We start from the raw sequence: 72,089 nt of genomic DNA on the forward strand, positions 1-72,089 counted from the left end.
TTGCACTTTATGCTCTATTTAGTCATAATTTTTGTTTCTATTACTGAGCAGTTAAGCTTCATTTGAATTGGATATGCTTAAAATCATCATGAGGTAACACCTGACCCTACTGCTTTTTGTGCTTATGGTATTGCTTATCCTATGTCACTGTCAACACAGGGTAAGCAGCTTCTTAAGCAACTCCTTAGGTTTTACCAATACATACATTTGGGATACTTTATATACTTTTCTATTTGAAATAAATTATTAATATCTTTTTTTAGCTTAATTTTGAATTTCTTGTGCTTATTTGGACTCAATTCCCAATTGTATATATTTCATGAATTGATTGATTTATTCAATTGTGCCCATCTTTGCATTCATTTTAGATATTGAAGACAATGTCTCATTTGAGTTTGGGGATGAGGGCAAAATTTTTGCAAAATTTTTAAAATTTTTGAGCACTTTCATTCATTTATTGCATTTCATTCATTTATACATAGTTAGTCCATATACTTACACTTAAACCACGCATACCTATACACATACACTTGCATATAGTTTTCATATAGACTCCATTTAGTTTTTGTCTAATTTATGCATTCATTTTAGGAACATATATATCAAAAAAATAAATTTTTACCTTGTCCTTAAAGAAGTGAGAGTTGCTTTGAAGAGCAATTAAGTTTACTTGTAAATGGGTTTGATGGATTAAACATTCTAAATAGGTACAAGGTTATTAGATTCTTACCGTAGTTTATATCTTTTTAGCCAATGACCACTCAATTAATTGCATTGAGTTTAAGTGCTTAGAGAAAGCTTTAGGGTAAGAAGTAGTTAATTGTGTCTCACTAATCCTAGAATAGTCCTTCTAGACCTATTGAGGTGAAATCCTAGCACGTACTTGAAAAAAAGAAATGATCTAGGCATTCTTTGGATTTAAATCCACATTTTAGTCTTAGCCAACCTCACTTAAAAATATCCCTTTGGAATGAATTTAAGCCTACATTTATTCCCTTTTCTTTCTTTCGTACCCATATTACTACCTAGCCATAAACCCAAAGAAGTACCTACTCTTTCATGAGAATGATTCTTTAAGTGATAGATACACTATAAAAAGAAAAGAGAGAGAGAGAAAAAAAAAGAGATAAAAAAATAATTGGATGAGAGAAGTAACTAAGTGATAAGTGCATGATTTATTAATTTTACTCCCATCACATTTAGTATTTTTAGTGTATTTTTTTTTTGTTTAATTCAGTTGGTTAAAATTTATTTATCATTTAGACATATTTTTAGATAGTTGTGGAATAACTGTGTTAAATGGAGAAATTTTTAACATTTGACCTTTGTTGTATTTTTCAGGTGTTTCTAAAATTGTAGGTCTCCATATTGAGTGCTGTTTAATCCATTGAAAAGCTAAGATAGAGCACTTCAAATGATAAAGAGGGACCAAAGCCCAAATCAGTCTCCAAGGTTGACAAAATGAGTTATGGATCTATTGCAAAAGCCCAAATTCGATGGGTCATGACCAGTTTCAGTATTTATTTTGTATCTGGAGTTTCAGATGTCCAAATGAAGCAAGGCCAAGCCTAATTGAACCTTAAGAGCCACCTCTACAACTTCTATGAAGGGCTGGACGTGAGATGAGGCCATTTTAATTATCAAAAAAGGTAATGAAGTTGTCACAATGGGCTGGACCGTCTATCTAAACCAGTCCCAAATTTTGAGCCATAACTTGGGCTGCAAACCTCGGATTTGGGTCCATGAGTACCCTTTGGAAAGCTAAGAAATAGGGCTACAACTTTCCTGAAGAGGGCATAGGCAAATTCGGAAAGAAAGTCACTGAAAATCTGCCTTGGTCCAGAAACGTGAATGCATGCTGAAAATTTGCATCTTGAATTTCAAAACCTTTTCTAGTTTGGTTTGGTTCCTATATTTGGGATTAGTTTTTTTTAGTATAAATACGTCTTTGGGCAACAGCTAAGAGCATCTCAATTCAGACTTTCGTTCTCCATTAACATTCTAGATTTCTTCTTTATTTCTTCTTTAATTTTCTGTAAGCCATGAACATGAGTGGCTAAGTTTTTAATCCAGTTCAAGGGATTCAAGTTCTTATGTGTGATTTGTGAGACGAGGTTCTTAATTTAATTTATGTCTTTTTAAATATCTATTATTTTCTAATTTAATTATTTTTGATCTGTTGAATGATTTACTAAAAAGGCCTATTAGTTAATTATTTGATTTGATCAATTGCTAGTTCATCTTCATAATCCGTAATTGTTGTGTAAGATTGAACATGAGTAGCAATTAGGTTTTATTGATTATGATCTCAGTTTTCGATAATAACCTAAGGAAACAATAGGGTGGATTAAATGATTTATGCTTCATAAATTGTTATTCAGCTTAACTACTTCCTTTTCTTAAAGCAGTTATTAATTTGATGAGGATTGCTTAATACCAACTCAGTTAATAATTAGAGTCAATAAGAGTGCTGGGCTCGAATTGATGAATATAGGGAAGTCAGGGGTTTACCTCACTGTTTCGTAAATCTAAGTTAAGTATTCAATAAGAGATAATTGTATTTCTTTTGTCTATGATCAAATCAATGCATTATAATGCGAATTACCTTAGACTGAAGTTTGTTTAAATTGAGATTTTCATATTTGGTTCTTGAATTTCTGATTTCTTCTGATTTTGTGTTACAACCCCCCCCCCCTCCTCCCCCCAATCTTTGTTTCTTTCATTTTTCATTACACACAAGTGCACGAAATTTAATAATTCAGTCTCTAGGGTTTGATCTGGATTTACCACTTATTGCAGAAAATATTTCACAACTGGTAATTTTAGTTAATTTAATTTCTGGTGGATTCGACACCTATCACTAAGGTAAAAATGCTAGCAAATTCAATCATGTTATATAAAGTAATTCACTACTCAAGTACACAAAGAATTGAGTTTGGGGGTGAATTAAAACAGGGACAAATGAAACTCAGAGTTAATGTTATTTATGTGATCCCTCCAAAAGTTTCAAAATTATATGCTAGCATTGATGAATAGTTGTAAAGTTCTTTATCCCATTTGATTCAAAAAAAAAAAAAGAAAAAAATATTTGTGTATCTTGATCTTTTAATAATTTAATTATTCTCATGTTTTGTTTCCTTTATCTTTTCCTTGTTAGCCACATTATTACCCCCTTAGCCCCATTATAACCCTTAAAAGTCCTTTTCATCTTTTTATAGTATTTTGCTATATTAGTGAAGATTGGAATAGGAGGATTGCCTATGGGATTGGGATATCATTCATCCATTCATTTATTTCTATCATTATTTGAGACACTTTAGTTTATGGATTGCTCTAGAGTCTATCTGGGATTGATTTCTATTTGTAATTGATTGGTTTGGGCTTGATGAGATGGATAATTGACCTAAGGCTAAACGGTGATAACTTTGATAAGGATTGAATTCTTTGCACCTTGAAAGTGGGTATATGGTTTATTGGTGGCTAAAGGTAAGCTTGAGAGCTTGGATGGGTAATGGTTTATTGGTGGCTAAAGGCATGCTGACCTGGATATTTTTACACCTAATCTGTTGCGCACTCAATTATCCTTATCCCTTTTTCACCTATTTTAGGGCATATTTTAGACCATATAAAAGCATAATTTTCTAATCTTTTCCCTAAGAAGAAAGAAAGAACAATAGAAGGAAAGAAAAAAAGAATAAAAGAATAAGAAGGAGAAGAGAGGACGCCATTTTACTAGAGAGCTACTGCCAGATGATATTCAGCTGCAATTTTTTAGAGTTTTGGGCTCTTTTTTACCTGGGTTTTTCTACTCTTAGTCTATTTTTATATTTTCTTTGTTAGTTTCATCATTTTCTCTTGTAAATATTACCATGAACGAGTAGAAACTCTAGATTTCGGAGTCAGAAACTATGTTTTTAGATTAATTTGTGGATTTGGATTGGGTTTTATCGAGATTTATATAAATATGAGTTTTGATTCTTTTTCTTGTGTGCTTTATGACTTACCTAATGTTGGATCCCATTAGGTCTAGTTTTTAATCTTTGTTTGAAGAACCAAAAGGTAAAAATTATTAATAGATAATCAAGGATTTGAACTTAAAAACTTTTAGATTTAGAAATGAATAAGGGATTTAAAAGGATTTGTTGATTCATCACAAAACTTAATGGGTTTTAAGTAAATCAAATATTGTATGAAAGTAGGTTTGGTTTTCTTAAAATAATCTTGGGTTTGCTTGAAAAAGATATCAAATGATTTCATAATTAATCACATTCAAACTCTATTTTCTCTTAAAATTGGATAAACCAAGACAACTCCAATTAATTTATTCATAAACTCTAACTCTGGAATCATTTTTGCCATCAATTAATCTTTGTTCTTACTTACCCATTATTAATTTAGTAAATTTTTGCATAGATTAAAATTTTATTTATATTACTCGTTGCTTATTTTCTATTTAAATTGCTGCATTAGTTAATTTAGTTCTCTTATAAATTGCAATTAGTCTAATAAAAGAAACAACCATAGTTTAATACTTAAACACAATTTCTCGTGGGAATGTACTTATCACTTTATTACTTGATATGGCTCGTATACTTGCGGATTTCACATAAAAAATATTAGGGGCTCCTGCAAATCTTAATACCATGAATCCTCTAATTCAACTCTACATGTCTAATAAGCCCTGAAAAAACTTTTGCACATAATAGAAAAATATATGGGGACAAAGTGTCACCTTGCCTGAGACCCCATCAGGGATATAAAATGTCTCTTGAGGTTCCCTATTAATCAACATAAAATAGGACTTAGAAGTAATACACCGCATGTTCAAATTGACCTAAGACACATCAAAGCCCATTCTCACCATAATTCTTTCCAGAAAACACCATTCCACCTGTCATAAGCTTTACAAATGTCTAACTTGAGGGCAAACTATTTAGATTTACCCATTTCTTATTTTTCATGAAATGAAATAACTTAAATGCTATAGGGGCATTATCGGCAATCAAGTGAACCAGAATAAAACCAAAGTGAGTATGATGGAAGACAGAAGGTAATACATACTTTAACCTATTAGCAATACATTTAGGATTAGAGTGTGACCAAATTAAAAATGACATTACCCAAGCTAATAAGGCGATAATCTTTAGTGTGCACAGGATTTTTAAGCTTTAGGATTAGAGTAATGAAAGTGTGATTCAGAGACTCAGGGGACCCACCATGATTAAGAATATTAAGAACTTTATTAACAACAGAAGGGCCAACAACATGCCAAAAGTTTTGAAAAAAGCTAGGGGGCATACCATCAAGACAATGAGCTTTGGACGGATGCATCTGCTTGAGAGCAATAACAATCTCATCCCTAGAAAAAGGTTCACAAATTGTCCAACAGCTTATAGACATCAGATGAACCAGAGGTAGTGAAAAGACAACGAAAAATTTGCCCCCTCATCAAAATATGAGCTACCCACATCATCCTAAATATTGTTAATTCTATTACGCTTCTTCCTAAGATTAGCCTTAGCATGGAAAAACCCAGTATTCTTATCTCTATCCTTCAGCCATGACATCCTAGACCCCTAAGCCCACATAATTTCCTACTTAGCTAGTAACTCTTTAATATCCCTTTCAATATCTTTCTGCTTTGCCACACAAGCATCCATTCAAGGATCGCAGTGCAAATTATGCAGCTTCGTCCTATAGTTTGTAAGAGATTTATTGACACTACCAAAATTAATCTTCTCCCATTCCCTCAAACAAATGCCAAACAACATTATTCTATATTTCGTCGAATCAATAACTTTTCTAACCTCACACTCTGGCTAACTATCCTCCATCACCGCATGACAAATGTCATCCCTCAACCTCATGTTTTCAAAATGAAAAGGGCATTTTTTTTATGCCTCTTTTGCTTGCTCAAATCCTAGGAGATTTGAACAGGGCAATGGTCAGATCCACTTCGAACCAAATGGTCAATTGAGAAATCAAGGCATCTAAAATCCAAGCGCTCGTGGATGTTACCCGCCGCACTTTGGCCATTGTTCCAAGTACAATGATAACCCTTATAAACCAAATCATCAAGGCAACACCTATTAAGAACTGCATTCAAATCCAACATCTTTTGCAGGTCCCTAGCATTTCCTCCGAACTTCTTAAAACTATACAAAATCTTATTAAAGTTTCCTACACATAACCAAGGTAAAGAGGACTTTCCTTTCAAATTATCTAATAACTCCTAAGATTTATATTTCATATTGTTCTCATGCTACCCATAAAACCCAATAAGCCTCCAACTTCTATCATTTTCAACACTAGTGTGATGAAGGGAACAAGATAACTCAACCACATCCATCTCTTCCTTTCATAACATTAGTACTTCCTCCCAACGGAATCATCATAGCTAATCAACACCCTTTCCTTAAACGCACACTTCCTTTTCACTCTATCAACTTTTGAAACCTTCAGCTTTATTCCCAAGCCCCCTAGTTCCAGCTAAGTAGAATCATGGGCTTAACATTGGATACACCCAACTCCCTAGTAACACTTCTCATTTTTAAACTCCTTTTATCCTTTACTAAATCCACCAAACTCTTTTCCAATCTTTCTTTCTTCTTTCCACCAACTGGGACAACATCCAACATCATAACAGTAAGAGTTTGATGAGCTTTGCATTTCCCAAAGGATGATTTAGGTGGTTTTTAAGGTTTTTTTAGGCTAGAAATTTAATCAGGGGATTGAGTTTGAGTAATGGGAATAGCTAGTTGCATTGGTGTTTGGGCTATGTATAGAAATAGTAATGATTGTAAATTTCAAAAAATTATAATGAATGGTCACATGGCAAACAATGGTGTTATCAACTTCAAAGGTGGGTTTGTGTAATTGGAGAGGAACATTTTGGGACAGTACTCGTGAAAAGTTTTGGGGACACATATCAGAGACAATGCCTAAAGTAGGAATAGACATGGCTGGGGTTAATATATTCTCTGATATAGAAGCAACACCTGTCTCTTTCGATGCACTGACAGAAATTGCATGTAAAGGTGTCTCAGTTAGCTGGTTATATATTGGAGAAACATTCATGTCCTACATACTTTTGATAATGCCCTCATCCTTTACAACCCGATGCATACTAGAGCTATCTCTATCATCGCTACCATCATTAGAAAACTTATACTGAGATTTTTTCTAAGAAGTAAAATCCGTACATAATTGTCTTGTTGTAACAGCACGTTCAGAATGATTTGTAAAGAATAACTTATTTAGTTGTATTGGAGATGTCGTATCCATTCCCCATACTCAATCATTCCCTTCTAGACACCCTCACCTCGCACTACATTAATGTAACTTTTGAAAGAATGCCCACATTTCTCACAAACATAACAAAAAGTGGCTAACCCTTCATATTTAAGTGGGATCCACACCACCTCACCACTCCCAACCCTAATCATTGTCCCCCTAAGAAGAGGTTTTGTCAAATCTACCAACACTTTAAATCATAAAAATTTCCCCCATGCATGTCCTGATCTTAATGCACTCTTAAGAAAGTTCCCATCTTGCTGCTCAATTTCTTGGCCATCACTTCATTTATACAGCACAATGGTAAGTCATAAGCTCTTAACCATAATAAGGACATTGAGATATTAATGGTTGAAGGCTGCTCCTCAACTTTAATCTCCTTCAAAACTAGATTTTTTTTTTAATTGCCAAGGCTCATTAGCAAGGACGTTAATCAAATCCTACCAATGGTGAAATTGAAAAAGGAAGATATCCTTCCCCCATTCCCTAGCATTTACCCCGCATTTAACCTTCACACTTTCACCATTGTATCCATAAGGCATGCTTATTATATGTTTGATCAATCCACAGTTTGCCCACTAAACATAATTTCAATTACTTCTCATTAGTAACCTCCACCAAAATATCACAATAAAAAACTATTGCCTCCAACTCTATCAATTGCTTTCGCACACTACGCCTCTAAAAAAAATACCTTTTGCAGTCATAGCCATCATTACCTCATAGTCTGCAACTGATATCTCAGGAAGGACACAGAGATCAAATCCTAAGATAGCCTGAAAGACACCAAAACCAAAGAAAGACAATTTTTCATGAAGGAAAGAAAAGATGCTGACAAAATAAAAAGGAAAATGCGCAATGACAACAACAAGAAAGACATAAAAAAAAAAAGAAGAAAATTGAACAAAATGATAAGAATGACGATAAAACAAGAGCTAAACTAGCCCCCCAAAAGACGACAACACTCCTAGAAGAAGAACCCTAGCCACCATGCAGAAACCTAGACTCCCATGAAAGAGAGGACCTCTATTGAAGTTTGGATTATTAAGTGAGGATGAATTATTATTTATGATTAAGACAATATTACTATTTTTGAATAACTCACACCTAAAGATTCTCTTTTTTTTTTTTTTTAAATAAAGGTAAAATAATGAAAAGAAGGCCATTTTTTTTAAATTTCATTTTGTTTAGAAGAGGGGTATAGTAAATAACGATTTAATAATTTTATATGATTTCATCGGCATGTATAATATTAAATATAATATCACCTAAAAATTATTATTTTGTAAAAGGATGTGTTTAAATAGATACACACCTATAAAAATTGATTGGCTTGAGCAGAGTTCTTACTCTAAGAAATAGAAATTTTGCCCATGTTAACCATAATTTATGTATTTTAATTGATTTCTTATTTTCTTGGTAATTAGAATTGTTCTCCAAATGTTTGGTCCAATTACTCACTAATTCTTTTCTTTATGTATAAAATGATATTGGCCTATTGGATAGAATGGCCAAATCTTTTCACTAATTAACAATCATATCCCAACCTTTAAAATTGAGAGCAATTGTAACCAAAATTCAAAATCAATTCGAGTAAATTTGAATTTTATTAACAAAAAGAAGCCAAAAAGGCGATTTATAAAGTGGATTTTGTTGTACATAACAATATGAACCCAATTAATAGTTTAACATCTTAAAAAATGCATTTTTTATTGGTACAAAGTATAAGACTTAGCTACAATAACTCCCAATATTAAAAGTTGTAATATATAGCAAAACAAAAAAATAATACATTTTAATAGAATTATCAGCTAGCGAAAAGATTTGATCTTTGCCATATCCAATTGGTCTTTGATATTCATCACAGTAAAATAACTTTTGTTTTAGGGAGTAATTATATAATTGAAACTTACATCTATCTACCCATTCTTGACGCGGCAAATTTCAATGTTAAAAGAGTTATAAAATAGCCAAATCTTTTCACTAATTGACAATCATATCCCAACCTTTAAAATTGGGAGCAATCGTAACCAAAATTCAAAATCAATTCTAGTAAATTTGAATTTTGTTAACAAAAAGAAGCCAAAAAGACGATTTATAAAGTGCATTTTGTTGTATATAACAATATGAACCCAAATAATAGTTTAACATCTTAAAATATGCATTCTTTGTTGGTATAAAGTTTAAGACTTAGGTACAATTACTCCCAGTTTTAAAAGTTGTGATATATAACAAAACAAAAAATAAAACATTTTAATATAATTATCAATTAGCGAAAAGATTTGATCATTGCTATATCCAATTGGTCTTTGATATTCATCACAGTAAAATGACTTTTGTTTTAGGGAGTAATTATATAATTGAAACTTGCATCTGTTTACCCATCCTTGACGCAGCAAATACCAATGTTAGAAGAGTTATAGCGCATGTAGAGAGTGAAAAAGAAGGTTGACTAGTCAGCCCATTGCAACTTTGATATTGCCTTAGTGTCAAATGGAATTTCCTTTTTTTTTTTTTTTTGAATTTTTTTAAGGACGTCAAACTCTGCTTATTATGTGATGCTTTGCTTATCTCTACTAAGATTTTTATTTAAATCACTCATCAAAGAAAAGGAAAGATGCTTTTTTTTTTTTTTTTTTGTCATTTCAATAGTGTGAAAGACCAGAAAAGTCAAATTGTAAAATTTTCCCCACTTTATCACTCCATAATCATTTATGATTTCTGTGTTACACATGAAGCATGGCAAGTAACTCTATTATCGTTCAGTCAATCAATTTTAACTTAATAGTATTAGAGTTATTTTCAAAACTTTGATACCTTGATTTCAATCTTCATCTAAAGTTAGATCAATCAAAAAAGAAAATTTTCATCTTTCGAATTCAAAGAAAATTTTCATGAAAATATGTAATTGTTTTACTTACACCCATCAGGCTGCAAATTATAGAAATTTAATCTCAAACATGTAAGGTTATGATTCATATGTGTTTGTTAGGGAATTCACATTGCATTATTTTCATGTAATACACTTAAATAACTATATTTTTGCATAATGTATAGAGGGAAGGAAACAACACGACCAAACAACCATTGAGGAAGAATTATTTTGCCTTTTTTTTTATATATAAAGGAAAAGGATAAGCTATTTCATGTTATATCTACAGCACTCACATATTCTTATTTAGATCAGTACATCATAAATACAAGATACAATATGTACAGTGAGATACACATGTAAAATAGGTGAGATTCATGTATTTGTGTTTTTCACTAAGGACAGCTTTGAATGTATTGACAAGAAAACATTGAAGTACACAACAAAATAAGCTGAACCATAGCATGAAACACATGTATGTATTCTTGAGCTATATAGTAAGTTTGTCTATAAATGGCAACAAGACACTAACATGAACCACCACACCAAGAAATTAAGCCATTCATTACTAAAAGAACCGTAGCAATGGCTCCCAAATTCTCCTATCTTCTTACTATCTTCCTCCTACTGCTCTTTTCAATCCAGCTCTTTATAGCTCAGTCTGAAGGTCATGAGGGGAAAACTCTTAAATTTGTTCAAAGCCTAAAGGATGTCCAAAAGGGCCAAAATGTTGTTGGGCTTAATGTGGTCAAGAAGCACCTCAGGAAATTTGGATACAACCCAAGTGAATACCAATAATCTAACTGACGATTTCGATGACCTTTTGGTGTCTGCACTCAAAACTTTCCAAAAATTTTACAAGCTAGAGGTCACTGGGAGTCTTGATTCTGCTACCATCAAGAATATGATGATCCCACGATGTGGAGTACCTGATATCACCAATCTCACATCCTCATCAAAACCAACCAGCAGCAGCCACCACAAGTCGAAAATGTTCCACATGGTTTCATGCTATGCTTTTCCCAAGGGAATGCCAAGACGGCCATCTTCTAAGTATCAACTCACCTACACGTTTCGCTCTGGAGTTCAAAACCCAAATGAGGCAGACATGAGGTCTGCTTGTTCGCGAGCTTTTCAGAGATGGGCAAGTGTTTCCCAATTCACTTTTCATGAAGTACCTACAGGTTCCAGAGCTGATATTGTAATCGGTTTTTATAGAGGTGATCATGGCGATGGAAATGCTTTTGATGGGCGTAAAGCAATAGGAAATTTGCTGGCTCATGCATTTTATCCCCAAGATGGAAAATTCCATTATGATGCAGATGATGATTGGAGTAGTAATCCCAACAAGAACAAATTTGACTTGGAATCTGTGGCTGTTCATGAAATTGGTCATCTCCTTGGGCTTGAACACAGTCAGGATTCAAATGCCATTATGTATGCAAATATTCCACCAGGGACCTTCAAGAGGAAACTCACACAAGATGATATTGCCGGCATACATGCTCTCTACCCTAATTAATCAACCAAAATCGATGTTTTACATGGAATAATCGAAAAGCAATTCATGCGGTCATGTTTAATTACCAAATAAGAAAGGATCTTAATCCATATATAATGGATATTACAAAGTTTGCTTTCTTTTCGTGAATAATATGATGAAAGCATCTTAAGTATTTATTTTATTTGACTCTGCAATTAAAGTCAGGGCAAATTATTATAAAGGGGCCCATAATAAAGAATTTTGAGTTTAAGAATTTTATGTTTGTCATAAAAATCATAAAAGAGAGAGGCCACCCATTATATATATATATATATATATATATATATATATATATATATATATATATATATATATATATATATAGAATTCATAGAATCGCGTATATGAGACAACACACCTCTTGATAAAATCGCTGTAATTTTTCAAGGCATAATAATCTATATTATTGCATTAGGAATCATTTATAACTTCCTTCTAAAATAAATTAAGAAGGTACACATACGAGATCATATGAACAAAATTAATCACAATTAAAATTTGAAACAAATTAGTAAAGTATGAATGAAAGAATATTTAACCTCATAAAATCAATTAATTAATAAGCAAGTTATATAGATTAATTTAAGCTTATTGCTGTATATGTATGATAGAAGGTATCCAAAATATTGAATTCATCCACATTTCAATTCGAAGAATAAAATTTACTGCAATTTCATACATTCTTTATAAAATAATTGCTGTTATAACAGTATAAAAAAAAACTTTTTTTTTCATATAATATTGATTAGTATTTGCTTGTAATAACTATATTGTAAATTTAATTTCTCTCAATGTTGAGCACAATTCAATAGACTCTTTAAGCCAATGTGAAATTTTAGTTGGTAGGGAACTGAGTCATTAAGTTATGATGCAATGCGAAAATTTTTATTTCGATTGCAAAGTTCAAATTAAAATTCAGAATTTCAATTAGAATTGAAATTATAATTGAATTGAATTGGAAGTATGTTGTTTGTAAAATATTTTAGAATTATAGCTTAGAGTTAGAATTTTCATGATATTTTCGATATTTTAATGATGTAATAAAATATTTTAATATTTACTGTATACTATTGCTTATATATATGTATAAAATTATAACTACTGATACATAATTAATCTAATTTTAAATATAATTTAATCAATAGAAAATTAAAATATTTACATTATAATTAAAATATAATTCACTTCATTATATGTTAAGTAAAAGATTATAATTTCAGAGTTAGAATTAAGAATTATCAAAGGATCATTTGAAATTATTTTCAGTTTCGTAAAATTAGATTGAAATTGTAAATGTCAAATTCATTATGTTCTCCAAAGGAACACTTGGGAAACCTCTTTAATGAAATGGGCTAGTTCAAAAGAAGGCTAGGCCTATATACTTTGTTCTTCAATACTCCATGGGCATTATGTTTTTGCCTTTACCAATGGCATTTCATGGACAAGAAAAAGATACATAAGCCTTATAATCCAACAAGGCCTAGTCCAACTCCAATGTAATCTCATCTAAAAATAGTTATATATATATTTTTTTTAAGGAAAAATGCTTCATTACGAAAACAAGGATGAATATAAATCCGAAGAAACTAGCAAGGCAACAGAAACAGGCACCTCTTCAACTCAAAACTGCTCTACCCCTTCAAGAACAAAAGCATAATTAGCTAACCCATGGGCAACCATATTCGCCTCCTTAAAAGTATGGATACAAGAAAAGGAAGAGAAAGATTCAGAGACCGAAAGCAATTGCAGCACACAGGTACCCAAGTAGGACGTAACCTCCTGCTTTGAATTAAAAAGAGAAACCAGCACTAAAGAATCAAATTCTAATATTATATCATTAAAACCCATCTCCAAGGCTGTGGTCAATCCAAAGACAGTTGCAGCGGCTTCAGCTTCATCAACTTGGAGATTTGAACAAAGACAATGTGAGCCCAATACCATAACCTCACCTTTCCAATTCTGAATAACCATACCTAAACCACACCCACGACTATCATTAACAGATGCGTCAGTATTAATTTTGAAAACTCCTTCTGATGGTGCTAGCCATCTGTGTAACGCCCTCACCGTAGGTAATCCGCACATTTTACTGTTCCGACGACTAATGTCTGTTCAGACAGTCAGGATGTCTGGAACTATACTTAAACTAATGAAATAAATATTAAAAAATATAGGAAAAATTTTGAGAAATAAAATAAAATTTAGAGAATTTATTAATTGGTATAAAATAATAAAAATAACCCAATGAGCACTATGAAGGGCATTTTGGTCATTTCACTCCTAGAGGTGAATTTTGACCTAAATGTCAAATTAAAATTAGAAAATAAAATGATTAACATAAATTAAATTTATGAATTTGAATTTGGAAAATGAGAAGAGAAAGAAGAAGAAAAGAAAAGAAAAGGAAAGAAAAGAAAGGAAATAGACTTATGGCATTTAAAACAAAATTAAAGTACAATAATTATAGAATATATATAAGACACAAGAGACAAAAATTCATCAACCACAAGTCTTCTTCATCTTCCTCTTCTCTCTCTCCTTGCCGTCTCCATTGTTCTCTCCCCTCCACCATTTTTGCTCAAGCTTTGAGCTTGAGTTTCTCTTCATTTATCCACCAAAACCCCTAATCCCCTTCATTAAAAATCCTTCCCACTCCAGAAGAAAGTTTTAGATACCCATAAGAAGAAGAAAAGTTGAAGTTTGAAGTTAGGTCACAAGAGGTTAGTGCCTAATCTTCCTTTCTTCCTTTATTAATCCTTGAGTTAAGGTTAAAATGAAGTGAAATTTATAAGAAACTAAAAGAAAATGGTGAGTTATGAGGGGAGTGAATTTTTGGTACCCATGGTGAGTGATGGTCTTTGATGACTTTAGTATATATAAAGTGATTTAGTGATGTTGATTGATACATTTATAAGTATTAGAAGTTGATTTACATTGAAGTTTCATGAGGTTAAAATAGTGAGTTAGGGTTTGACCTAACTAGGGTACTTTTGTATTATACCTTGCAATTGGGATTGTTGAGATGTGTTGATGATATTTAGAAGTGCCTTGAATGTCAAATTGAAGTAAGGAAGTTGGAGGAGATTGAATATTGGGAGTGCCATTTTCTGTAATTTTGGGACTCAATGAGTCCAGTGTGTTTGATGAACCATAACTGAATGTGTGTTGGTCCAATTGGTATGAGGCTAATTGGAGGTAAAACTAGACCCAAAATAGTCCACTTTCCATGAAGAAACCATGCTCAAATTCTATCCAAAACTTGACCTAAACATTGCCCAAATCCGGATGACCCTGCACAAAACCTAGAAAATGACCAAATGAACAGTACATATTCATTTGGTCATAACTCCCTCTATACTGGTCCAAATGACCTGAATTTGATACCATTGAAAAGCTTAGATATAGGGCTACAATTTTCATGAAGACCACCGAACCCAAAAATTCCAAGAACCAAGCCAAATTGCTGGCCTAAGTTGGGTTACAAAACTGTCCAGACCTGTGTTGCCTATAAATTTCTGGACATGAACTTACCCGACCTGTTTTGGAAAAATGGCCATAACTTGGTCTAAAAGAACTTAAATGTAGTGAAACTAGTGGCAAAATGTCTACAAGACACATACCTGCAAAATTAGTATTTTGACCAAAACCCAGAAATCAAGAGAACTAGGTCAAATAGTCAGAACAAGTTATTGTATCAAAACCTGGAATTTGACTAAACTTCACTTGACCCCAGAACAGTCTTTTAGTCATAACTCTCACTAGAAAAATCCAATTGAGATGAGCCATACCTTTCCAGAAACCTGAGAAACAGGGCTACAACTTTGTTTTAGGAACCTTCCTCAAACTATGAATTTAAGAATCTCAAAAAGTGACCTACAATCACTGTCCTGAACTGAGCCCCTATTGGCACAGGTTACATGAACCCAAGTCAGTTAATTGGCCATAAATAATTCCACAAAACTTGAAAAATTGTGATACAAATTTCTCAATGATCATAAGACATAGGGAAACAAATTTTATGAAGATCACCATGCCTAAAAGTGACAATAACCTATTCCATTAATTAGGTAAAATTTAAGTCCAAAAGCTACCTAGTTAAGGAACCAGAATCTGGGACTGAGTCAGTTATGGTTATCTGACCATAACTTGAGTTCTAAAAATCAAATTGACATGATTCAAAAGGGAAAATAAAGATAAGACATAGAGGAACAACTTCCATGATGGAAGTGTGGCCAAACAGTGGCTACAAACTGATCATATGGATAGGTAAAAGTAAGACACAAAAATTGAAACCAAAGAAAGGTCCATGAGATAAAATTATCTTACGGTAGGAATTTAACCCTAACAAGCCATTAAACACTAAACCACATGAAAGGATATGTGGGACCTATTTTCCCACTATAAAGTGATAAATACATAAGTTATACGAATAAGTGCTTGGGACCTATGTTCTCATTATAATAACATGGAAATGGTATAAAGCATAGGTAGTACATGAAGTGAAATAAAAATATGTTATGAACCCTTAATAGTACATAACGTGAAATAATAAAACTATAAGTGCTTAACAGTACTAATTTGCCCAAAGTATGCCTAGGCTTATATGTATATAGTTAGATCGATTGATATACCAATTAGGGACCACAGATAGTAGTACTGCTTACAGAGCAAATCATGAACTGACAATATATGTCTGATATGATTGTTCTACAGGCTATATGCCTACCCATTGGCCATTGTGCTTAATCTTATTTCTGGTTTTACAAGCCTGACAGCAGGCCTCGTGCCTGACAGCTGGCCTCGTTCCTGACAGATGTATATAGAATAGACATATGGCTGTCTAACCTGTATACTCTTGTGTATCCAGCATTATAGTTTGTTATAGGTTACTTGGGCGCAAATATATGGATATGACATGAAATACACCGATATGACATAAAATACACTGATATGATTCCAAAGACTCTAATATGAGTTTAAAAAGCCAGAGAATGAAATTAATACCCAGAAAAGATACTGATAATTAATTTATTTCCAAAGTACAGAAAAGTTATAAATGACTTAGACTATATAAGAAATGAACATAAAAGATACTATTAAATTTAACCGTTCCCAAAGTATAAGAAATTTATAAATGTCTTAAAATTGATGACAAATTCACTAATATGAGTTTAAGGAGGTTGAAAATGAAATATATGCATAGATAAAATCCTGATAAATATATTGATTCCAAAGTGTTATAAAATATGCCATTGACCTAAAATTATAGAATTACACATATTATCGTCATTTTAAATTATTTTGTTATTCTTCTTTAAGATTATGCACCACTAAGCAAATTGCTTAGCGCGTTAGATTTTCCATTGCATAGGTACTGGAGATCAGCAGCCGCCACAGTAGTGTTCTGACCGCAATTGACCAGATCTGCATATAGTCCAGAGTCACCTCACTAGCCTTTTGTATTTTGGCAGGGCCCATGTATGGACTAGTATTTTAGTTCATTGTGTATAATCATGATGTAATTACTAGTTTGTGATGTAAATAAAAATTGTAATTACATATTTTGGATAGTAAATAAAGTTATGAATTTCTGCATATGAATTTCTAGATGAATGAATGAACTTGAAATTGTATGAGCAGAAATGACATGATATGACATGTAGAGAAATGAAATTATTGTTAACAGGTAACTAGTGGAACCCGCCAGATGCCAGTTAAATAGAGGAGGCTCTGCCCGGGTATCCACAGAAATAAATTGCTATAGAAAAAAATTTCACATATGAAATACCTATTTTTAAATGATATTAAAAATTTACAATGAACATGATAAGACAAGATAGGGTGCTCCAGCGCCGAATGTGACACTCTTCGTTCAGCTACACTATAGACGGGTGAGGGGCATCACATTTAGTGGTATCAGAGCAGAGGTTTAGGCAGTCTTAGACCTAGATAGTTAGAAATAGATAGAGTGCATCACATGCATGGGCCTTTAAATAGAGTCGAGGTGACACTAATGCAGATATGTTCCTTGTTTGTTTTATAGGATCGATGGCATCCGATCCATCAGAGCACGGGTCTCCAAAACTGATAGAGGAAGAGGTAGAGAGTCATGCACCTGCACCTGCTTCTAGTCGGGGGTGTAGTAGCAGTAGAGCAGAACCATCGTTGGGTACTTTAGTAAGGACACAACAGGCCTTCCTAGAGCAGATGACTCAATTGCTCCGTCAGGTCATCGGAGCTATGCCACTAACTCCCCAGCCAATATATAAGGCCCCAGTAGAGAGAGTTAGAAATGATGAATAGTTCAGGAGCGACAGGCAGCGCAAGAGAGGGTCCGGACCTAGCCAGTCTAGCGCAGCTGCTACAGAGAGCAAGAGACCCAAGGGGTCTCAGGGTTAGATTCAGAGCAGAGAACAGAGGCAGAGGTTTCGATTTGCCCCGAGGAGAGGAGGTTAAACGAGTGTATCAATTGGCAATTCTGCAGGTCTTATAGCACGAAGATCAACCCCGATGCTAGTTTGTACACATTGTGGGAAGAACCACAGAGGAAAGTGTAGATTACTAATGGGTGGATGTTTCAGATGTGGGTCCATAGAGCATTTTTTGAGAGATTGCCCACGGAGGAGTGCTCCCACAGTTCCATCACAGACTCAGAGGTCTGCCCTGACAGGACAGAGGGGTAGAAGACCGATGAGACCAAAGATAGCTGGTACATCACAGAGAGCTTCTGAGACTATAGAACAACCCGAGGTTAAAGTAGCACCCCGCGTGTACGCTATGGCTCAATAGGAGCAAGACCTGGTAGACGTTGTCAAAGGTACATTTTCTAATTGTAATACTTTTAAATATGTATTGATAGACCCTAATCATGTTCACCCTTATATATGCATTATACCTCCTGTTGGAAGAGGATACCGATAGATGGGTTAGAAGATGACATACTTGTCATCAACCCTTTTAGGTCATCAGGTGATTGTAGATTATCAACCGAAAAGGATCGTATTAAAGATAATGGAAGGAAATAAGAAAGAGACTGTGAAAGAGGATGAGTGTAGAACTGATTGAGGATAAGTATAGGAAAAATCTGATCTATTGAGATATATCATGGTAACTACGCAATGTTCTCGATGTTTGTGCTATAAGCTGCAGATTACAGTACCGACTTGGGACTATTGTGTAGAGCTACGTATTTTCAATAGTAAATCGAGATAAAGATAAGATTGTAGAACTAGGATTAATAAGACAGACTAAAGAAAAAGTTAAGTATTATAACACAAAAAGGTGAAAAGACAAGGAGATAGCGGTCCCTCGATTATTTACACTGTGTAAATTATGAGGACGAAATTTTATTTAGAAGGGAAGAATTGTAACGCCCTCACCGTAGGTAGTCCGTACATTTTACTGTTCCGACGACTAATGTCTGTCTGACAATGTGATGTCCGAACTACACTTAAACTATAGTGAGGAGGCACAAATTAATGAAATAAATATTAAAAAATATAGAAAAAAATTTAAGAAATAAAATAAAATTTAGAGAATTTATTAATTGGTATAAAATAATAAAAATAACCCGATGAGCACCATGAAGGGCATTTTGGTCATTTTACCCCTAGAGGTGAATTTTGACCTAAATGTCAAATTAAAATTAGGAAATAAAATAATTAATATAAATTAAATTTATGAATTTGAATTTGAAAAATGAGAAGAGAAAGAAGAAGAAAAGAAAAGAAAAAAAAAAGGAAAGAAAAGAAAAGAAAGGAAATAGACTTATGGCATTTAAAAAAAAAATTAAAGTACAATAATTATAGAATATATATAAGACACAAGAGACAAAAATTCACCAACCATAAGTCTTCTTCATCTTCCTCTTCTCTCTCTCCTTGCTGACTCCATTGTTCTCTCCCCTCCACCATTTTTGCTCAAACTTTGAGCTTGAGTTTCTCTTCATTTGTCCACCAAAACCCCTAGTCCCCTTCATTAAAAATCCTCCCCACTCCATAAGGAAGCTTTAGATACCCATAAGAAGAAGAAAAGTTGAAGTTTAAAGTTGTGTTACAAGAGGTTAGTGCCTAATCTTCCTTTCTTCATTTATTAATCCTTGAGTTAAGGTTAAAATGAAGTGAAATTTGTAAGAAATTAAAAGAAATTGGTGAGTTATGAGGAGAGTGAATTTTTGGTACCCATGGTAAGTAATGGCCTTTGATGACTTTAGTGTATATAAAGTGATTTAGTGATGTTGATTAATACATTTATAAGTATTAGAAGTTGATTTACATTGAAGTTTCATGAGGTTGAAATTGTGAGTTAGGGTTTGACCTAACTTGGGTACTTTTGTATTATACCTTGCAATTGGGATTGTTGAGATGTGTTGATGATATTTAGAAGTGCCTTGAATGTCAAATTGAAGTAAGGAAGTTGGAGGAGATTGAATATTGGGAGTGCCATTTTCTGCAAGTTTGGGACTCAATGAGTCCAGTGTGTTTGATGAACCATAACTGATTGTGTGTTGCTCCAATTGGTATGAGGCCAATCGGAGGTGAAATTAGACCCAAAATAGCCCATTTTCCATGAAGAAATAATGCCCAAATTCTGTTCAAAACTTGACCTAAACACTGTCCAAATCCGAATGACCTTGCATAAAACCCTGAAAATGACCAAATAAATAGTACATATTCATTTGGTCATAACTCCCTCTATACTGGTCCAAATGACCTGAATTTGATTCCATTTGAAACCTTGGATATAGGGCTACAATTTTCATGGAGACCACCGAACACAGATGTAACACCCCAAAATTTTAAATTTTATTATTTTATGAGTATTATTGATATTTTAATTTTAATTAAATTTTAAGAAATTATTTGAGATTTTTCGGATTTTAAAAATGGGGTTCGATTTTCTGAAAATATAAACTTTGATGATTTTTAAAAATTAATTTAAAGACCACGTGGCAAAACTAAAAATATATTTGGAGTCTACGAATTTTTCTGAGTTTTCTGAAATTTTTTTCGGAATTTTTGGACCTCATTTTCGATCCCGAGGCAGAGTAAAATTTCAAAATTTTGTATCATGAATCGGACCGGCCGAATCAAACCAGACCGGATCGAACCGGTCGAATCAGACCAGCCTTTTCTTTTTCTTCCTTCTTCCTCCCGCGCGCGTCTGACCTCCTCCCCTTCTCTCTCTCTTTTCACTCTCCTCCCTCCTCCCCTTGCAGCGCCGCCACCTCTCCTGCCTCCCCACCTCGCCGGCGCGCCACCTCAGCCCTCCCCACCTCGCCTGGAACACCGGAAAATGGCTCCAGAAACGATGCGCAGCGCACGCGACTCCTCGACTTCCCGGCCAAAATCTGGCAGATCAGGCCACCAATCGGACCGGGTCTTATGTCTAAACTCATCTACTCGTCGAGAGCTTTCCATAGACACCAAGAACACCGAAATCCATCGAGCGGTTTGTCTAATTTTTGCCTGGGAAGTTTTAGCCCATTTTGACTTTTGGGCTAGATTTCTCACAAACCGTAAACCCCACGAGAAAACCGAGAGTACTCGAGCGCTCCACTCGTCGAGAGCTTCGCGGCGACATAAATTTCGAATTTTTTTGACATCGTTTTTCGGTGGGTCCCATGGAACTTTGCAGTGTTTTTCCGAGCATTTAATGAGCTTAGAAAATTCTGAAAAATTTATGTACTAACCCCCGTGTTATGGGCTTCGTGTAGGTATCCTCAATTCGTGGAAATTCGACAGTTGTCCAGGTCTGTGAATTTCCGGCCAAACAGACCCGTTACCTGAAAAGTCTCCAAATTGGATCGAGGTTTTGGCTATCCCCCCATTGTCAGACGTCCCGAGCGCGTCCCCGAAGTCGGAATCGGCAAAGGTAAACCCGAACCTAGCTTTTTCGTAATTTTCTAGTGCTTAAATAGGATTACAAATCCATAAAATATTCGTGGTAGCTTAGAAAATTATGATTCTTTTTACAATAGCTTAGTAATATTGCTAAGGACCGCGGGGCAAAGTTTTAGAATTTTTAGAGCTTATTTGGGCAGTTTTTGCAAAAATGGTAAATTATAAGGACCAAATTGAAATTTTACATATTGTGATGGATGATTGATTTGATGGGCCCAGGAGGGGCTGTGTGATATGATTGAGTTGTGGATATATGGATTTGAGTATAGAAGTGTGTTTTGAGCCCTTTTGCAGGTTGGGTAGGTCCTAGGTATAGGGGAGACTCTGTCGTATTTTCGGCACGACTTAGGATGTATTTGGTCTTTTTCTTTGTTTGTATTGAGTCATTTGTATTAAATAATTGTAATGTAATTGTCAGGTGAGCCGGGACAGCCTTCTTCCTCCACCCAGCCGCCACAGTGACCGTTGTCAAGTCTGTGAGTAAAATATTAATTTTAATTGTAATTTCAATATTATTATATGTTCAAGCATGCCCATGCATCACTTATATGCATATATTTATATAGTTAAACTCTAGGCACGATTTATGTTGCATTCATAACTGTTAACGTGCCATGGATGTTATTGTGGTAATTTGGAGCAGTGTGCGTGCGTTGGTGTACGTGTGATGTGGTGTGGACTATGGACAGGACGGGTAGTCACGGCTTGAGTTCTTCGCTGGGACCCGATCCTTCAGGGGGTAGTCACGGCTTGAGTTCTTCGCTGGGAACCCCGATTTGGTTTATTAAGTGAAAGTCTGGCTTGAGTTCTTCGCTGGCACCAGGTTGGATTTAAGAGGGCTGTATAGGGGATCAGCTCCCATATATTATGATTGATGTTACAGGGTGCATGAGTGCTCCAAATTATCTTTTTGATGTTATGATGTAAACATGTTGTTGATGTTGCATTTCACTCTACAGGGTGCATTAGCTTTAGATAGTTATAGAGATTATGGCTAAAATTGATATTTTACTCTCTGAGTCGAACGCTCACTCCTGTTCAATATTTTTTCAGGCTACAGGAGGATTTTATTGTGGTTAACCTGCTTTTCTCCTTCGCAGGTTGTTTTATCAATATTTATGTAATTTTATTTACTCTTAGAATTTCTGCATGTGTTAGAAATATTTAAATGATTTGGGTCTGTAATATAAATTGTCATGTGGACCTGTAAAATTATTATATGCATGTTTGATGGACTGGATGAGGGAGCTGAGCTCCCATTTATCTTTATGTTGATTTGAGTATGTGGAGGGTGACCTAAGCTCCCCAATTGATGATATATTTTGTTTACAGGTCGGGTTAGTCAAAAACTCCCCGTTGAAAGGTCCACTTTATGGCCGGACTCTGTCCGGTTGATTTCTTGATATTGGGCCCAAATGGGCCTTAGAGTTGGGTTAATAAACAGTTAGGCTTACTACAGGCCTCGGGGGCTTTAGGCTGGCCCAGGTCCTAGTGCCGGTCCGGCCCATAGGTTGGGTTGTGACAAATGTGGTATCAGAGCTTAGGCTCTAGATTCTTAGGGAATGTTTGTCTAAAGTGTTGGGAAGAGTCTACTAGGGGTCACATGCGGAAAATAGGGTTCACATTCGTCTTGCATTGTCATCCTTGCTTCTAGTTTCTGCTCCATATATTGTGTATAAATATGAGTCTATAGAGCTATGTAATGTGCAGTTTTGAATTTTGTGGGCTAATGCTGTTGAATTTCAGGAAAATACGTAGAAGGTGAGAGAGCCGCCATCGCACTGTAACTGCATGTGCCTGACGAGGTGTCAGCACAGGATGAGGCGCCTGCCCCGAGGAGGCGGGGTAGGAGGCCTAGAGCTGCTCAAGTAGAAGAGCAGCTGCCACCAGTACAGGATCAGTCTTTTATGGCACAGGGTCCCATGGACCCAATGGCAGCTACTCTAGCTGGGTTGCAGAGAACCATCGATATGATGGCACAATATATGGTCCACCCTCCACAGCAGCAGCAGTCCACCGCACCAAGAGGAGAACCTTACAAACAGATCATAAATTTCAAGAAGTTGGTGCCTGGTACTTATGATGTGTCAGACGATGCATATCGGTTTTTGGATTCCTGCAGACAGGCAGGAACAGAATTGCAGTTGACTGATAGAAGACTAATAGAGTGTATACAGCATGTCATGGGGCCTATGCCTAGACAATGGATGAATGACTACGTGTTACCTCGGATGGAGGGTTTGTCGTGGGCTCAGTTTGTGGAACTGTTCATCAATCGGTTTGTGCCAGAAAGCTTCAGAGATCAGAAGCAGTGGGCCTTTGAGGCCTTAAGACAGAATGGTAGGTCTGTAGATGAATATGCTACAGAATTTTTGGAATTGAGCAGATATGCCCCTACAGCAGTAGCTACAGAAACTATGAAGGTGAAGAGATTCCTAAAGGGGCTTGACAGGAGGTATGCAAACCTGGCCATGATGTCTGATCAGTCTTTCGACGTGGTGGTTGATCGAGCCAGACAGATTGAGATTAGCTATGCTGTGGATGACAGCGGAAGAGCAAAGAAAAACAGAGCAGAGGATTCTATCGGTGTTCCCCAAATGTGTACTCCGGATAGTGGTGGCCAGAGTAATTACAGAGAAAAGAGTAGGAACAAGAAGAGTGGTTTTAGACACAAACCTCAAGGGTTCAGACCAGGGTACGGATCCAGCAGTGGTCACAGTTCAGGGTACAGCAGTTCGGGGTCTGGTCAGGATCCTCCTTGGCACCTTGTGCACAGTGTGGAAGAGGACATTCAGGACCTTGTTTGATGGGTTCGGGAGTATGCTTCAGGTGTGGCCAACCAGGTCACTTTGCTAGGGAATGCCCCGTGTTCAGCGAGCCACAGATGGGATCACAAGGTTCTATTGCAAATGTTCCTCGACAGTTGTATCCGGGTGCTTTCAGTATGGCAGGCAGTCAGTTCAGTGGATAACAGGGCCGAGGACAAGGGGGACGTGGATTTGGAGGCAGATCAGGAGGTAGAAGTCAGTATCAGGGTTCTGCCACTCAGGGTAGGGGTCAAGCTCGGGTTTTCACCCTGACCCATCAGGATGCTCAGGCTTCAAATGTAGTTGTGGCAGGTATTCTTCTGGCCTGTTCCTATGAGGCTCGTGTTTTGATAGATCCGGGTGCTACGCACTCATTTGTCTCCCCTGTGTTTGCCATGAGATTGGGTAGAAACCCTACCACTTTAGAATGCCCTTTGTCTGTAGCTACCCCACTTAGTGACAACATAGATGTAGATATGGTTTTTCTGGGTAGTCCAGTGGTAGTGGATGGAAAGATCCTCCCAGCAGACTTGGTTCCTCTACCAGTAATGGATTTTGATGTAATTTTGGGGATGGATTGGTTGGCAACTCATTATGCCACCTTAGACTGCAGGAACAAAAAGGTGTATTTCCACATACCTGGTGTGGAAGAGTTTAGCTTTGATGGTGACAGGAGCATGGCTCCATATAATTTGGTGTCAGCAATTAGTGCTAGAAAAATGTTGAGGCGTGGATGCCAAGGGTATTTGGCATTGGTGAGGGATACATCTGTAGAAGGTGTCAGCATGGAAAATGTTCCCATGTCGAGAATTTATGGATGTCTTCCTGCAGGAGCTTCCAGGATTGCCACCAGGAAGGGAAATAGAGTTTTGCATTGATGTTGTGCCGGGTACAAACCCCATATCAATGCCGCCTTACAGGATGGCACCAGCAGAATTGAAGGAGTTAAAGGAGCAATTACAGGAGCTTTTGGACAAGGGTTTCATACGTCCGAGCACTTCACCCTGGGGTGCTCCTGTTCTATTTGTGAGAAAGAACGATGGGTCATTGAGGTTGTGTATTGACTATAGGCAGCTGAACAAGGTGACTGTGAAGAACAAGTATCCACTTCCTCGGATCGATGATCTGTTTAATCAGCTCCAAGGGGCTAGATTCTTTTCCAAGATAGACCTGCGATCAGGCGAGAATCAGGACTGAAGACGTGTCCAAAACGGCATTCAGGACAAGATATGGTCATTATGAGTTCTTGGTGATGTCTTTTGGACTCACTAATGCACCAGCAGCCTTCATGGACTTGATGAACAGAGTGTTCAAGCCATTTTTGGACCGTTTTTTCATCGTATTCATAGATGACATTTTGGTATACTCTTGGACCGAGGAAGAGCACGTGTGGCACTTGAGAATGGTGTTGCAGACTTTGAGGGAGCACCAGCTATATGCCAAATTTTCAAAATGTGAATTTTGGCTAGAAAGCATCTCATTCTTGGGACACGTGGTTTCTAGTGAAGGTATTCAAGTGGATCCCAAGAAAATTAAAGCTATAACTGATTAACTTAAGCCTACAACAGTCACTGAGGTGCGAAGTTTTCTGGGTCTAGCTGGCTACTATAGGCGTTTTGTACAAGATTTCTCCAGCATAGCGGCTCCCCTAACTAAGTTGACCAGGAAGAATGTTCCATTCATTTGGACAGATGACTGTGAGGAGAGTTTCCAGAAGCTTAAGGAGTGTCTAACCACTGCCCCTGTGTTGACACTACCTATGAGTGGTGAAGGATACACCGTGTATTGTGACGCTTCCAGAGTTGGCCTAGGGTGTGTTTTGATGCAGAATGGAAAAGTAGTGGCTTATGCTTCAAGGCAGCTGAAGAGGCATGAGCAGAACTACCCTACCCATGACTTGGAAATGGCGGCTGTAATCTTTGCACTAAAAATCTGGAGACACTACTTGTATGGTGAAGTGTGCGAGATATACACCGACCACAAGAGTTTGAACTACATCTTCCAACAGAGGGATTTAAACTTGAGATAGAGGAGATGGATGGAGCTTCTAAAGGACTATGATTGCACCATCCAGTACCACCCTGGGAAGGCCAATGTAGTAGCAGATGCTTTGAGCAGAAAATCTTCTGGCAGTTTGGCGCACATTTCAGCAGAGAAAAGACCATTGATTCAGGAAGTACATGAGTTGATGGATCAAGGTCTAATCCTAGATCTTTCAGATGAGGGGGTATTATTGGCTCATTTTTCAGTGAGGCCAGACTTGAGAGACAGAGTTAGAGTTTCCCAGCCCAGAGACCAACAATTGATGAAGATCGTAGAAAGAGTACAGTAAGGTGAAGGTGGTGAGTTTGGATTTGCCAATGATGGCGCCCTAGTGCAGGGTTCTAGGATATGTGTGCCCGATGTGGACAATCTCAAAAATGAAATCATGCAAGAGGCACACTATACACTGTACAATGTCCACCCAGGCTCCACCAAGATGTACCATGATGTGAAAGATAGCTATTGGTGGAATGGCATGAAGAGAGACATAGCAGACTTTATGTCCAAGTGCTTGACTTGTCAGAAGGTGAAGTTTGAACACCAGAGATCGTCAGGGAAGCTGCAAGAGCTCCCTATCCCAGAATGGAAGTGGGAAATGATCACTATGGATTTTGTGACTGGGTTGCCTCGTACCACGCGAGGATATGATTCGATATGGGTAATTGTAGATCGCCTAACTAAATCAGCTCACTTCTTGCCTGTGAAGACTACATACTCTGTTGCACAGTACGCCCGACTCTACATTCGAGAAATAGTCAGATTGCATGGAATTCCTGCTTCCATAATATCTGATAGAGGGCCCCAGTTCACTTCTCGATTTTGGAGGAAGTTGCAGGAAGCACTTGGTACACAGTTGAACTTCAGTACGGCTTTCCACCCTCGCATGCATGGACAAATTGAAGGACAATCCAAACACTGGAAGACATGCTTCGCATGAGTGTTTTGGATTTTGGAGGTCAATGGGATGAGCAGCTAGCTTTGGTGGAGTTTGCTTACAACAAAAGTTACCATTCCAGCATAGGGATGGCACCCTATGAGGCACTATATGGAAGAAAGTGTAGGTCTCCTCTGTGTTAGACAGAAATGGGGGAAGCGAAGGTGCATGATGTAGACCTAGTGCAGTACACTTCAGAGATGGTTCCCTTAATCAGGGAACGATTGAAAACAGCTTTCAGTAGGCAGAAGAGTTATGCAGACCCTAAACGGAGGGATGCGGAGTTTGCAGTAGGCGATTATGTATTCTTGAAGGTTTCTCCAATGAAGGGAGTCATGAGATTTGGAAAGAAGGGCAAGTTGGCACCTCTGTATATTGGACCTTTTGAGGTTACTGATAGAGTTGGAGCAGCTTGCTCACCGCTGGAACTACCACCCAACCTTTCTCACGTTCATCCTGTGTTTCACATCTCCATGCTCAGGAAATACATTCCAGATCCTTCTCATGTACTACAGCCGGATGTAATACAGCTAAAAGAGAACTTGACGTTTGAGGAGCAACCTGTAGCCATAGTGGACTACCAAGTGAGACAGCTGAGATCAAAACAGATCCCTATGGTTAAGGTTTTGTGGAGGAGCCAGTCAGTGGAAGAGTGCACCTGGGAGTCAGAACGGGATATGCATAGCAAGTACCCTTATCTGTTCAATGTATAATCATGTGCTTTATTCTGCCTTATGTAAAATTCGAGGACGAATTTTCTGTAAGGGGGGAAGAATGTAACACCCCAAAATTTTAAATTTTATTATTTTATGAGTATTATTGAAATTTTAATTTTAATTAAATTTTAAGAAATTATTTGAGATTTTTCAGATTTTTAAAATCGGGTTCGATTTTTCGAAAATATAAACTTTGATGATTTTTAAAAATTAATTTAAAGACCACGTGGCAAAACTAAAAATATATTTGGAGTCTACGAATTTTTTTGAGTTTTTTGGAATTTTTTTCGAAATTTTTGGACCTCGCTTTCGATCCCGAGGCAGAGTAAAATTTCAAAATTTTGTATCCTGAATCGGACCGACCGAATCGAACCGGACCGGATCGGACCGGTCGAATCGGACCGGCCTTTTCTTTTTCTTCCTTCTTCCTCCCGCGCGCGTCTGACCTCCTCCCCTTCTCTCTCTCTTTTCTCTCTCCTCCCTCCTCCCCTTGCAGCGCCGCCACCTCCCCTGCCTCCCCACCTCACCGGCGCCCCACCTCAGCCCTCCCTCACGGCCGGCCGCAGCCTGGAACGCCAGAAAACGGCTCCAGAAACGACACACAGCGCGCGCCAGACTCCTCGACTTCCCGGCCAAAATTCGGCCGATGCGGCTACCAATCGGACCGGGTCTTGTGTCTAAACTCATCTACTCGTCGAGAGCTTTCCATAGACACCAAGAACACCGAAATCCATCAAGCGGTTTGTCCAATTTTTGCCCAGGAAGTTTTAGCCCATTTTGACTTTTGGGCTAGATTTCTCACAAACCGTAAACCCCACGAGAAAACCAAGAGTACCCGAGCGCTCCACTCATCGAGAGCTTCGCGGCGACATAAATTTCAAATTTTTCTGACACCGTTTTTCGGTGGGTCCCACGGAACTTCGCAGTGTTTTTCCGAGCATTTAATGAGCTTAGAAAATTTTGAAAAATTTATGTACTAACCCCCGTGTTATGGGCTTCGTGTAGGTATCCTCAATTCGCGGAAATTCGACAGTTGTCCAAGTCTGTGAATTTCCGCCGCATGCACTGCTACGAAAAGTCTCCGAATTGGATCGAGGTTTTGGCTATCCCCATTGTCGACGCCCCGAGGCGTCCTCAAGTCGAATCGGCAAAGGTAAACCCGAACCTTGCTTTTTCGTAATTTTCTAGTGCTTAAATAGGATTAAAAATCCATAAAATATTCGTGGTAGCTTAGAAAATTATGATTCTTTTTACAATAGCTTAGTAATATTGCTAAGGACTGCGGGGCAAAGTTTTAGAAATTTTGTAGCTTATTTGAGTAGTCTTTGCAAAAATAGTAAATTATAAGGACCAAATTGAAATTTTACATATTGTGATGGACGATTGATTTGATCGGCCCAGAAGGGGCTGTGTGATGTGATTGAGTTATGGATATATGGATTTGAGTATAGAAGTGTGTTTTGAGCCCTTTTGCAGGTTGGGTAGGTCCTAGGTATAGGGGAGACTCTGCCGGATTTTCGGCACGACTTAGGACGTATTTGGTCTTTTTCTTTGTTTGTATTGAGTCATTTGTATTAAATAATTGTAATGTAATTGTCAGGTGAGCCGGGACAGCCTTCTTCCTCCGCCCAGCCGCCACAGTGACCGTTGTCAAGTCTGTGAGTAAAATATTAATTTTAATTGTAATTTCGATATTATTATATGTTCAAGCATGCCCATGCATCACTTATATGCATATATTTATATAGTTAAACTCTAGGCACGATTTATGTTGCATTCATAACTGTTAACGTACCATGGATGTTGTTGTGGTAATTTGGAGCAGTGTGCATGCGTTGGTGTACGTGTGATGTGGTATGGACTATGGACAGGACGGGTAGTCACGGCTTGAGTTCTTCGCTGGGACCCGATCCTTCGGGGGGTAGTCATGGTATGAGTTCTTCGCTGGGACCCCCGATTTGGTTTATTAAGCGAAAGTCCGGCTTGAGTTCTTCGCTGGCACCAGGTTGGATTTAAGAGGGCTGTATAGGGGATCAGCTCCCATATATTATGATTGATGTTACAGGGTGCGTGAGTGCTCCAAATTACCTTTTTGATGTTATGATGTAAACATGTTGTTGATGTTGCATTTCACTCTACAGGGTGCATTAGCTTTAGATAGTTATAGAGATTATGGTTAAAATTGATATTTTACTCTCTGAGTCGAACGCTCACTCCTGTTCAATATTTTTTCAGGCTATAGGAGGATTTTATTGTGGTTAACCTGCTTTTCTCCATCGCAGGTTGTTTTATCAATATTTGTGTAATTTTATTTACTCCTAGAATTTCTGCATGTGTTAGAAATATTTAAATGATTTGGGTCTATAATATAAATTGTCATGTGGACCTGTAAAATTATTATATGCATGTTTGATGGACTGGATGAGGGAGCTAAGCTCCCATTTATCTTTATGTTGATTTGAGTATGTGGAGGGTGAGCTGAGCTCCCCAATTGATGATATATTTTATTTATAGGTCGGGTGAGTCAAAAACTCCCCGTTGAAAGGTCCACTTTATGGCCGGACTCTGTCCGGTTGATTTCTTGATATTGGGCCCAAATGGGCCTTAGAGTTGGGTTAATGAACAGTTAGGCTTACTACGGGTCTCGGGGGCTTTAGGCTAGCCCAGGTCCTAGTGCCGGTCCGGCCCATAGGTTGGGTTGTGACACCAGAAATGCCAAGAACCAAGCCAAATTGCTAGCCCAAGTTGGGTTACAAAACTGTCCAGACCTGTGTTGCCCGGAAATTTCTGGACATGAACTTACTCGACTAGTTTTGGAAAATTGGCCATAACTTGGTCTACAAGAACTCAAATGTAGTGAAACCAGTGGCAAAATGTCCACAAGATACATACCTACAAAATTGGTATTTTGACCAAAACCTAGAAATCAAGAGAACTAGGTCAAATAGTTAGAACAAATTACTGTATCAAAACCTGGAATCTGACCAAACTGCACTTGACCCCAGAACAGTCTTTTAGTCATAACTCTCACTAGAAAAATCCAATTGAGATGAGCCATACCTTTCCAGAAACCTGAGAAACAGGGATACAACTTTGTTTTAGGAACCTTCCTCAAACTATGAATTTAAGAATATCAAAAAGTGACCTACAATCACTGTCCTGAACTGAGCCCCTGTTGGCACAGGGTACATGAACCCAGGTCAGTTAATTGGCCATAAATAATTCCACAAAACTTGAAAATTTGTGATACAAATTTCTCAATGATCATAAGACATAGGGCAACAAATTTTATGAAGATCACCATGCCTAAAAGTGACTGCAACTTGTTCCATTAATTAGGTAACATTTAAGTCCAAAAGCTACCTAGTTAATGAACCAGAATCTGGGAATGAGTCAGTTATGGTTATCTGACCATAACTTGAGTTCTAAAAATCAAATTGACATGATTCAAAAGGGAAAATAAAGATAAGACATAGAGGAACAACTTCCATGATGGAAGTGTGGCCAAACAGTGGCTACACACTGATCATATGGATAGGTAAAAGTAAGACACAAAAACTAAAACCAAATAAAGGTCCATGAGATAAAATTATCTTATGGTAGGAATTTAACCCTAACAAGCCATTAAACACTAAACCACATGAAAGGATATGTGGGACCTATTTTCTCTCTATAAAGTGATAAATACATAAGTTGTACGAATGAGTGCTTGGGACCTATGTTCTCATTATAATAACATGGAAATGGTATAAAGCATACGTAGTACATGAAGTGAAATAAAAATATGTTATGAACCCTTAATAGTACATAGCATGAAATAATAAAACTACAAGTGCTTAATAGTACTAATTTGCCCAAAGTATGCCTAGGTTTATATGTATATAGTTGGATTGATTAGTATACCAATTATGGACCATAGATTGCAGTACTGCTTACAGAGCAAATCATGAACTGACAATATATGTCTAATATGATTGTTCTACAGGCTATATGCATACCCATTGGCCATTGTGCCTAACCTTATTTCTGGTTTTACAAGCCTGACAGCAGGCCTCGTACCTGACCGCTGGCCTCGTGCCTTACAGATGTATATAGGGTAGACATATGACTGTCTAACCTGTATACTCCTGTGTATCCAGCATTATAGTTTGTTATAGGTTACTTGGGCACAAATATATAGATATGACATGAAATACCCCGATATGACATAAAATACACTGATACGATTCCAAAGACTCTAATATGAGTTTAAAAAGCCAGAGAATGAAATTAATACCCAGAAAAGATACTGATAATTAATTTATTTTCAAAGTACAGAAAAGTTATAAATGACTTAGTCTGTATAAGAAATGAATATAAAAGATACTGTTAAATTTAACTATTCTCAAAGTATAGGAAATTTATAAATGTCTTAGAATTAATGACAAATTCACTGATATAAGTTTAAGGAGACTGAAAATGAAATATATGCATAGATAAGATCCTGATAAATATATTGATTCCAAAGTGTTATAAAATATGCCATTGACCTAGAATTATGGAATTACACATATTATCGTCATTTTAAATTATTTAGTTATTCTGCTTTAAGGTTATGCACCACTAAGCAAATTGCTTAGCGCGTTGGATTTTCCATTGCATAGGTACTGGAGATCGTGATCGCCACAGCGAATGCCACATGAGTGTTCGACGCAATTGACGGATCTCGCATACAGTCCAGAGTCACTTCACCAGTCTTTTGTATTTTGGTAGGGCCCATATATAGACTAGTATTTTAGTTCATTGTGTATAATCATGATGTAATTACTAGTTTGTGATGTAAATAAAAATTGTAATTACATATTTTGGATAGTAAATAAAGTTATAAATTTTTGCATATGAATTTCTAGATGAATGAATGAACTTGAAATTGTATGAGCAGAAATGACATGATATGACATGTAGAGATATGAAATTGTTGTTAACAGGTAACTAGTGGAACCCGCCATATGCCAATCAAATAGAGGAGGCTTTGCCCGGGTATCCACAGAAATAAATTGTTATAAAAAAAAATTTATTTCAAATATGAAATACCTATTTTTAAATGATATTAAAAATTTACAATGAACATGATAAGACAAGATAGGGTTCTCCGGCACCGAATGTGACACTCCTCGCTCAGCTACACTGTAGACGGGTGAGGGGCATCACAATCTAGACGGTCATGAAAGAGGAGGCCACTATAATGAAACACCTTAGCACTGTTGGAAATCAGCAAGAAGGCTCACAGCTGAACTAATTATCTAGACTGAGAAACAATCCCACTATAAAATGCATTTTTGGACTTCCAAATGGCCCATTATAACATATTGAATAACTCCACTTGAGGCTGAGAAGCAATCCCCCATCACCACTTGAACCGGTTCAGAAAAGAAATTGGAATGGAACTCATCACAATAAGACCAATAGGACTAGCTAAAAAAATACGCTGAGCACAGTTACAATATCGAAGAGCATGAACAACCATTTTTAACCCCAACACACAAATATTACACTTATCATCTGTTAACACTTTCCTATGATACAAGCCAACCTTAATAGGAAGCTGATTAGAACACGCCTGATGAAGAAAATGCTTAACCTTACCCAACACATTAATATTCCAAAGCTTCTTCCACACTGAATCAACTTTATTTGAAGAAGAGGCTCTTGAAGCAAAATAAACTAGATCTTATAATGCCATCTTGTATGCACTTTCAACACTGAAATCACCAATCTGTGAAAAATGCCAAATAGTACAATCTTTGGATCGCCTCCTACTAAGTGGAATATCACAGATTTGAGCCGCTTCAAATGGCAAAGAAATCCCATCCATGACCTCTTTCCTCCAGCACCACACATCACGATTAATCAAATCACTCACATACAAAACTAAATCCGATGGAGGAGGACAGGGAAAAACTTTGTACACCTATCACACCATATATTGATCTACACCTCAATGCCCACGAGCCACCTAGTTCCTTTCTCAAGAATCAACCTAACTTGAACAATTGAATGCCAAGTATAACTTGGCCTGAAACCTATCGTAGCATCAAAAAATGAAGGGTGAGGATAGTATATAGCTTTTAACAATTGGGCAATTAGTGAATCAGGATGCTAAAGAGGTGCTAGCATTGCTTAGCTAACATGGCTAAATTAAAAGCATGCAAATCTAGGGAACTCGCTCCATCGCTACACTTTGGTTCACACATTTTCCTCCAAGCACACTGATGAATCTTCTTCTCTTCATTTTGTTGACCCCACCAGAATCTCACTATTTGGCTTTTAATATGCTTACAAAGCTTAATAGTAAGCAAGAAACAGCTCATGGTGAAAGTAGGAATTGATGGAATAAGTGCCTTGAGAATGACTTTTTTGCAAGCTCTTGAAAGGAATTTCTCTTTCAACTTTTAAGTTTTTTTTTTCACTCTGTCGCATAGGTTACTGAAAATATATTGCTTCTTCCTACTAATAATAGCTAGGAGACCTAAATATTTGCTATGCTAATCAATGCAACAGACACCAATCTGAGATTGCAGCCTTTCCTGATGGTCAACATGAACATTCTTGCTAAAAGAAATCTTCATTTTTCCAAGTTAATTTTCGAGTGTCTGTATCTCAGCTGTAGATGCTCTACCAAAAATTATGCTATCATCTGCAAAGAACATGTGAGAAATAAAAGGGGCTCCCTTACAAATCTTAATACCATCAATCACCTAGTTCAACTCTGCATGTCTTATAAGCCCTAAAAAAACTTCTGCACAAAATAGAAAAAGATATGAGACCAAAGGGTCACCTTGCCTAAGACCCTGTTGGGGATGTAAAATGTCTCTTGAGGTTCCCATTAATCAACATAGAATAGGACGTAAAAGATACAACACATGATCAAATTAACCCAAGACACATCAAAGCCCATTCTCACCATAACTCTCTCCAGAAGACACCATTCCATCCTATCATAATCTTTAGACATTCCTAAATTAAGGGCAAAATTGTCCATATTTACCCCTTTTTTTATTATTTTTCATGAAATGAGATAAGTCAAATGCTACAAGGGCATTATCTGTAATCAAGTGACTCAGAACAAAAGCAAAGTGAGTATGATGGATGACAGAAGGTAATACATACTTTAACCTATTAGCAATACATTTTGTGACTAGCTTAAAAATGACATTACACAAGCTAATAAGGCGATAATCTTTAGTGTGCACATGCACATGATTATTAACCTTTGGGATTAGAGTAATAAAAGTGTGATTCAGAGACTCAGAAGACCCACCATGATTAAGAATATTAAGAACTCTATCAATAACAGAAAAACCAACAACATGCCAACAGTTTTGAAAAAAAATCTAGGGGGCATACCATCAAGACCAGAAGCTTTGGATGGATGCATCTGCTTGAGAGCAACAACAATCTCATCTCTAGAAAAAGGTTCAGGCAGTCTGGTATTCATCTCAATAGTAACTCTAGCCTCTAATCTGTTGAACACCTTATCAATATCAGATGAACCAGAGGTAGTGAAAAGGCAACGAAAATAGTTTGTCATAACTCTAGTAATATCCCCCTTATCAAAATATGAGCTATCCACACCATCATGAATAGTGTTAATGCCATTATGCTTCTTCCTAAGATTAGCCCTAGTATGGAAAAACCCAATATTCTTATCTCCCTCCTTTAACCATGACATCCTAGACCATTAAGCCCACATAATTTCCTCCCTAGCTAGCAACTCCCTAATATCCCTTTCAATATCTTTCTGCTTTGCCACACAAGCATCCTTTTGTGGACCACACTGCAAATTATGCAACTTCGTCCTATAGCCTGCAAGAGATTTATTAACACTAGCAAAATTAATTTTCTCCTATTCCCTCAAACCAATGCCATAACATTATTATATATTCCATCGAATCAGTATCTCTTCTAACCTCAACCTCTAGCCAACTATCCTCCATCATCATATGACAACTATCATCCCTTAACCACATGTTTTCAAAATGAAAAGGGTTTTTTTTTTTATGCCTCCTCTACTTGTTCAAATCCCAAGAGATTCAAACAGAGCAATAGTCAGATCCACTTCAAACTAAATGCTCAACTGAGAAATCAAAGCATCTAAGAACCTTTTCGGTGAAAGCAATTACTCGATCCAAGGCTCTTTGATGTTGCCCACCCCACTTTGACCATTATTCCTAGTGCAATGATAATCCTTCTATACCAAATTATCAAGGCAACACCTATTAAGAACTGCATTCAAATCCAACATCTTCTACAGGTCCCTAGCATTTCCTCCCAACTTCTCAAAACTATACAGAACCTATTAAAGTCTCCTACACATAACCAAGGTAAAGAGGACTTTCTTTTCAAATTATCTAATAACTCCCAAGATTTATATTTCATATTCACCTTAAGCCACCCCATAAAACCCAGTAAGCCTCCAACTTCTATCAATTTTGACATTAGTGTGATGAAAGCAAAAAGATAACAAAACCACATCCATCTTTTCCTTCCATAACATTAGTACTTCCTATCAACGGAATCATCACAGCTGACCCACACACTCTCCTTAAATCCTCTTTTCACTATATCCACTTTTGAAACCTTTAGCTTTATTTCCAAGCCCCCTGGAGCTCCAGCTAAGCAGAATCATGGGCTTCAACACTAGATACACCTAACTCCTTAGTAACATTTCTCATTTTTAAACTCCTTTTATCTTCTAACAAGTCCATCAAATATCCTCTAATAAATCCATCAATCTCTCTTCCAGTCTTTCTTTCCTCTTTCCGCCAGCTGGGACAATATCCGACATCATAATAGTAGCAGTTTGACAGGCTTTACATTTCCAAAAGGATGATTTATATGGTTTTTTAGTTTTTCTCAAGCTAAAAATGTAATTAGGGGGCTGAGTTTGAGTAATAGGAACAGTTAAAGGATTACCTGCATTGGTGTTTGGGCTGGGTGTAGAAATAATAATGATTGTAAGTTCTGGAAAATCATAATGAATGGTCACATGGTGAACAATGGTCTTATTAGCTTCAAAGGTGGTTGTGTAATTGGGGAGAAACATTTTGGCATGGCACTCATGAAAAGTTTTAGGGACACATATCAGAGACAATACCCTAAGTAGGAACAAACATGGTAGGGGTTAAAATATTCTCTGATATAAGAGCAACACCTTTATCTTTCCACACACTGACACGAATTGCATTTAATGTGTCTTTGTTGGCTAGTTATATATTGGAGAAACATTCATGTCCTATGTACTTTTCATAATACCCTAATCCTACACAGCCCGATGCACACTAGAGCAATCTCCATCATCACTACCATTATTAGAAAACTTAGACAAATTTTTTTTGAGAAGTAAAATCCATAAATAATTATCTTGTTACAACACAATCTTCAGAATAAACTATAAGGAATAACTTATTTCGATGTATTGGAGACGCCTAATGGATTCTCTACACTCACCCACTTCCTCCCCAACGCCCTCACCTCCCACTACATCATCACAACTTTTCAAAGGATGCCCACATTTCTCATAGAAATAACAAAAAGTGGGTTAACCTTCATATTTAAGTGCAATCCATACCAACTCACCACCCCTAACCTTAATCATTGTCCCCCCTAAGAAGAGGTCTCAAAACTACCAACACCAAGAATTGTAAAAATTTCCTCCAATGCATATTCTGATCTTAATGCATTTTTGAGAAAGTGCCCATCTTGCTGCTCAGTTTCTGGGCCACCACTTCATTCATACAGCACAATGGTAAATCATAAGCTCTCAATCATAATGGGGACGTTGAGAAATCAATGAACAAAGGCTGCTCTTCACCCTTAATCGCCTTCAAAACCAGAATCTTTTTTTTTTTTCGAATTGCCAAGGCTCATTAGGAATGACATTAATCAAATCCTGCCAATGGTGAAATTGAAAAAGGAAAATATCCTTCCCCCATTCCCTAGCATCTACCCCATATTTAGCCTTCCACACTTTCACCATTGTATCCATCAAAGCTTGTTTATTATATGTTCGATCAGTCCACAATTTGCTCACTAAACATAATTTCAATTTCATTTTCATCAGTAACCTCCTCTAAAATATCACAATTAGTAATCGTTGCCTCTAACTCCGTAGGTTGCTTTTGCACACTACCCCTCTGAAAAATACCTTTTGCACTCAAAGCCATCACCACCTCATAATGATATCCCATGAAGGACACAGAGAATAGATCCCAAGATAGCCTAAAAGATACAATAAATAAAGAAGGCCAACATTAAATGAAGGAAAGAAAAGAAGCTAACAAAATCAAAAGGAAAACACACAATGACAACAATGAGAAACACAGAAAAGGAAAAAAAAAAAAAACTAAACAAAATGATGAGAATGACAATAAAACAAGAACTAAACTAGCCCCCTAGAGGGTGACAATACTCCTCGAAGAAGAATGAAAGGCATAATTTTACATGTATCCATCAAGGCTTGTTTATTATATGTCTGATCAGTCCACAATTTGCCCTCTAAACATAATTTCAATTTCTTCTCATCAGTAACCTCCATGGAATATCACAATCAATAATTGTTGCCTCCAACTCCGTCAATTGCTTTTCCACACTACCCCTCTGAAAAATACCCTTTGCACTTGAAGCCATCACTACGTCACAATCCACAACTGATATCCCATGAAGGACACAAAGAATAGACCCCAATAGAGTCTGAAAGACACAGAAAAAACAAAGAAAGACAACATTAAATGAAGGAAAGAAAAGACACTGACAAAATCAAAAGGAAGACAAACAATGACAACAACAAGAAACATAGTAAAGGAAAAGAAAACTAAACAAAATGATGAGAACAACAACAAAACAATGACTAAACTAGCCCCCTAGAGGGCAACAACACTCCTAGAAGAAAACCTAAACTCCCATGAAAGAGAGGACATCTATTAAAGTTTTGATTATTAAGTGAGGATGAATTATTATTTCTAATTAAAAGAATATTACTATTTTTAAACAACTCACACCAAAAGGTTTTTAAAAAAAAAATAAAGTAAGCTAAAATAATAAAAAGAAGGTAATATTTTTAATTTTCATTTTGCTTATAAGAAGGGTATATAGTAAATAATGGTTTAATAATTTTATATTATTTGATCAAAAGGTATAATATTAAATATAATATTACCAAAAAATTATTATTTTGTAAAAGGATGGGCTTTAATATTTATACACACATTTAAATATTGATTGGCTTGAGTTGAGTTCTCACTATAAGAAATCGAAATTTTGCCCACGTTAACCATAGTTTATGTATTTTAATAGATATCTATGTATTTAAATTGATTTCTTATTTTCTCGGTAATTAAAATTGTTCTCCAAATGTTTTATCTAATCACTCACTAATTCTTTTCTTTCCTAATAAATTGATATTGGCCTATTGGACATAATGGCCAAATCTTTTCACTAATTAACAATCATATCCCAACCTTTAAGATTGGTAGTGATTGTAACCAAATTTCAAAGTCAATTCGAATAAATCTAAATTTTGTTAATAAAAGAAGCCAAAAAGTCAATTTATAAACTGCATTTTTGTTGTGCATAACAATATGAACCCAAATAATAGTTTAATATCCTAAAATCTTTTCATTAATTGACAATCATATCCCAACCTTTAAGATTGGGAGCAATTGTAATCAAATTTCAAAATTAATTTGAGTAAATCTGAATTTTGTTAATAAAAAGAAGCAAAAAAGTCAATTTATAAAATGCATTTTGTTGTGCATAACAATATGAATGCAAATAATAGTTTAACATCCTAAAATATGTATTTGTTGGTACAAAGTTTGAGATTTAACTATAATTACTCTCAGTTTTAAAGGTTGTGATATATAGTGAAAAATTAAAACGTTTTAATATAATTACCGATTAGCGAAAAGATTTGATCTTTTCTATCTAATTGGTCAACAAAATGACTTTTGTTTTTTAGTCAGCCATTGCAACTTTGATATTGTCTTGGTGTCAAATGGACGTTTTTAATTTCTCCTTTTTTATTATTTTTTGATTTTTGAAGGACATCAAACTTCACTTATTATATGATGCCTTGCTTATCTCTACTAAGATTTTTATCTTAATTTTGAAGTTTCAATGCATTTACACTGATGAGAAAAAGCGAATTGCCCATAAAAAACTGATGCCATGTACTTTGTTTGCAATCTCCGCTTATGGAATATTCATCCGAGGTTCATTTGTAATTTTTTTTTTGTTTTTTATTTTCCTGTAATGATGAAATTGCTTAAATTTATAAGAGAAATAAGATTAATGAAAATTTATGGAGAGATGAAGAAAGATCTTTTTGTGGTATTCATTGATTTAGAAAAGATTTATGATTAAGTACTATGATGGAAGTTCTTTGTTAATCAGAGATACATGAGCAGCACAACTGTTCAGTTCATTTCTCTATTAACCCACTTATCAAGGAAAAGGAAAGATGCTATATTTTGTTATCATATAGATGATGTGAAAGACCAGAAAAGTGAAATTGTCAAAATTTTCCACCCTTTCGTTGTCATATCCAATTGGTCTTTGATATTCATCATAACAAAATGACTTTTGTTTTAGAGAGTAATTATGTAATTGAAACTTGCATCTGTTTACCCATTGTTGATGCTACAAATTTCAATGTTAGAAGAGTTATAATGCATGTGGATAGCGAAAAAGAAGGCATACTAATCAGCCCATTGAAACTTTGATATTGTCTTGGAGTCAAATGGACTTTTCTAAATTCTTTTTTTTTTTTTTTTTTTTTTTTTTTTTTTTTTTTTTTTTTAAGGATGTCAAACTCCACTTAGTATATGATGCCTTGCTTATCTCTACTAAGATTTTTATTTAAATATGCTCGTCAAGGAAAAGAAATGGTGCCTTATATCATTATCATATAAATGATGTAAAAGACCAGAAAAGTCAAATTTTCCACACTTTGTCTATCTACAATCATTTATGATTTCTGTGTTACACATGAAGCATGGCAAGTAACTCTATCATTATTCAATCAATCAACTTTAACTTAATAGTATTGGAGTCATTTTCAAAATTGTAATACCTTGTTTCAATCTTCATTTAAAGTTAGATCAATCAAAAAACAAAAATTTCATCTTTCAAATTAAAAAAAAAAATTCATGAAAATATGTGATTGTTTTACTTACACCCATCAAGCTACAAATTATAAAAAAAATCATCTCAAACATGTAAGGTTATCATTCATATGTTTTGGTTAGGGAATTCACATTGCATTATTTTCATGTAATACACTTAAATAAACATATTTTCAAATAATGTATACAGGGAAGGAAACAGGACCACCAAACAACAATTGAAGCAGAATTATTTTTTCCTTTTTTTTATATAAAAAGAAAGTAGATAAGTTATTTTATATTATATAAATCCACAACACTCGCATATTTTTTTACTTAAATACTGTACATCATAAACTCGAGATAAACAGCACCACCAAACAACAATTGAAGCAGAATTATTTTTTCCTTTTTTTTATATAAAAAGAAAGTAGATAAGTTATTTTATATTATATAAATCCACAACACCCGCATATTTTTTTGCTTAAATACAGTACATCATAAACACGAGATACAATATATACAATGAGATACATATGTAAAATAGGTGAGACAAATCCATCATGAATCAAGTATATAGTAAAGTTTTTCCACTGAGGACAGCTGTGAATGAATTGGCAAGAAAACATTGAAGAACACAACAAAATAAGCAGAACCATAGCATGAGACACATATATGTATCCTTGAGCTATATGCTAAGCTTGTCTATAAGTAGCAGCAAAACACTAACAAGAAAGCCACTCGTTACTAAAAGAAATATAGCAATGGCTCCCAGATTCTCCTATCTTCTTACAACCTTCCTCTTACTGCTCTTTTCAATCCAGCTCTTTATAGCTCAGTCTGAAGGTCATGAAGGGAAAACACTCAAATTTCTTCAAAGCCTAAAGGAAGTCCAAAAGGGCCAAAATGTTGTTGGGCTTAATGAGGTCAAGAAGCACCTCAGAAAATTTGGATATTACCCAAGTGATGATACCAATAATCTAACTGACGATTTCGATGACCTTTTGGAGTCTGCACTCAAAACATACCAAAAATTTTACAAGCTAGAGGTAACTGGGAGTCTTGATTCTGCTATCATCAAGAATATGATGATTCCACGATTTGGAGTACCTGATATCACCAATAGCACATCCTCATCCAAACCAACCAGCAGCAGACCACCACAAGTCGAAAATGTTCCACATGGTTTCACACTATGATTTCCCAAGGAAATGCTAAGATGGCCATCTTCTAAGTATCAACTCACCTACACGTTTCGCTCTGGAGTTCAAAACCCAAATGAGGCAGACATGAGGTCAGCTTGTTCGCAAGCTTTTCAGAGATGGGCAAGTGTTTCCCAATTCACTTTTCAGGAAGCACCTACAGGTTCCAGAGCTGATATTGTAATCGGTTTTTATAGAGGTGATCATGGAGATGGAGATGCTTTTGATGGGCCTCTAGGAAAGGTGCTGGCTCATGCATTTTATCCCCAAGATGGAAGATTCCATATGATGCAAATGAGGATTGGAGTGGTAATCCCAATATGAACCAATTTGACTTGGAATCTATGGCTGCTCATGAAATTGGTCATCTTCTTGGGCTTGCACACAGTCAAGATTCAAGTGCCATTATGCATTCAATAATTCCAATAGGGACTATCAAAAGGGAACTCACCAAAGATGATATTGATGGCATACATGCTCTCTACCCTAATTAATCAACTAAAATCTAGTTTTACATGGAATAATCAAAGAGCAATTCCTTTGGTCATGTTTAATTACCAAATATGAAAGAATCTTAATCCATATGAAATCGATATTATTGTACTTTTCATTTTTCAATATCTGCCATTCCAAGCTTGATAAAATTGCCCTTCTTTTTATGAATAATATGATGAAAGCTAGGGTTGTGCATGGTTCTTAGGGGAATCAAGCCAAACCGAAGAACTGTACTGAGTCGATAAGAACCATACCGAACTGAATTTATTTTGATACTTTAGTTCGATTCTGGTTCTTCACTAAGAACCGAACCGGAGCTGTACCAAAATCGAACCGAGAACTGAATTTATACATATATTTTTTTTATTTTTTTTAGATATATTATATACTTTCAGTATAATTATATATATTATATATAATTATGAACTAAATACAACCTAATATTATATTTTATTTTTTTATATTCTCTTAATAATTTTAGTTATAAGTACGTTAAATTACCTTATAATTTTTAATTATAAATATACTATTATCTTTTTACAGACACACACACACACACATATATATATATATTAATTCTTAATTATATTTATATCTTATAGTTAAATATTACATAATTAATAAATAATTAAAATGTATATTATATGATATACTTATACTATTATATTATATAATATATTTAACCTAAATTATATACACACTTTATAGTTAAAGATTATATAAGTTAGGTATAGCTAAAAGGTATATTATATATTAATAATTCAATTTAAAATTTAAATGCTAATTCAAGAATCACTTTTTAAGGAAATAATTATACAAAATTATTTTAAGAATCAATAACCGAACCGGAATCGTACCGAACCTAACCAGAATCGAAAAATCGAAAATGATACCGAATCTGAACCGAAATAATGAAAAATCAAATCGATACCGTATCAAAATTTTGGTTCGATTTCAATTCCTAGCTAAACTCCGAATCGAACCAGAACCGAACACCTCTAATGAAAGGAACTTATTTATTTATTTTATTTGACTCAATCATTAAAGTCAATGCAAATTATTGTATGCTTATGGAACACAAAAAGTATATGGACCTCCAAATGTCAAGAAGTAACCGATTTTTCTATGAGTGCTTTGTATACTAATTTTTTAATGCACTGAATGCACTACATAATTGGTCGCTAACCACTTTTGCTCTGTAATAATTTAAATTTTTTTATTTTAATTGTTATTTAATTTAAATTAAGTGAACTTTAATAGATTAAATTGCCTATTTTGGCAAAAAAAGTTATTATATTAATTTATATATCAATTTATTGATTTAGTAGTATTTGGTCTAAACCAAAATAATCAATAGGAGAAATTTTATAAACAAAAATTTTAAAATATAGAGTTATAATTCTTAACTCAAAAGTTTACATACATGAAAAAAATGAAATAATGTGAATGCATTAAGTAAAAAAATATGATTAAGGGTATATTAAAGTAAAATTTTTAAATAAAATTTTTATTTTTAAATTACTTAATCTCGTAAAATTAATTAATAAGCAAGAAATTATTGATAATACTTAAAAAAACAGAGATTTACATTTATTAGTTTAAGCTTATTGTTGTATATATACGGTAGAAGATATCGAAAATATTGAATCCATCCACATTTCAATCAAAGAATAAAATTTACCGCAATTTCATACTTTCTTTATAAAATAGTTGCAGTGGTAACAGTATAACAAAATCTTTTTTCCATATAATATTGATTAGTATTTGCTTGTAATAATTATATTGTAAAATTAATTTCTCTCTATGTTGTTTGAAAAATATTTTTGAATTATACCTTAGAATATTTATGGTATTTTCGATATTTTAAATATTTAATCAAATATTTTAATATTTACTGTATACCATTGCTTATATGTATAAAATTATAACTACTAATACATAAATAATAATAATAATAATAATAATAATAATAATAATAATAATAATAATAATAATAATAATAATAATAATAATAATAATAATAATAATAATAATAAATGAATTGATAAATAAATAGACAGATAATGTTTATTTATTTTAAATATAATATAATTAATATAAAATTAAAATATTTATATTATAATTAAAAAATTATTCACTTAATATTATATGATAAGTAAAAGATTATATTTTTAGAGCTAGAATTAAGAATTATCAAAGGATCATTTGAAATTATTTTCAATTTCATAAAATTAGATTGAAATAGTAAATGTCAAATTCATAATGTGCTCCAAAGGAACACTTGGAAAACTTCTTTTATGAATGGGCTATTTCAAAAGAAGGCTAGGCCTAGATACTTTGTTCTTCAATACTCCATCGGCATTATGTTTTTGTCTTTAACAAGTGCATTTCATGGACAGGAAAAAGATATATACATAAGCCCTATGATCCAATAAGGCCTAGTCGAATGTAATCTCATCCAAACATAATTAAAATTTTAATTATTAAGTTGGGATGGATTATTATTTTTAATTAAGAGAATATTACTATTTATAAACTTTGGCTAGGACTACAAAGTGATTAAGAGGTTGCGGCTTTGATTTTGGCTTTCAGATTTCTTTAGCAAGTATAAAAAGAGCTAAGAATGCAATTTTATAGGAAATATATATATATATATATAGTAAAAGAGATAAAAGAATATATCAAAGCCATGATTAAATATATCTACCTATCTTCAAGAAGTGTGAGCCTATATCTTTTAGAATTGGATTAGAATTTTTTTCTAATATTTTAAATTTAAATATTTATTATTAAATAACAAAAAATGATATTAAATGAGATATATGGTGAAATTTTAAAAATTAAATGAGAGTAGCATAATAAAATACTTGATAAAAAAAAAAACTTATAAGTACAACACTTATAATCACTAAAATGAAAAGCAGTTAGTCACCTCTGCTTTATTTTTTTTAAGCTTATAAACAGAACTTATAAATTAAAACAAACACCTTCTAAATTAAGTGGTTTAATTTTGTAAGCCTCTTTTTAACTTTATGCCACATAGCATTTTTTCCAAGCACTTCATTAAATTGGGTGAGTTTATTTTAAAAGACGTCATTCTCTTCGTTTCAGCTTATATACATATGTAATCTAAAAATTTAAATATAAATACTAAATAATTTAAAATTTTAAAATAATTTAATTGAGAAATTAATTTTGATTTTTAAACTATATATTACATGGAGATTTTTAAAAGTTTTCCGCTCATTTATCACGGCCAAAGCTCAAGGGCGTAGAAATTTGTTAAATTAATGTGAATGCTATTTTTTTTTTCAAGTGTTGAAGTTAGAAAATGACGTTGATATTTTTTTTTATAATCAAACAAAATAAATTGATCAAAATAATGATGTTGGTACATTATTTTAAAATAATGATGGATCTTATTCACAATTATTATAAACTTTAACTAAAAATTATGGTACATTCATTTCTTATCAACTATATGTAAAACAGTATAAGTATGAATTTTCCAACATGGGATCATTGTCTTGAAACTAAATTAGGACTTGTGTATTTACCTTAAAAGAGAGATATTATTGAGAGGGCTTTTATCCACCGAGTTGTCAATAAATAGCTAGACAACTGGAACATAAATCACCAAGCTAAAGAAGGTCATTCTTCCTTACCATGGCTCCTAAATTCCCCTTCTTCTATCTTTTGATAGCCTTCCTCTTTCTTACAATCCAACCGTTTGTGTCTCAGTCCAGAATCTTGAAATCTGAGGACCAAACTTTGAAATCCCTTCAAATTTTGGAGGAAGTCCACAAGGGCCAAACAATTGCTGGGCTCAATAAAGTGAAAAAATACCTCAACAAATTTGGATTCTATGCAAATCCAAATGATAGCAATCTAACCGATGATTTTGATGATCACTTGGAGTCTGCACTCAAAACGTACCAAAAATATTATCATCTCAACATTACTGGAAGCCTCAACTCTAATACCATAAAAAAAATGATGATCCCTCGATGTGGAGTTCCTGATGATATCACCAATCTCGCATCCCTGAACCAGTCCCTTTATAATTTCCCAAGAGGGTTTCCAAGATGGTCTGAGTTTGAACTCACCTACTCGTTCAGCTCCAGTGTCCCTGATGATCAAGATTTCAGGTCAGCTTTTGCACAAGCTTTCCAGAGCTGGGAAGGTGCATCCCAATTCAAGTTTAAAGAAGCATCAGCTGATGAAAAAGCAAATATTGTGATTGGGTTTTACAGTGGTGATCATGGGGATGGACTGCCTTTTGATGGGCCTGGCAGGGTTTTGGCTCATTCTTTTTTCCCACAAGATGGAAGGTCCCATTATGATGCAGATGAGAGTTGGAGTACAAATCCTGACATGAACCACATGGACTTGGAATCCGTGGCTCTTCATGAATTAGGTCACGTTCTTGGACTAGCACATAGTCAAGATCCAAATGCTGTTATGCATTCAGGAATTGCGGCTGGAACTATCAAAAGGGATCTCACTCAAGATGATATTGAAGGCATACAAGCTCTGTACCCTAATTAATCACATTATAGATGTTGTAAATTTTAAGAAATAAGTGATTGCAGCTATGTATAATATGTTGCAAAAATTAAGTGATCAATTATAGTAGATTTTATGAAAGGAGATAAATATTCGCCACTATGTAGCTTATCCAGTGAATTATAAATAAAAATTAAAAATGTGACATATTTTATATTATATATGGTAATAAAATTTTGTGAATTATGGAAATCGTAGTTTATTATTTTAGTAAGAGTTGGATTGGATTGGATTGGAATGACAGAGTTGTTATTTTAACTTCAATTATAATCACATGAATCAAAATCAAAGTAATATAAAAGATATTTCTTTTATATAAAAAAAATAAATTCAAATTCTCTGAAAAAGAGAGATTAATGCAGAAAAATCAAAATTTTGGTGCTTTTTTTAAATTGGCCAAAGGAATTAAAAATGAGAAAATCTCTAAAAACTGAAAATGCAGGTCAAAAGTAAAGAATAATGATTTAATGCTCAATTTCACCCAATTTAAATAATTTTTTATTTTTTTTTTGTCCAAATTAGTTATGATATTTCAATTTAAGATAAATTTAGCTTAAAAATAAAGCAAATCAAGAAATTGAACTTCTTGATTTTTAGTTAAATCAATAAGTTTAGCCCAAAAATAAAAAATTTAATCTAAAAATTTTAATTTTTATGCCAAATTGAAATTTCATGGTTAATTTAGATAAAAAGTTATAAATAAACTAAATAGAACATCATCAATAAATATAAGGGTGAAATTGAATATTTAATTAATGAATAATGCCTGAAATCTATATTAAAAAAAGTCAACAAATATGAAAGATGAACATGTTTACAGGAAATATTGTTAACGTAGAGAGGAGTGACTGTGTCAGATATTAAGTAAAAAATATCTCTCTCTCTCTCTCTCTCTCTCTCTCTCTCTCTCGGGGTATTTGAATCAGAAAGACCAACATGTTTATAGTCAATATTGTTGATGTAGAGAGGAGTGATTGTGCGAGATATCAATCCAAAAAAAATGATATCGAGGGTATTTGTTTCTTTTGTTTTTTCAATAATTTCTTTGCAGTTAAGTTTGTATAATATATATATATATATATATATATATATATATATATATATATATATATATATATATCTCGAGGGGTATTTGAATCTGAAAGACTAACATGTTTATAGTCAATATTGTTGATGTAGAGAGGAGTGATTGTGCGAGATATCAATCCAAAAAAAATAATATCGAGGGTATTTGTTTCTTTTGTTTTTTTAATAATTTTTTTGTAGTTAAGTTTGTATAATATATATATATATATATATATATATATATATATATATATATATATATATATATATATATATATATATATATATATATATATATCTCGAGGGGTATTTGAATTTGAAAGACCAACATGTTTATAGTCAATATTGTTGATGTAGAGAGGAGTGATTGTGCGAGATATCAATCCAAAAAAAATTAATATCGAGGGTATTTGTTTCTTTTGTTTTTTTAATAATTTTTTTGTAGTTAAGTTTGTATAATATATATATATATATATATATCTCGAGGGGTATTTGAATCTGAAAGACCAACATGTTTATAGTCAATATTGTTGATGTAGAGAGGAGTGATTGTGCGAGATGTCAATCCAAAAAAAATGATATCGAGGGTATTTGTTTCTTTTGTTTTTTTAATAATTTCTTTGTAGTTAAGTTTGTATAAATCAATAGAAAGGTTCACCCTTTTGGGTTATGATATATTGTGAGCCTTTTGTATGGTTTTGCAAATCAGCCCTGTATGGTCTATTTTTTATGGCTGCTTCTTATATTGATGATATTGCATAAACTAATTATCTAGAGTTTTCAAAAACCATTTTTTTATTAATATTATTATATTGAGGTTTTTTTTTTTTTTTTTTACTCAACAAGTAACTGCTTTTTCTTTAACAAAAAGTAAATATTTATATATATATATATATATATGTGTGTGTATTAAACGTTATTTATCTTTACTTTTAAAAAGAAAATACATATCAACCTTCAAGTTTGAAATTTTTTTACATAATTTGCTGCAAACCGATCATTAAAAATGATAATTAACTAAACAATTGTATTAAAAATATAAAGCCATTCTTATCTGTTATAAGCAGAATCGCCAATTTGTTAATTTATTTGTTCTAAGTAGAATTGTCAATTTTTTGATTTATTAATATGATTAATTTCATGAGCCTTGTAAATTTTAAGGGTCTTCATAGTTTTTCTCTTAGATATTCAAAATTGATCAAATTTTCAAAATTTTGAAGATCTTCTCCATAGTGATTGCAAACTGATCAAAATTTTAATTACCAAATGATCAAAACAAAAAGATATTGTCATTAACTTTATAAGTTTTCAATAATTTATGTAGTTAGTTTAATATTGTTTTAAAAAATTAAAATATTAAAACAATATATAAACATTGAGAAGTATAAAGGATTCAGTTTTAGAATAATGAAGTGAAGATTCGAAAAAATAGTCAGCAGCAAAAAAAAAAAAATGGACTTTTCATATTCTTTTTTAAATTTATTTCTCGAATATTAGCATAATGCTTAAGATAATATCTCTCAGCTTTTTTTTTAGAGGAATATTTGTGCATACTTATTATGTTTATTGTTATAGATACAACTTTTAAATCATATGCATTTATACTATAAAAATATTATATAATTACATTATTAAAAAAAAAAATATTTAGAGGAAATAATTAATAATCATTTGAAAAATAAAATTTTAATTTGATTTGAATAGACATATAATTATTCAAAATTTCATAGAAATTTAAACTGTATTTACTGTATTTAACAAAATAATATGGTTTTTAAAATTTAAAAATAGAAATAAATATTAAATTATATTATTAAAATAAAATAATAAATAATCCATAAAACGCACAGGCAAAACGACTAGTTATTTAGTATGTAATCTAAAAACTTGTATCACATTTTCATCAATAATCCATTATATGCACCCTCATTAATAATTATGTGGGTTCTTCTTTTTTTTTTTTTTTTTTTTTTGTCAAAAGGTGGAATTTCATTAAAATTGGAGAAAATTAACATTAATCACAATCTAAATTCAAAAATAGTGAAGAAAATGAGAAAAATACAAAATAATTACAACTCAACTAAAGCTAGGGAATGGGTACACTCCATGAATAATTGAATAGTAATGTGTGCACTCAGTGGGAACACAGAGTTCTATTCCTTAAACACACACAGGAGGAAGAGTAACACCAGATCTCAACTCACCCCTTGAAGCACTGATGAGTTGTGACCTGAATCCCTTATCATAAGAGGCTTTTTCTTGCCTTGTAAGCTCCATATCTACCTCTTGAAGGGAAGACAAAGCTAACCCATAGAGAAGATAAGAGCATCCATCAAAAGCCTCACAAATTAAGGAGGAGAAAAAAGCTCCCATAGAGCTTAGATTCATATAAAAATCACTTATTTATAAAGATCTTAAGAGAAAAGAAAGAGGAGGTGGTTAATGGCAAAAAATGATAAGAAAAACTACCCCTTCAAGCTAAAGAGATGTATAGCAGAAAGAAGTTCTCAAGAGAATTGAAGGAGAAAAAAAGAGAGAGGAAAGGTACGTGCTAAAAAAAAATTTAGGATTATCCCTTATTTTATCCAAATTTCCCTTTCGTTTATTTCAAATAGGCACATAATTAGAACAAACCTTTAAGAAGTACAAACATCTTCTAAATTATATCTTGGGGGTTTTTAGATGGAAAGTTGTAGAACTTAGGGAAAGTGATAGAGTTAGGAAGAGGAATATTGAACAAATGGACATAAAATTGTAATAGAAATATACCGTAATTAATGTTGATTTAATAAAAGAAGTAATACAATATTTATCAATTTCCAATACTACACTCTTTTCTTTGACGATGATTGCAAAACAAGGAAATAAACTCAAGCAACAAATAAAGAAAATGATTGACAAGCAACCCCCAGGAAATATCTCTCATGCTAACCCAATTAGTCAGCCCTGGCACTAAGCTGAAATTATATAAAATACTCCTTGCTTCTCCCTTTGATCATGCCCTTATTTATAACAGAAGAATGGTGCCTTCATTTCCATATGATATGTCCTTCTGAATTCTCTCCAACCTTTTCTCAACTCCAATTGTTATCATGCTAGATCCTGCCTTATCTTTTCCATTTGCTGATACCTCCTTACTTTCCATCTTAAAATAATTCTGTTTGGGCCATGACCTTCACTTCCTAGGCCTTTAGTTGAGTACCTATCATTACCAGCCCCTTGAAGACTAGCATTGTCCTTAAGTCTATATTGCAAAAATAAAAGAAATAGTGCAAGCAATAGTCATTCTAACAACTTCATTGATTGCACAAAACACCAAAGTAATTTTGATTCATCCTCCATCAATGAACTATAATAGCCCTTGCACAAACCACTACCTTAAATCTCTTAAGCTAAAGATGTCCCATTTACCTTGGCTAGCATTACTACTATTAACTATATCTTCCATTTTACCATTAAACTAGATTCTAAGCTGCATACCCAAGTCTTCTTAATATCTATCCAAGAAAGTCGTTGATTATAAGTAACATTGATAATAAAAATTATGCGTATATGAATTTTCAATACTACCTTCTCAATCAAAGTTACACGAAGAGGCTTCCAAACTGAAATTCCAATTTTGTACACCACTGAGGTAAACTTAATCTCTTCATATAATTTATATTAAAAAAAACCTCGTAAATTCCTTTTAAAGCGTTAGGAATTATTCGTGAGATTACTACTCCATATTCACTTGCATTTAGTGGTGTATCTCAAAGAAAAAGTAGAAAACTTATTGAATTGATTAATATCATTTTGGTTGATACTGGAGCTCTCTCAAATCTTTGGAGTGAAGATATACTAACTACATATCATGTATTGAATCGTGTGCTACACAAAAAGAATGAATTAACTCCATTTGAGATATGAAGAGGAAGTATGTTAAATTTAGGATACTTTAGAGTACATGATTGTCTAGCTTATGTTAGACTACCACATCCCTAAATATTCAAATTGCAGTTCGAGCCGCCACTTGTGTTTTTCTTGGATATTCTTCAAATAGCACTTCCTTCAGGTTTCTAGATATTAAAAATAATGTAGTTCCATTAAAATAATTTTCCTTTTAATTCAAAAAATAGTGGCGGTTCATAAAGCCTAAACAAGAAAACAAAGTGTACAAGCTAACTAAATTCCTTTATGGCTTTGGGCAAGCACCAAAACAGTGGCATGAAAAATTTGATTCCTGCATGATAGAAAGTGGTTTTAAGTCGAATGTGTCTAATAAATGCACCTATTATAAATCATTTAATGATGGATATGTTATTATTAGCCTCCATGTTGATGGTATGTTAAATTTTGGCTCTGATATGCATGCTTTTAGAGAAACCAAAAATATACTTTGCAACCATTTTGATATGAAAGATCTTAGTAAGGCTAATTTTATACTTGGTATGAAAATCATTAAAACAAAGGATGGTACTTTGCTTGATTAGTCGAATTATATTGAAAAGTTGTTGAATAAATTTAATTTACTAACTACAAGCATATTGCAACTCTTTTTTATTCAAGTATTCACTTCTTTACTGTTAAAAGTGATTATGAAATTATTAATTAAAAGGAATATGCTAGCATTATTAGAAGTTTGCATTAAACAAGATCTTATATTGCTTATGTCACACCTTACCCCTCCATAAGATATAACATGCTCCCGTAGTATATACCTAATGAATTACCGTACTTCGTCTATCTGTAACCCATAAAATATACTACAAGGGATTTTAAAGCAATTCTATTTTCTTTTAAAGGTGGTGAGCACTTTTGATGGGTATTAAAAACTTTTAATTGAAGTTAAAACAATATCTCAATATTTAATAATTTTTAGGTTTCCGTAAATTTTGTAAAAATTTCGGCAGAGTGCCGGCTATATTTTGATAAAGCAGTTCTTCAAAACCTGAAAAGAAAAACACTTCTAATATTTCTTTCTCAACCACAACTCCAATACAAATCACTTTCGTATCCCAATTCAATACAATCAACTCAATTACATTTTCAAGCCATACTTATCATAAAGAAAACCATTCATTAATTACAAAACTCAGGAAGAAATATGAATATTATGCTCATTAAGGTAATAAAATTAATATTACAATACTATACAAGTAAATAAAATCTCAAATTTACATTACAATAATTTGCATTTAATTACATATCAAAATATTTTACAAAAGTTTTTGTACAACTGCTCAAATAATTTACAAACATATTATTACATGAATACATCAAACTCTAGTGTACAAGGATATACCTATGATATACCCGGAGCTAGTCCCAATGTGTCTTCCAGGAATCTTACTCAGCTGCTCTGTATTCCTTTCACCTGCGACAGCATACAAAGCTATTGCTGAGCGGTGAACATAGTGATGCACAACTATAATTTCAAGTATAATACACTATACTTTGACAAAATTATAGCAAAGAATTTGGACATCTTGAAATTCATCAAATCAAAGTCAATATTTTCAATGATACAAATCAAGTATTTAAATGACATTGATCAAGAAATTCAATTTAACCATCATAACTGAACATTTAAAATAATTCCATCAATTTATGGAAATAAAGCAAAAAGTTAACTAAAATCAACTATGTACAATTCTCATTTTAAAAATTACCATTGCTCACTTTCCAAAACCATTCTTTATCTCACTAACTTTGCCGGACTAATCCGTAAGGGCCATCTTCAAAGCGATTCTAACTCCCGATGGTCAGGGAGGTTGAATCATGATTCTAACTCCCTATGGTAGGGGAGATCGAATCATCGTGCACATTACAACACCACAACAATGTAACTTCCGAAAGGGCCATGAGAAACTTAGATCTAACCTCTAATAAGAGGAGAATCTAAGCATGTGCACGTACCATGGTAATCAAAACAAAGCTAACTCCAGTGTCTCCTCAATAAATGAGAGACTGGTAATAACTTAGTCAAGCATCTATAGTGAGATATAAAATACATCATGAATTTTTTTGTCCTTTTTGTGAGCATAAATCACAATACAATTCAATTTAAAGTCAATTTCAATATCCAATAATTTTTTTATGCCCATCACAATTTCAAACATATTTAATCCATTTCCCATGTTAAGTATAAACCATTTTTCAAATCAAATTTTCCATGTAAACGTATTTCAATCAAAATTTTTTCAAATCCAGTTTCATTCAATTCATAAAAAAATAAAATCATAATTAATTTCATTTTCCAAAACTAAACTCATTCATACCATAACACATTTCAATAATCATTGAAATAAATTCAATAATTGGTAAATATAATACATAAAGAAACTAAAATCATTTAATCAAATAAAATATGCAAAACATGAACAATTTAAAACTAGTTGTGCACAAACCTCTTTGTTGACTTAGTTTACTCCAATTTTCGTTTTTCCTTTGAAGATCCCTTTCCAACTTAATTTATGGATTCTTTAATTCTCCAATTCTCCTTCTTTTCTTATTCTTTTAGTTGCTAATCACTCCACCAAGGTCTAAAATCAAACTTTAATGTTGGAGGTTAGGGTTTTTATGATGAGAAAGGGAGGAGAAACCAAGCTTTTAAGGGTTAACAATGGTGGAAATGTAAGAGAATCAGAGAAAGAGAGTGGTGGCAACCCATAAGGAAGAAGACCAAATTTTTACGTTTTCATTTTTTCTTATTTTGTAGTATTTATCCACCATTTTCCATAATTAAAAATTATAATATTTATGAGGTCATGCTTATGTCATGGGAGAGATGTCATTAATCTTTTATTTTATTTTCCTTTCTTTTTCCCCACTTCTTCAATTTAATTATATATTTCACAATTTTAATTTCTCATATTTTATTGGACAGTTAGGTCATAAGTCACCTCTAAGGGTAAATTGACCAATTTGCCCCTCGCCGGTCTGATCCAGTTTACTAAAAATTCAGTATTTCTTTAAGAATTCTGACCTAATTATTTGATCTGGTTCTCTGCCATTTTCTATGATTTTCACATTTTTCCTAGCTTCAAAATTTTTCTTAGGACTGTGGTGTCACAATGCCCCATACAAAAATAGAGTTATAACTGGCCTCGTAGTCACTTCTCGGTACGATCACCCATCGCTGTGACTACCGGCTCATTTAACCCATTGTGCTTTGTTTTTTAAATTTTCATTTCATCATCATATAGTGGCTATTTATTTTCATGCAGGGCTTTTCTAGATGATTTAAATATGGTTCTACTCCTCTTAATTGTCTAGACTGACACCGGTTACTGGAACAATGAAATGCACAGGACTATACAATTCTCTCCCCCCCCCCCCCCTTAAAAGAAATTTCGACCTCGAAATTTTGCCCACTGTTTGTCCTTAATCATCCGTATGTGTTGTTTTCTCATGTCTCTCTCACATTTTCATGTAGCCTCATAGTCTGAATGATTGTCTGTAGCACTTTAGCCAATCATATTTAAATATTGATTGCTCACCTCGTGTGCCAAGTTCCTTATGAGCTTCTGTCATAAGTTAAATTTGAATTCATTTCAATTCTAGAGGTAAGCAAATTTGTGTGCTAATGGATCCACTCTTTCTAGGACCTCATATAATCCTATAAAGTGAGAACTTAGCTTTTTCTCCTTTCCACATAATCTTATAATCTTCTTTTCTTTGAGTCTATGTAAGACTTCTAACAATCTAATACAATGTATAATTTGTTTATATAATACTAATCTTCTCTTATTATTGTTCTATTTAATATTTCGATTCATGTTTCCTTATTGAATGACCATTGTGGTCATATTAGAATTACTTATCTAATCATGGGCCATAGATTCATAACTATTATCTCGCCAACTTTATTTCGAATCTATGCCTATGTGCCATTTTACACCATCTTGTTTGCTTTTATTTAACTTATTTCTTACTTTTCTATTTACTTTTTTTTTTTATTCCACAACTTAACTTTAATTATTTCCATCCTTAGTCTTATCTTTTTCCTTGACTTGACTGTTGAGTCAAAATTTAGTACCTCTTATCATCCCTAAGAAATCTGCTATACTTCGATATTACTTTGATTTGGTCCTCTAACCATTCTGTCAACACTCTTACTAATATTCATAACATTTCTTGTTTCATTTAAATCAACTATTCAAATTTTCATTTCCACTTTTCTTTTATCTATCGATATTCTATAGCTTATTATTATTATTTTTTTTTCACCCTCCTGTTCTCAATAGAACATCATTTTAGAAGTTTTCATTATCATCCATCACATCCTATCTCATTCAGGGGAACAAAATTTTTCTTGTGCTTTGCTGTTATACTATTATAATACTGTTTTTCGCTAGACTTTACGTGAAGAATTCATAATAATACCAAACTAATTATAACCCCATATCCGATACCGGATGACCTCGCCCTATCAATGTTATCTTAATTTATGGCTATACCGAAATCTCTAATCTTATAACAATTCCTAACGTATCGTAGTTTGGGTTAGATAACTGAGTCAATGACTCTAGCTATCTTATAACTGTACCATTTCAATATTCTAACTTTGAAGTTTTAAATCCCGGATTAGGATTTTCAAACTCATTTTCAATAAGAAAACTCTATCTTGTCATAACTATATCAAAACAGAAGCCATTTGTAACTATTCTGATCTTGGTGTACTATCGAGTAGTACGTAGCTTTACACAATAATCTCAAGTCAGTATTGTAATCTGCAGCTTACAGTATCAACATCAAGAATATTGCATAGTTACTATGATACATCCCAATAAATCAAATTTTCCTATATCTTATCCTTCTCGAATTCATATCTTATTCTTATTATGGTACTCACTAATATCTATCGGCGGTAATACCTTTGTCCTCATCTAGGACAGCTATATTATTATAGTTCACTTTTAGGTCTTTTTACCTTGCACTAAATAGGCACACCAATTAATTCTATAATTTATCATATTATAGGGGACGTCTCTCCCTAGCAACTGCTCCAAGACTGATTTTAATCACACTTATTGTCGTAGTCCTTATCCTAAAGGACTAGTTACTAAAGAATCAAAATTTATTTCTATACAAAAGAATAACAGCAAAATATATAATTCTAACGTTATCATATAAGTAAGCAGAGCCAGAAATCCAATAGTGCATAATTATTCCTTTCAAAAATTAAGAATGTACCGACAACTATGTCGGAAGTCTCTGTTTTTCTCTCTTGATGCGTGAGGTACACTCGGGTCGATGTACTACTCCATTCAGATTGATGCCTTATGCCCTGGCTATCAGTAACACTTCCTCTACCTTTACCTCTGCCTCCACTACTGCCTCCACTAACTATCTATAAATCTCTAAAAGCAAAACCTTAGACTGATCCTTCTAGGGTAGTATGTGGCATAGGTCGATGTGCTGTAGTACAATCTCTGGCGAAATGCCCGATTTTTCCACAATTATAGCAGGTTCCAATGCCCTTACGATAAATGCCCCCATGTAACTTGCCACATACATTACAGACACAGATAGGGTAGAAACTTCTAATTCTTTGATGACTGGTTCTCGATTGCTTCTGCCCTGAAGATCCGCCTTTATCGTACTTAGAGGTTCGAGGTCCTTCAAACTCTTTTCTCTTTCCTAAACCACTACTCGAACTCTGACCCATAGGTTTCTCACTCTTCTCTTTTTCATGCTGCCCTTGTGGGAGTTGGGTTTGTGTTTGGGCTTGGGCTGACAGGTTATCAGCCGTCTGCTGAAAAAAAAATAACCATTTGCTAGGCCATTTGTGTGGTAATTTGTACAGGTGGGGCTGGTACAGTCGGGCTTTCGACACTCTGAGGAGCTGGGGCCTCACCTTGTACTTTCGCCATCACAGACTGTTCTATTATCTCATCCTTCTCTTCCATATACTTTCACAGCATTTTCTATTTCCTATACAACTAACACAAGGAGATTTCTCCCCGTTAATTCATATTTATGATCTAAATGTACTATATGTATCAAACATTTGAGCAGCCGTATTTACCAAAAATTATTTCAATTTCACAATTCAAAATTTTCATTAAAACTTGCTCTGATGCCACTAAAATATGTCATACCTTACCCCTCCGTAAGGCATAACATGCTCCCATAGTACACCTAATGAATTAACGTACTTCGCCTATCGGTAACCTATTAAATATACAACAAAGGACTTTAAAGCAATTCTATTTCCTTTTAAAGGTGGTGAGCACTTTTGATGGGTATTAAAAACTTTTAATTGAGGTTAAAACCATATCTAAATATTTAATAATTGTTAGGTTTCCACAAATTTTATAAAAATTTCGGCAGAGTGCCGGCTATATTTTGAGAAAACAGTTCTTCAAAACCTAAAAAGAAAAAAGCTTCCAATATTTCTTTCTCAACCACAACTCCAATACAAATCACTTTCGTATCCTAATTCAATATAATCAACTCAATTACATTTTCAAGCCATACTTATCATAAAGAAAACCATTCATTAATTACAAAACTCAGGAAGAAATATGAATATTACGTTCATTAAGGTAATAAAATTAATATTACAAAACTATACAGGTAAATAAAATCTCAAATTTATATTACAATAATTTGCATTTAATTACATACCAAAATATTTTATAAGAGTTTTTGTATAAATGCTCAAATAATTTACATACATATTATTAAATGAATACATCAAACTCTAGTGTAAAAGGGTATACCTATGATATACCCGGAGCTAGTCCCAATGCGTCTTCAAGGAATCTTACTCAGCTGCTCTATATTCCTTTTACCTGCGACAGCATACAAAACTATCACTGAGCGGTAAACTCAGTGGTGCACAACTATAATTTCAAGTATAATACACTATACTTTGACAAAATTATAGCAAAGAATTTGGACATCTTGAAATTCATCAAATCAAAGTTAATATTTTCAATGATACAAATCAAATATTTAAATGACATTGATCAAGAAATTCAATTTAGCCATTATAACTGAACATTTAAAATAATTCCATCAATTTATGGAAATAAAGCGAAAATTTCAATAAAATCAATTATGTACAATCCTCATTTTAAAAATTACCATTGCTCACTTTCCAAAACAACTCTTTATCTCACTAACTATGCCGGACTAATCCGTAAGGGCCATCTTCAAAGCGATTCTAACTCCCTATGGTCGAGGAGGTCGAATCGTGATTATAACTCCCTATGGTCGGGGAGATCGAATCATCGTGCATATTACAACATCACAACAATATAACTTCCGAAAGGGCCATGAGAAACTTAGATCTAACCTCTAATAAGAGGAGAATCTAAGCATGTGCACGTACCATGGTAATAAAAACAAAGCTAACTCCAGTGTCTCCACAACAAATGAGGGACGGGTAATAACCTAGTCAAACATCTATAGTGAGATATAAAACACATCATGAATCTTTTTGTCCTTTTTGCGAGCATAAATCACAATACAATTTAATTCAAAGTCAATTACAATATCCAATAATTTTTTTATGCCCATCACAATTTCAAACATGTTTAATCCATTTCCCATGTTAAGTATAAACCATTTTTTAAATCAAATTTTCCATGTAAACTTATTTCAATCAAAATTTTTCCGAAGTCAGTTTCATTCAATTCATAACAAAATAAAATCATAATTAATTTCATTTTCTAAAACTAAACTCATTCATTCCATAATACATTTCAATAATCATTGAAATAAATTCAATAATTGGTAAACATAATACATAAAGAAACTAAAATCATTTAATCAAATAAACTATGCAAAACATGAACAATTTAAAACTAGTTGTGCACAAACCTCTTTGTCGACTTAGTTTACTCCAATTTTAGTTTTTCCTTCGAAAATCCCTTTCCAACTTAATTTATGGATTCTCTAATTCTCCAATTCTCCTTCTTTTCTTCTTCTTTTAGTTGCTAGCTACTCTACCAAGGTCTAAAATCATACTTTAATGTTGGAGGTTAGAGTTTTTATGATGAGAAAGGGAGGAGAAACCAAGCTTTTAAGGGTTAACAATGGTGGAAATGTAAGAGAATTAGAGAAAGAGAGAGTGGCGGCAACCCATGAGGAAGAAGACCAAATTTTTACTTTTTCATTTTGTCTTATTTTTTAGTATTTATCCACCATTTTCCATAATTAAAAATTATAATATTTATGAGTTCATGCTTATGTCATGGGGTGATGTCATTAATCTTTTATTTTTTTTCTTTTCTTTTCCTTTCTTTTTCCCCACTTCTTCAATTTTATTATATATTTCACAATTTTAATTTCTCACATTTTATTGGGCAGTTAAGTAATGAGTCACCTCTAAGGCTGAATTTACCAATTTGCTCGCCGGTCTGATCCGGTTTACTAAAAATTCAGTATTTCTTCAGGAATCCTGACCTAATTATTTGATCTGGTTCTTTATATTTTTCTGTGATTTTCACATTTTCTCTAGCTTCACAATTTTTCTTAGGACGCAGTGTCACAATGCCCCATACAAAAATAGAGTTATAACTGACTTCGCAGTCACTTTCCGGTACGGTCACCCATCGCTGTGACCACCGGCTCATTTAACCCATTGTGCTTTGTTTTCTAAATTTTCATTTCATCATCATATAGTGGCTATTTACTTTCATGCAGGGCTTTTCTAGATGACTTAAACATGGTCCTAATCCTCTTAATTGTCCGGACCTATACTAGTCACCATAATAATGAAATGCACAGGACTATGCATGTAGGGGTATTACAGCTTATGCAATAGGAGCACTAAGCAAGTATACAAGCAAGCCGGGTAAAGATCATTGGTATGCAGTGCATGGAATATTGAAGTATTTAGTTGGTATTAAAAATTGTTACTTGTTGTATAAGAAATATCCTGCATACTTGAAGGATATTGCTTTTTTGTTGGAATATACTATCAGGTGATTTTCTGTCTACCTTAGATTACCTTTTTTGCTTTAGGAAGTGGTGCTAAGGCATGTTATCTAAAATTCTATCGTGGGAAAAACTTGTCCCACTAATATTAATACATTGTGATAGTACTACAACAATTGGTAGAGTGAAAAGCAATTATTGTAATGATAAATCCATATCTATAAGAAGAAAACATAGTACTGTGAAATCATATTTAAGTGATAGTGTTGTGAATGTGAATTTTATTAAATATTATGATATTCTTATAGATCCATTAACTACGGAATTTGATGTGCCTATAAGGGGGTCAAGAATTTTCATCAATTTTAGAACCTTAAAACATGTTCATCACAAGTATATAAGGTAAAAAGAACAGAAACTATTTCATTATGGTTACATGGGATTAGTGAAAGCAAAAGAATTAAGTCTATTTGGAGTTAAGAAAATAAGGCTCAAATCGAGCATACTATTAGGGCATGTATTGGGCTGCCTTGTGGGAGGCCTTTATTCTTCAAAAAATTTGTGGGTCCTGTCGCAAGGTATTTTGCGGTTGCCTGGACGATAGCTCTTCACTGAAGTGGGAAAAGTGAGGAGTCGCCACTTTAATTTTGAGAGAAATTAAAGAAAACCATTTGTGAAAATAAATTTAAAGGAAACCACTTCGAAAACAGAGATTCTAGGTTCGGGGTCCGCATACGGGCGGGGAAGGTGTTAGGCACCCCGCCTCGTCCCTCAATGAAGGTAAATAGATTTAATGTTATGTTCTTTCATAAATTAAAAGGGTAATTAGGGGGTTAGGATAGCGATGATGTTAATCCTTTGTGTAAAATAAAGGAATGTTTGATATTTTACTTATTTTAGGTTGCCCAGGAACACAAGTTCGTGAGATGGCCCTTTAGTGAATAAGTGTTTGAGTTAGGTTGTCTTGTCTATTGGGGTCATGTCATTTAGTTTGAATTTTGTTAAGAGAGATCAGGCGGGGAACTTCTCCCGATCTCTAGATATATTTTATTAAGAGTTTTGAACGGGAGATTTCGGATAAGAACTCTCCTTCGACCTCCCTATTTTAATTTAAGCGAGAATCAGGAAAGAATTCTCCCCCGATCTCTTAGGGTGTTTGGTTTAAAATTTGATGAAGGATCTCGGATAAGAACTCTCCTCCGATCTCCGCATTTTTTATTTGAATGAGGATCAGGTAAGAACTTTCCCCCGACCTCTTAAAGTGTTCGGCTTAAAGTTTTTTTTTTTAATGAAGGATCTCGGATAAGAACTCTCCTCCGATCTCCGCGTTTTTATTTGAATGAGGATCAGGTAAGAACTCTCCCCTGACCTCTTAAAGTGTTCCGCTTAAAGTTTTTTTTTTTTTTGAAGGATCTCGGATAAGAACTCTTCTCCGATCTTCGTGTTTTTGTTTAAATGACGATCGGGTAAGAACTCTCCCCCGACCTCTTAAAGTGTTCGGCTTAAAGTTTTTTTTTTTTTTTTTTTATGAAGGATCTCGGATAAGAACTCTCCTCTGATCTCCGTATTTTTGTTTAAATGAAGATCGGATAAGAACTCTCCCCCGACCTCTTAAACTGTTCGGCTTAAAGTTTTTTTTTTATGAATGATCTCGGATAAGAACTCTCCTTCGATCTCCGTATTTTTGTTTAAATGAGGATCGGGTGAGAACTCTCCCCCGACCTCTTAAAGTGTTCGTGACATAAGGTCGAACTTTTCACCGACCTTGTATATGATTACCTTGTCCGAACTCTTTGGCTGGCTACATCTGATCTCTCTCGGTTATTAGTCTGGGGTCTTATCTCGATTCCCGCTCTATTATGCTATTTCCTAGACTCGCATAGTAGCCCGACCTCATGACTTTTCTCCTAATTCCCTATTCATTCTTTGATTATTTTTACTTATTCAAAAGAAACTATCATGTTAGGATATTGCTACTAAATTACCTATAAGTTACCCGCAACCGGAACACCTATATTTGAAGGAAATAAAAACTAAGAACAAATAAATAACGTGAACTTATGAATGGAAAAAGTAAACTCAAGAGAATAAATATCGGCCTGAAGGATCTACGTGGGATCTTTAGTATGACTGGCTTCAATGAAAATTTTGAGAATAAAAGCAAAGAAAGTAAAACGAGAGCGTTCGGCAAAATGCCAGTCCAGGCACTTACCTGTATGAGGTCGAGGCTATTAAACTGACTCTGGAGATCACAAGTATTGTAAAGTTGAAAGCTAGTGATACAAGGACCAATGCTTACTTCGAGATTGCAAAAACCAGGTTAAAGTGCCGTTGAGCCGAAGTGATGGAAACTGGGTCAGAATGAAATCAAGCTGAAATAATAATGTGTTGATGTTGGAGTGATGAAGACGAGACTGAACAGAAATGGTGTGGTAGAGTGACGAACAAACTGAAAATGAAGTATTTCAGGGTTCGAAAACTCTATCAATGGAGATACTCGAGAAAACTAGTTTCTGAAGTTTCTCAATTTTTATGCAAGCTTAGAATGGCAAAACAGTAAGACTGAATTAAATTTCAGAGCCTTTCCACTATAATCACCACCACCCTTTTTTGTCCGTCCCTTCTACAGTATTGCATGCAGTTCAGGATCTCCCCTTGGGGAGACGGAAGGTTTGGATTTAAAAGGATATAATTCGATGTCTGAAAATTAAAGGGAATCAAAATAGACGGCTGGGAGCCTATAATATCTGTCCTTTCTCTTCTTAATCCAACGGCTCAGGATCTTGCCTGTCAGGACAGATCCAAAGGCTGGGAATAAAAGGCGCTAGACCTGTCGTCTGCCTTTTGATCCAAGGGCTCCGGGTTCGTCCTTACAAGTATGATCAATGGTGGAGATTGAGACGTACAGAACTGCCATAACTGTTTTGGTGCCTGTCAGCAATGTGGGCGATTCTGCAAATGGGGCGTGCGGTGAAGATTTGATCATGCCTGCAATGCTTTAACTACCTCGGCTCTGATTATGTAGAGAGTTATTGGAAGTCATCTCATCCTCTTCGAGCTTTCTGATCTCTTTTCCAATCTCTTTGTTATGACCCTTTTCCAATCTCTCATATCGGGCCCCTCTTCGCGATCTCTCCCATTCTAGAACTTTCTTCTTTACCTGACCTGCCTTAGTCAAAGCAATTAATTCTTCAGTTACCGATGCATCCGCTTCTGTTTCTATATGCAATAAATGTTCAGGCCCCTATATATATGTACTAGCGAGAAAACTCCTTTGCACTTCATTCCTCCTCCTTCCATTTCTCCATTTCTCTTGTTCTAGCTTTTTAGGTGATAATTCCGATTATGGTGACTGCTTTTGATCTTTTTCCAACTGTTCTTGTAACACCCCTAATTGTATAGCCTAGTATATTTCACTGTTCCAGCGATCGGTGTCGGTCCGGACAATTAAGGGGATTAGAACCACACTTAAGACAACTAGATAAGCCATAAACACAAATAATTAGTAATTGTCAATTACTTAAGTATAAATAAGAAAAACAGAACATAAGAGGTTAAACGAGCCGAGAGTCACAACGATGGGTGACCTTCTCGGGAACGACTGCGAAGTTGATTTAAACTCAAATTTCAAACCGTAAAATATGACACTGCAGTCCTTAGGACCATTACGAACACAGTGGAAAAGAGAAAATCATGAAAAAAAAAAATGTTAAGCTAGTCAAATAATTAGGTTAGAGAGCTGGAAGAAATATTGAATTATTTGCAAACCGGGTTGAACCGGCGAGGGGCAATTTGGTCAATTGACCCCGAGAGCTGACTCCTGACCTAATTGTCAAATAAAATCGGAGAAAAGAAAATTTCAGAATCGAGAATTAAATTAAAGAACTAATAGAAAAATAAAAAAAATAAAAAAAGATAAAAAGTCTTCTTCCTTATAAAGTTGCCGCCCCACTCTCCTTCCCATCCCCATGAAAAGTCCTCCATTAAAGCTTGCTCTCAAGCTTAAACGTCTTCATTAAACCTTAATCACTTCCATAAAAACCTCATTAGAGCTTGTTTTAGCCACTTGAGAAGAAGCTTGGTCATCAAAGAAAGAAGAAAAGAAGAGGGAAATTAGAGAATTCAAATTCAAGTGAGGTAAGCACATCAATTTGAAAGTTTGATATTTATTTGTTGTGTTTTTAGCTTGATTTACTTGTAAATAAATTTAAAATGAAAAGAAAAAAAATTGTAGAGGGACTAAGAATGATTTTCGGCCAGCTTGGGTGTGAGGGTATTGTTGCATGGTTTGATGGATTGGAAGGAGTTAGTTGTATGGTTATGATTAAAGGCTTTGAAAGTAGCTAAATGCAAGAGTTTGTGAATTAGGATTTTGAACATTAGGATTTAGAGACCAAAGATGTGAGGAAGTGGTAAATGATGTCTTTGACCTAATGTGAAGTGAAAAATGGTCATTTGTGACCTAATGAAGAGAGTTAGAGGTGTTTGAATCAAAGCCAAATTCGGATGGAGTATGGTCATGCTGCTGGCAGCATGACCAAATTTCCTTTGAGGGACCAAAAATGAAATTTTACAAATCCAATTGGTATGAGACCAATTGAGAATGAAAATAGACACTAAATGGCATAATTTTCATTTAGGAAGCATGCCCAAAAAGTGACAAAAAACTAATGAATAAATTGACCAAAGTTGAAAAATCACAGTCTGCCTCTGTACAAACTGACCAAATGAACAGTGTTTGTTCATTTGGTCATAACTTCAGCTAGGAAGGTCTAAATGACCTGAAATTTTACCAGTGATTAGATGAGATATAGGCCTAAAACTTTTATGAAGAACACAAACCCAAATTATGCCATTAACCAAGTCATTTGGCCACCCCAAATTGGTGACCTAAAACTGCCAGCACTAAAAATTGCCCAGAATTTTGGGTTGTGTCTACTCCGGCAGCCATGGTTCAAATGGCTATAACTCTCTCTAGAAAACTCCGATTTAAGCGATTCTTGAACCGATGGAAATCTAAGACATAGTAGAATATTTCATATGGAGAAAATTAGACCAAATTATGGACTTAACTTGATCAAATTGCTGAATGAAATTGGATCAATAAATCTGCCAGAACTAAAATCTGCAGCATGAACAGTAACCGTATGTTGGATATAACTTGAGCTAAAAAACTCCAATTGGAGTGATTCAAAAAGGAGAATAAACTTAAGACATTAGGGTACATTTTCTATGAATGAAGTTTTGTCAAATTCCAACAGAAAAGTGACCAATGGAACAGTGCAACCTTAGACTCCAAAACTGAAAATTATCAAATTTGCCTAAAAAGTCTTAGAATTTGAATAAACAACCAAAACCAACAAGTTTGGTGACCAAAATGTGGTATGTGGGTGAAGTTGGAATTCCCATACCTATTAAGCCTTAGAAAGTCAACAATTTGACTTGAATAGTGTAGTGAATAATAACCCGAAAACGCAAAATTTAAGGAACATCGAGTTTAGCACATTAGAGCTAGGTAAAAGTGAAGTAAAATTTATTTTTGGATTTATGCTAAGTTATGGTACTGAAACACTATAAAATTGTGTGTTTCAGTTGAAAAGAATACCGGGAAAAAACCTGAGGAACCGAGTCAAGGCCAAGAGGCGACTCGCTTGAGGTTTGTGCACAACATCACTATGCTTTAAAATTCATTGATAAAGTGAATGAAATGTGTATTTTACTTTTGCTTTGAATTGTTGAAAGTTTATTGCGACCTTATTTATGATGTTTTGATTTAAATTGTGAAAGTTATTGTGTATATTTGAAATGACAATGTTTAGCAAATTGTTAAGATAAGTTTTGAAACAACAGTGTCATGACCATATATTTGAACACCTCACTAGCACGACTAGTGGGGGTAATTAGTTTCGAATTTTGATTCCTTCTCTGAAGAAGTGTTGAGGTGTGCCAGTAGAAGAGGATGTGAATGGATATCCATATATTTGAGCTAACTAGCCTTGTGATGTGATTTCTCTTTAGCCTCTGGCTATTGAGATTCTATTTGTTTCGAATGGCATGATCTAACTGTGGGTTTTATGAAATGTGATTTGATACTTCAAATGAAATTGTTTGGGATTAAAATCTCATAATTCATGTTTTGTGTTTAATGCTCATATTTAGTCAAATTTTTGGATAAATGTGATTTAAATTCTGCATAAGATTATTTTAGTATGTTGTGCACCACTGAGTCCTAGTACTCAGCAATAGCTTTTATTGCTGTCACAGATTTAGAGACTAGAGGAGCAGCAGACTGAGCTGCTGAGGTGTGAGGATTTATCAGCTTGAAGTTACCGGGTATAATTTATACCCTGCCTGTAAATATTTATTTTGATGTGTGTATTGCACATAAATGTATGGACATGTAAATTCGGTCTTGAGCAGCTTGTACAAAGCTTGTGTAAAGTTTGTAATAAATTTTTGTTGAATTTCTCTTAATGTAAATTTTGTAAGGATGTATATAAATTGTTTTGTCCTTAATGAATTAAGAATAGAACTATTTTATTTAATTTGAATGAAATTGATTGCTAGTATTTTGATGGTCATTGGATAATGGATCTGAAATTTGAAAGTTGATAAATGTGTTGAGAAATTGATTGAGATTGAGTATGAATTTGAAGTAGTGGTTGAAAAATTATTGGAAGTGCCTTTTTTTCAGGTATTTGAAGAACTGTTTTCTCAAAATACAGACAAAACTTTGGCAAAATTTTTATAAAATTTGTGGAGAAATAAAATAGACAAAAAATATTAACTAGTTTTAATTTTAATTAAATGTTTTAAATACCAATTAGAAAATGCTCACCACTTATCAAAAGTAAGAAAATTGTTTTAAAATCCCTTATAGGGTACTTAATGAGTTATCGGTAGGTGAAGTTCGGTAGTTCATTAGGTATTCTATGGGATCATGTTATGCCTTACAGAGGGGTAAGGTGTGACATTTTTTAGTGGTATCATAGCAAAATTTTTAAAGTATGTTTTAACTTGAGAATTTGTGCTTTTTCTTTGTTAAGTATAACTATTCAATGTCCATATTTGTTACATACAGTGTATTACATCATAAATATGAACTAACGGAGGGAAATCTCCATGTGTTACTTGTTCAGGAGATATCCTACTCCAGACTGAAATGGAAGAAGGGGATCGCTTAGTCGAGCAATTTGTTAAAGCTGAGGCATAAGGGTAAGCCCCAGCTTTACAGAATGTCAGTGGATCCGTAGCACCAGCCCCGCAAATGCCGCAATTTCCTGCACAGTTCGCACAGCAGATGGCGGCAATGTTTCAAAAAATGGTTGGGGGTATGCCTGTTCAAGCTCCACCCCAACCACCTTTGGCACAACCACTGCCTCCAGCCAGACAGTATGACAAGTTATTGAAGTATGGGGCTGCAAAATTTAAGGGTAGAGTGGACCCTTTAGAGGCAGAGCAATGGCTTGAAAGAATGGACAGAGTATTTAAGAAGCTGCACTGCCAAGATAAACTGAAGTTTGAGTATTCTGTGTCTCTACTACAAGGGGATGCATATGATTGGTGGAAGACCATCCCCCACAGCTTGGCTGAACCACCAGTGCTGACCTAGGATGACTTCATCAGAGAGTTCAGATAGAAATACATCCCAAATGCATATGTTGATCAGAAGTTACAAGAGTTTCTAAGTCTAAAACAGGGCAACAGAACAGTGGCAGAGTATGAGAGGGAGTTCTCCCGCTTAATTCATTATGCTGGGAGTTTCCTTTCCACCAGCAAGGCAAGGTACAAGAGATTTGAGACGGGTTTGAAGCCTAGCATAAGGATGCAAGTTGTGGGATGTCGACACAGCAACTTCTCAGAGCTCATGTCTCAAGCACTTGAGTTGGAAAGAATAGAATCAGAAGCAACCCCAGTGAAAGAAAAATCAGAGAAGGCTGAGAAATCAGAAAAAGATAAAGGGGAAAAGTCAGTAGAGCTGAGTTCTGGTGGTACCTCTGGAAAGAAAAAGAAGTTTAGTGGACCCAGCAGGGGTCGAGGTGGAAGATTTGGTAGGGGCAGATTTTCCGGATAGAGACCCCATAGGTCTGGTCAACAGTTGAACAGGGGTTCACATTCTGCCCGCCCCTGTGAGACTTGTGGTAAGATTCATGGGGGAGAATACTATTAGGCCACTGGAGCCTGTTTTAACTGTGGAGGCAAGGGCCATATAGCTAAAGACTGCACTAGTGCTCCGTCTCTGAGATATGGTCCAGCTCCTACTACTGCCGAGGGATCTATTCAGAGTTCTACTCCCAGAGGTTCACAATCAGTTGGCAGAGGAAGAGGCAGAGGTAGAGGTACTGCTTCTGGCAGTCAGGGCATAGTTGGTCAGTCAGCACAAGGAAGTGCGTCAGCCAGAGTCTACACGATGAGATAGCGAGAAGAGGCTGAGAATTCCGATGTGGTAGCTGGTACATTCTCTATCTCTGATCAAGAAGTATTTGTATTATTTGATCCGGGTTCAACCCATTCATATGTTAGTGCTAGCATAGTCTGTTCACTTGCTATTCCATGTGTCCAAATGGGTTTTGAAGTGCTAGTAACTAGTCTGTTAGGACAAGAGGTCCGGGTCAACAGAATTTATAAAGACTATCCTTTGGTGATCCAAGGACATGTTTTTCTATCAGATTTGATTGAAATGCCCTTCAGAGAGTATGATATCATCTTGGGCATGGATTGGTTAGCCAGGCATCACGCCATGATTGACTGTAGACTGAAGACAGTCACTTTTGGTTTCCCTTTGTACGGTGATATGGTAATACATGGGGAGAGGCATTTATTGCCATCAAACATCATTTTGGCTACACTTGCCAGAAGAATAATTAGAAAGGGGTGTGAAGCATACTTGGCACATGTGATAGACACCCAAGTGGGGAGTCCAGCACTAAGGGACATCCCTACTGTATGTGATTTTTCGGATGTATTTCTTGATGAATTGCCAGGATTACCTCCAGAAAGAAAGGTGCAGTTTGACATTGATGTTATGCCTTGTGTGGATCCAATCTCCATAACACCATATAGAATGACACCTGCATAATTGAAAGAGTTAAAAGTGCAGTTGCAAGAGCTGCTTGACAAGGTTTTATCCACCCTAGTTGTCACCTTGGGGAGCGCCAATGTTGTTTGTAAAGAAGAAAGATGGCACTCTCTGGTTATGCATTGACTATCGGCAGTTGAATAAAGTGACAATAAAGAATAGATATCCATTGCCCTGCATTGATGACTTGTTTGATTAGTTGAGGGGTGCAGCTGTGTTCTCCAAAATTGACCTGAGATCAGGTTATTATCATTTGAAAGTACAAGAGTAGAGTATTCCTAAAACTGCCTTCAGAACCCGCTATGGCCATTATGAGTTCTTGGTTATGCCATTCGGGTTAACTAATGCTCTGGCTGCTTTAATAGATCTGATGAACACTATCTTCAGGCCATACCTTGACTAGTTTGTTGTGGTATTCATAGATGATATATTGGTCTATTCGAGGAGTGCAGAAGAGCATGATAGACATCTGCGGATTGTATTGCAGACTTTGAGGGAGAAACAACTATAGGCCAAATTATCGAAGTGTGAATGTTGGCTGAAAGAAATATCTTTCTTGGGGCATGTAGTATCAGAAGAGGGCATCAAGGTAGATCCAAGTAAGATTGAAGCTGTTCTTAATTGGAGGCCACCCAGAAATGTCACAGAGATTTGTAGTTTTCTGGGTTTAGCTGGATACTACCGTCGATTTGTGAAGGGATTCTCCATGTTGGCATCTCCATTGACCAAGCTGCTTAGAAAAGATGTAAAATTTTAGTGGACGGATAAATGACAACAGAGTTTTGATGAATTGAAGAAATGTTTGACTGAAGCTCTAGTCCTGACCTTACCTACTCCGGGTAAAGAATATACAGTTTACAGTGATGCTTCTCACAATGTGTCACATCCTACCCCTCTGTAAGGCATAACATGATCCCGTAGTATACCTAATGAATTACCAACTCCGTCTACTGATAACGCATTAAATACACTACAAGGGATTTTAAACTTTTCTTACTTCTTTTACAGTGGTGAGCACTATTTACAGGTGTTAAAAACCTTTTTGAACTGAAGCGATAAAACTAACACATTTGAATTATTTGGAATTTCTGTAAAAATTTTGACAGAGTGCCATCTGTATTTTGGATAAAACAGTTCTTCAGAAAACCTGTAAAAAGCACTTCAATATATTTCCAAATCTCAACTCCAACATATTTCTTAACACAACATATTTCTCAACTCAAATCCACAGTGATTTTTCAAAGACTAAGATACAAGAAATATAATACAATTTTTACAAGTCAAAATAACTCATAATTATTTTACAACTTCAATGTACAATTTGAATTTATAACTGCTCAAACCAAGAATAAATTATACATACAGTGCACATACATTACAGTACAAAATGCAAAATATGGTATACTCAATATACCCAATAATCTCTCGCTGGATATACTAGCAGCCTAGTCTGCTGCCCTGTCCGTCTGTCTACCTGCGACAGCAATGAAAAGCTATCGCAGAGACAATGTCTCAGTGGTGCACAACATTAAACCAAATACAACTTTAAATCACAGT

The 72,089-nt window shown here is 34.5% G+C and overlaps 1 protein-coding gene and 2 pseudogenes across 1 annotated transcript; all 3 read left to right on the forward strand.

Annotated features, from left to right (window-relative positions):
• Positions 1-10,697: 10,697 nt before the first annotated feature.
• Positions 10,698-11,687, forward strand: LOC110657609 (metalloendoproteinase 1-like; annotated as a pseudogene).
• Positions 11,688-41,944: 30,257 nt separating this feature from the next.
• LOC110659175 (metalloendoproteinase 2-MMP-like) lies at positions 41,945-42,948 on the forward strand (annotated as a pseudogene).
• A 3,656-nt stretch (positions 42,949-46,604) lies between these two features.
• LOC110659173 (metalloendoproteinase 1-like) lies at positions 46,605-47,512 on the forward strand. The gene has a single exon (XM_058140790.1). The coding sequence runs from the start codon at positions 46,616-46,618 to the stop codon at positions 47,495-47,497; it is 882 nt and encodes a 293-aa protein (XP_057996773.1). The 5' UTR covers positions 46,605-46,615; the 3' UTR covers positions 47,498-47,512.
• Positions 47,513-72,089: the final 24,577 nt, after the last annotated feature.

This window comes from Hevea brasiliensis, chromosome 18, assembly GCF_030052815.1.
Source record: "Hevea brasiliensis isolate MT/VB/25A 57/8 chromosome 18, ASM3005281v1, whole genome shotgun sequence".
Lineage (NCBI taxonomy): Eukaryota > Viridiplantae > Streptophyta > Magnoliopsida > Malpighiales > Euphorbiaceae > Hevea > Hevea brasiliensis.

Coding starts and splice junctions, on each gene's coding strand:
- LOC110659173 (XM_058140790.1), top strand. CDS start 46,616: ATGGCTCCTAAATTCCCCTTCTTCTATCTTTTGATAGCCTTCCTCTTT.